The 72,089-nt window shown below is 35.6% G+C and overlaps 3 protein-coding genes across 4 annotated transcripts in view; 1 reads left to right on the top strand and 2 right to left on the bottom strand.

Annotated features, from left to right (window-relative positions):
- Positions 1–11,655, bottom strand: part of LOC148951283 (U3 small nucleolar RNA-associated protein 25 homolog) — an 85,845-nt gene extending 74,190 nt beyond the window's left edge. The window contains exon 1 of the mRNA XM_089090774.1: positions 11,614–11,655. The gene's annotated coding sequence lies outside the window, so the exon portion shown is untranslated. The remainder of the gene's footprint in view (positions 1–11,613) is intronic.
- A 17,606-nt stretch (positions 11,656–29,261) lies between these two features.
- On the top strand, positions 29,262–62,250 carry Gas41 (YEATS domain-containing protein 4 Gas41). Its single transcript, XM_089090219.1, has 5 exons — positions 29,262–29,359; positions 42,993–43,136; positions 51,730–51,867; positions 60,414–60,585; positions 61,956–62,250. The coding sequence occupies exons 1-5, from the start codon at positions 29,324–29,326 to the stop codon at positions 62,117–62,119; spliced, it is 654 nt and encodes a 217-aa protein (XP_088946345.1). The 5' UTR covers positions 29,262–29,323; the 3' UTR covers positions 62,120–62,250.
- A 1,485-nt stretch (positions 62,251–63,735) lies between these two features.
- Positions 63,736–72,089, bottom strand: part of LOC148951281 (PRADC1-like protein) — a 43,272-nt gene continuing 34,918 nt past the window's right edge. For both annotated transcript variants that reach the window (XM_089090217.1, XM_089090218.1), the window contains 2 exons: positions 69,180–69,345; positions 63,736–64,047 (listed from right to left, as the gene is read on the bottom strand). In XM_089090217.1, the coding sequence (XP_088946343.1) occupies positions 69,228–69,345 (118 nt within the window). In that variant the 3' untranslated portion in view covers positions 63,736–64,047; positions 69,180–69,227. The remainder of the gene's footprint in view (positions 64,048–69,179; positions 69,346–72,089) is intronic.

Raw genomic sequence — 72,089 nt, 5'->3', positions numbered from 1 at the left:
GTCCTCATAGCCTTTCCTATTTAAATACAATTATTCTTCTTCACAACACTAGTCCACAATTGAATCTGTCCGTGAGTGAGCCTGTCTGTGATTACAATGCTTGGTCCTAACCTTTGAGATGGTTTGTTCCAACTTTAAGATCTGTTGGTCCAGAATTGGGCAGTAGCTTATTTCTTAATATAAGGTTCAAACTAAACATGTGCATTTGTAATTAGGCTCCACTGCTAATTATAAGTACATTTATAATATGTAGCATTGCATACAGCTAAAACATTTAAACTAATGTAATAGGGTATGACCACACATTTCCAGTACATTATATTACTTCCTTATCATTTCATGCCTTCTACTTACCTAATCATTGATCGAATTTTGGAGATGTTAAACTCACTGAAAATGTCAGTAACAGACTTTCACAGACTGAAAAGATCCCCAGTTTTGTTTCATCATTTACCATAATTAACAAAAATTCTTAAACACAATTACCAGGTTTTCCTTACAATATCTGCTCTATTTTGGGATTTAAGGTATTATTCCAGAAAAGGCTTGCTCAGGAAGATGACCACATTAGACAGCAAAGGCATAATTCTATGAAATTTTACTTACAATTGGTAAGAAGAATGAAAAACTGCATTGATGGGAATAATGCAGAAGAGGGAAAACTCAAAATTTATCCTTGAAAGACAGGTCCTCTTTCAATAGATCTTTCCACAAACTCTCAATTTACCTATTGTTTTCGAGAAGAATCATAAATTGCAGTGGAACTGAGCTAGGAAATACCCCTAGTTGGAGAAGAAAAGACGAATTGAGATTGAAATAAATCAAATATTAAAAAATATGTTATTTACCAAGTTAGGATAGCTATATGATAAGGTTTGCTGATTTGACAACAAGGGGTACTCTCCCTGGGGTCCCTGAAACTTGACCATTTGTTTTTGCAGCGCAAAAATTAGTTGATAGCTTTCTTGAAATGACAAAGTGCTTGTTGCTAAGTTTGCTTCAATCTTGCCTCTTGTAAATACCAAATTCATACCAGCTACAGTGTTTAACAGCCCAAAATTACTCTGCTGGGGCATTTATCCTAATGCTTGCTTTATTCGTTTATTTTTGGCAGTTATACCAATTGTAATACCACTTGCCCATACCACTTGTAATTTTTTCTTTCAGTGTTATTTGAATTTGTTACTTTTATTTGTATATTTCTGACATAAAGTATTGCCAATATTTAACTCAATTGCGATGACAGACAGGATAGATAGTAGCCCTGTCACTCCTGACCTAAGTAACCATAGTGTGAGGATTTTGGCTTTTGCAGTTAAAGGTTCTGATGAGATCGTTAATTTGTTGACATTCTAATTCCATCAACTATCCCCTTGGTTTGTATTTTGAAACAAGATGTTTGGTTCCCACTGAAAATCTCTGTTTAGGGTGCTAAGTACAACAGGCTGCTGACTGTTGACACTTATTGCAACCCCATTGACCAACTACATCCTGGAGCCCAAAAGTAAGATGTCCTCTATACTACTAAAGATCTAAATACCCGACTTAACCAACAGACAGGTAGGTGCTGAACCACTGACCTGACTATTACACCGGCAAATATTGCAAATAGTTTAGAAATCCAGAAACGATGTACATTCAATTCTGATTGTAAAATTATATCCCTGACATTAGAAATAAATCATTTAACGTTAGGGTGCCAGCCAATGAAATTTTAGAAATTCCAAGACAACCTATGGAATCCTTGGAAACAAGATTTAGAGCACATGGCTTAAGATATCAAGACAAGTGAAGAGTGTGTTGGATCTTTGTTTAATAAAATGACTTTTGTAATCATCTCAACATCACAGGGTATATTTTGCTATGAATAACATCACCACAAAAGACTAAACTCTACTCAAGGATGGAACAGCAAATGTCAGAGAGCCCAACTTCAGAAGAAGAAGGAAAAAAATTCTAGAGAAATCCTTCAATGAGAATAAAAGCATTTTTACCCAAAAGACAGCAGAATTGAAAAAAAAAACACTTAAAACTGAGTCCCAGGAGGGATGGAGAAGAGTCATTGAGTACACGTTTGGTCACAACAACCCTGTCCAAGATCTGTGAAAAAACTTCCATGATTATTCCAGGTAAGCAAAGAAGAAACCCCATCCCTAAAAGTAAGTATGATGGCACTAGAGTCTCAAGGTCCAAACCGGTGGTGCTGGTCTCTGTTTCATGGCTCTTCAGTTGAGAAGTGTAATGGGAGATTGGGGGCCAGCCATCCTGTGCTCTCGCACACCCTTCCTGCTTACCTTCCCAAGATTTCTCCAGGTACCCATTTAGAGCTGGGTCAACTGTGGCTGAGCTTACAGAGTCACGCCAGTAATCCCCATCCCAAATCAAATAACAAGCCACGTCAGGAATCGAACCTGTGCCTTTCGGACCAAGGATTCCCAACCCAGCACGCCAACCACTTAGCTAGGACGGCTCATCCCTGCAGAGATACAGATGAGAAGTGGAAATGAATCCTTGAGTGATGAAAAACTTAATCTCTTTTCAAAAATATTTTTGAAAGGAAATACACCACTAAATATGACACCCCTTTAACTCATTCATACAAATAATACAGTCCCTTTCCCTTTTCAAGAAGTTAGGGAAACCACTTCCAAGCTGAGTCCTGGCGCAACTGGTCCAGATGGAACTTAACTGAACTATTGACAGAGCTCTTCAACAGACTGTTCATAGAGTTGTCAACACCATCTGAGTGGAAAAGAGCATGTTGATACAACTACTAACGGCAGGAAAAGGCTAAGCTTGTCAATTCACCACCTCATATTCCTTACCTAATGTATTGCAAAACTAATTGAAACAACAATAAAAGGAAGAATGTTAACCCCTTTATCAGACCATGTCCAGATTAAACAGCTTGGATTTTCTTCCAGGGAGTATCACTGCAGACGCCCTTGTTAGACTTGAGCATCGGACAAAACAAAGTTCTGAAAATGGAAAAGCCATCCCTGTAATATTTTTAGATATGGATTCATTATTTGCCAGAGTTGATATAGGATAAAAAGTAGAAGAGTTGTCAGTATTAGGCTTACAAGACCTATTGTTGAATTGGATTCTTCTATTTTTGATAGTAGGGAAGGGGCTGTTTTTGATAGGTAAGGAATGAGCCCCATATGGGGCTGTTTTAAACTCACTGCTTTTTTCCAGTTTATTGTTGATTGATAAATCTAGATAACGTCCTGGGGGAAAAGCTATTACCTTAAATCACATTTGTCAGCAATAAGGACAAATCATTTAAACACCAGTTACTGGTGATAGTGACTCAGCCTGTTAAGTACATCCCAAACTGAGAGCTATGGCTTGCTGCACTAATCTCAGTCAATATCTTGCTTGAAGGCCTCAACACTGGGAGACATGGCTGTATTCTGGCTAAGAGTGTTCCATTGACAAACTACAGTTGGAGAAAAAAATCTTTTGCAGCCTGGTACCAGCACATTCCCAGAAGAGTTTTACAGAGTGCCATCTACATCTTGAGAAGTTATCTTGCTGGAAAAGATCTGTGATGATAGCATGGTCACAAATCAATTTGTACATCATTTGTACATCCAGAAGTGGAAGAACTTTTGGAGAATGGTAAATTAACCATTATATTAGATGATGGCTCTTATAGAGCAGTGGTTCCCAACCAATTTGGGCCAAGGCATTCCAAAAATTTTCATGCCCCCATGTGATTTTTAAATTTTGTTATTCAAAATTTTACTTGCATTCACCCAAAGGAAGCGTAAAAGACCACAATGGTGCCAATTAGGAGAAGGGTAGGGTCCACGCCCCCTAGATTAGGGAAAAGACCTTGTTACTTCTATTTTATAGCTATTTTGTTTTTTTAGCTATGTGCTATATTGAACTAATGAGACTGAATGACCAGTGAGACTAAATATACCAATAGTACACAACCTTTTTTTGAAATGTATAAAAACATTTCCTTTCCACTGTCACAATCTCTGACTAAGGTTCAGTCAAAACTACGCATCATTTCGTAATTTTATCTTTTTTGTTGTTGGAATCAGTAATCAAACAATGAGTAAAAAGCGACAGCAAACTTTGGACATTTTTTGCAGTGAAAAATCCAAAAGAAAATTGAAGAAACTTCAGTGCAGGAAACTGACAATAATAGCAGTGCTCAAAGTGATAGGTTATTGGACATGATTTCCAATACCAGTGGCAATCTTTCAGAAACAAGCAGAACAATAAATGACCCTGGTCAACTTGAAATAGTGGTCTACATTTCCAAACCCTATGCAGGTTCCAGTTGCAGTCGAAAATTTCTGCCATGTGCCCTGACCAACCAACTCAACCTATTCTTGAGAGATATCTAGCTTTCACTTCTAACAGAAGAAAATTCAGTGTGCATTACTTTAAGACTTACAAATGGATTGAATACTTGGAATCTGTGTTTTGTTTTGCTGGGGAAACTGCTGAAAAAAGGGTTTCATCAAGACAGAATCTTTTAAGTGGAAAGACAGTTCTAGTCTATTGGAGCAACATGATGGTAGTAAAAGACACAGGAACTGTGTGTCAGCATGGATGGAATTTCGAATAATTAGTACTGGTGCTTTGAGATGTGTACTAAATGGCTTACATAGGTCCAGGTCTCAAGAGGTTCAAGAAAATAGAGATCATGTGAAGTACATTTTTCACACTATTTGCTTTCTCAGCCACTACTTTTTTCCTTTGAGGGGTCATGACAAATCAGAAGCATCTGCAAACTGGGGTAATACTGTTGAACTGAAGTAGGAGATATATAAAGGCAATTACAAGTTGAAGGCCAAGTTAAAGCACAAATATGGTCACTATTGTGGTCATCTGAACCAAAACAACCCAGTCACACTGATAGGAAATGCTTGAAGCAAGACATTATTTTAGAAGTGAAATCAGCAAATCACTACACTATTCTTGTTGATGAGACAAAAGATGGCTGGAGTGATTAATTGGCTACTATCACATGTAAATATTAGATGCTGAGAGATTATCCACCCCAATATATGAAACTATAGAAGCTTTTTGTAGATTTGATATTGTGTGCTGCCCAATGTTATGACAGATTATTTGTTATGAGTGGTAAATTCAACAGAGTTCAGGCAAAGCTTAGGGAGAAGGTGTCTCATCCAGGTTTTATTAACACTATCACACCCACAGATTACACTTGGTTTCGACTGATTGCCTGAAATTTTTCTCTGTGGTGTAAAGACTTTACGTATTTATATCATGCAGCAACACTTGAAATGAACTATTTATTGAATCCCAATGTAGTAGTAGGCAAAAAGTTTTGGAGCTTGAGAGGACCATCTAAATTCACTGGTTTCACACATGCTGATATACTTTAAAGGTGAAGGCCAGATTTGATTGTATTGTTGCTGCACTAGCCACAGTCTCTGATAGTTCTGATGGTGAGGCAGTGTGTGAAGCAAAACGACTACTGGACAAAATCAACACAGCTTCTTTGTCTCAACTTTGCATAAAATAGAAAAGGCAATAGTCATTGCAAATTGTTTGTCAGAACAACTTCAAACAGAAAGTGGCATGATTTATAAGGCAACTTCAATGATTTCTGGGACATATGAGATACTCCAAAAGCTAAGAAATAACAACAAATAAAAACTTCAGCAAAAAGATATCCAAATTCTTGGCTTTGCACAATAACCAGGAATCAAAGTCTCCAAAACCAGTGCTTGGAACAAGTGAAAAAGAGCCATTTCTACTCATCTCATCTTTCAAATTCAACAACCAGTTAACACAAAATCAGTCAGATAGTTCAATTGTACTCCAGGAAATTTCTGTACTTTAAAGTGATAGACTGTTTCACATGCCAGATAAACCAACGTTTCATGCAAAATATGCCTCTGTTTGATGCTTTATCAGCCTTATACCCTTCTGATTTTCTTGAGTTTTCGAAAGTTGAAGGGGTAATTATTATTAAGTAATCCTTGATGTTTTACCTGGTCTGCAGTGCTAAAACTGATGAAGCTAGTTGTTACTTTATCTGTGGCCACTGCCAGTGATGAATGATTCTTCTTGGCATTATGGCATGTGAAGGATAATGTGTGATTGTCAATGGGAAATGACAGACTCATTAATCTCATGATCATGGCTGTTGAAAAATAAGACACGGGATTTGAATAGACTAGTCAACAATTTATCTAAACAGCAAAATCCCTGCTAACCCTTGTTTTAAGTATGTTTGCTCAATCTTGTTCTGTTGTTCATATTTTCATTAAAAAATAGAGAAAAATCCTTACCCCCCCCCCCCCTGCATTTTCATGGATTGGCATCAGTAAAATGCATTTTTATTATAAAGTCCTTTTTTGTCTTCCTCTAAACATATTTTATACTTATGAAAAATATTGACTAAATGCACTTTTTTAAATGAATTTGTTTTCAAAATTGAGGCTCTAAAGTCTAGTCAGCAGAAGGGTGCATGTCCTCTCCATGACCCACCAAAATATTGCCATGCTCCATCAGTGGGGCATGCCCCCCTAGCTGGGAATCATGGTTCTAGAGTCTCCAGAGGAATTGGTGAATGGATTATCCCCAAGACCAGTGTCATAAAAAGAGAAAGACTCCCCAACGTATTGATGACAGTTGTCTTCCTAGGAGAGATGGCGGGATATCAGGACTACATTCAAACTTATGCTGATGGCTCAAAGATGGAGAAAAAATGCAGTTGTCCAGTTTTATACCCTCTCTATCTCTTTCTTACCATTTACTCCCTGACCTGACAATTTTCCAGCTGAGCTTATGACAATCAAGTTTGCTCTTCAAGCCATATCAAGGCAAACAGATGTCCACCAGCAGAAGTACATAGTCCACACTGATTTGCTGTTAGTTCTTGATTACCTTTCATGTCAGCAAAGCCCAGTAAGAGATGTTGCCCTCCAGATTGAAAACAAGATTACACAATTATCAAGAAAATGTATGTCAGTTTTACTTATTTGGGTTCCTGCATACTTTGGGATAGCAGGATATTAATTGGCAGACTCTGTAGCAAAAAGAGCATCCCAACTGGATCTCACCATCTTTATCCATATTACTGGTTCAGAATTCCTGTCTACAATCATCTTTCAAAAATCTTTGATGAAGAAGAGACTTGGCTCTGGCCATAACATACCCAGCACCTAGACTAATGTGATTATAAACAACCTTCAAAAGAGATATACCTCCCATCCTATGTCCTTTCAATATGCCTATTTTGCCTCAGATGTAACCATACAAAAACAAAACCTACAATTTTCAATGGTTCCCTTTCCCAATTGTGATACTTGTGAAGTATATGAATACTACATACATCACCTCATTTTCAGCTGCAGAAAATATGATAAGGATAGAGAAATTTCAAGGAATCATTCAAAACATTGTAAGAATCATCAAACATTTGTAAGAAGTCATCCAAAAACATTTACAATGCATGCTGTGCTGGGCCATGATACATGACCACCTTGGGCTAGAAGACTAAGCACAAACTTCCTAGGTAAATGTGTTCATACAACTGGTTTAACCTGAGTAGAATTGCTAATTATTCTTTTCTAGAAACATCTTTTGTCTAGTCAATAAGAACAGCATTGTAACTAGCTGATTTTACTTATGAAATAATGTCTTGCTGCAAGGCATTTCCTATCAGCGTAACTGCATTGTTTTGGTACTGATGACTGCAATAGTGACCATATTGACACTATAATTTGGCCTTAACTTTTTGTTCCCTTTAGATATTTTCTCCATCAGCTCAACAAAACTACCCTATTTTGCAGATGTTTCTGATTTGTCATGACCCCTCAAAGGAAGACCCTGGCAGCCAAGAAATAGCACAAAAAATATACTTCAAATGATCTCTATTTTCTTGAAGCTCTTGAGATCTGGACCAACTCAAGGCATTTGCTACACAACTCGAAGTATCAACACAAATTATCTTAAATTCCACCCATGCTGACATACAATTCATGTGTCTCCAACTACAATCATATTGCTTCAATACAGCAGAACTGTCTTTCCACTTGGAAAATCCTGTCTCAACAAAAACACTTTTTCCAGCAGTTTCCCCAGCCCCTAGAGCCCCACTAGATAAATGGTAGCAAGCAAAACAAGACACAGAGTACAGGTTTTTTTAGTATTCAATTCATGTGTAAGTCCTAAAGTAATGATCTCTGAATTTTATTCTATACAAAGTGAAAGCTAGAAATCTATCAGGAATAGGTTAAACTGATTGGTCATGATGCATTATAGATCTCCAAGAGAAATTCTTAACTGCTACTGCTACTGAAACCTGCAATGGGTCCAGGGATGCATACCACATTTTCATGTTGAAATGGGTCATTTATTGTTCCACTTGTTCCTAAAAGATTGTCACAGGTAGGGGAAATCATGTCCACTAATTCAACACTTTGATCAATGACATTATTGCCAGTTTTATATACTTAAGTTTCTTCATTTTTCTTCCAGGTTTTCACCAAAAAAAGTACTAAATTATGTTGTTGCTTTTTGCTCATTAATTGATTACAGATTCACAATGGCAAAAGAGATAAACTGATGAGCTGACACTTAGTTTTGACTGAATTCTAGTCAGAGATCATGACAGCTGGGAAAACAGGAGAGAGGAATAATTTGCACATGTCAAAACAAGGTTGTCTTCCATTGGTATAATTAATGTGCTCCAGGATAGGGATGGAAGTGAAACTTCAAAATAAAGTCATTGAAAAGTAACAGTGCTATTTAATGGCTCTGAAAACACAATGCATGGTGGTGACCAATACAAGTAACCAGTCAGTCAGTCTTGCTAGTTCAATATAGTGCATAGTTAAAATGAAAAAATAGCCATTAAGTAGAAGTAACAAGGTCTTTTTCCAAAACTAGGGGGCCAGACCCCCTCCCTCTCTCTCCTAATTAGCACCACTGTTGCAGATTATTTATCCCAGCATATTTGCAGAAAAGAAAGTTAAATCTGCATGCAGTACAATTTCCAAAAACATGCAAAAAAATCAGCTCACAAGCCACATGAATAGGTGTTATAAATGGATTACACTGACAAATTGATTATTTATTTATGTCTATTATTTTCTGTAAATTGTGGTATTTGGGAACTAAGAAACAGGCCTGCCTGGAAAATTCCAAATGACATTGGATTTGTAGCATAGTAAACTCTGCTTCTTCATGAAGATTAATGTAAATTTCCAGCACTTAAGACTCTGTAGAAGGGTCTAGTTTTTTTTGTTTTATCATTTCTGTGTGGAATCTTTTTGGTAGCATAGCCTAGACTAAATTAAGCTTAAAACTTAATTTTCATTTCTTTTGTTTGTCTTGCCTTTTCTTTTTTTGGTTACTTTGCATCTGATACTTATTACCAGCAGAAAATTTTCAGACCATTAGCTTATTCAAAAGAACACAAGAATCTGCTAGGTTTAAAAGAAAAACCAGGACACCAAAATCTAGTGAATAGCATTTTTCTGTCTAGTAGTTTTTAGCACTAAATTTAAATTTTTCACAATTTTGTAAAAATAAATTGTACAACAGTGAAAATAGTAAGGATAAAGGTGCTACCCCTGGAAAATATTTTAACTGGGATTATTTTGCAAATTAAGAAGTAAGAATTGTTTTCTTAACATGTCTCCTTATGACCAGGACTGGTTTTAAATTTATATCATATATAATGTTGGCTATATATTTGCACATTAAGGGGGGGGAGGGGTAGAGTATAGCAATGCTGCTTGCAAGCTACAACTATTATTACAATTACATATACAATTATTATATAAGTGTTAGCTAGCCTACAATTATTATGCATATTATGAATTTTTTACTTAACATGTTTTGATCTCTATGCATATAATTTGGTAAATATTTACCAAATCATATTATTGACTTATAAATAAAGTGAATATACCATTCAATGCCTTTTTTTTATGCTGATTACAAATATAGCAATCATTTCTATCAGAAATGGATTTTAGCCCCCCCCCCCCGATATATGTCAATTCAGGATATGTTTGCACAAATGGGGGTGGGGGGTAGGTTAGGGGGGGGCTGAAATTCATTCTAATAGAAATGATTATTATATTCGTAATCAGCATAAAAAAAGGCATCAAATGGTGTATTCACATTATTTCTAACTCAATAATATGATTTGGTAAATATTTACCTATAATTTTTTTGGTAAATATATAACAAATCATATTATTGAGTTAGGAATAAAGTGAATGCACCATTTTATGCCTTTTTTTTATGGTGATTATGAATATATTAATCATTTCTATCGGAAATCATTTCAGCCCCCCCCCCTGAATATGCAAATTCAGGGTATATATTTCTACATTAGGGGGGAATGGTAAATTTCTACCAAATCATATTATTGACTTATGCATAAAGTGAATTTACCACTAAATGCCTTTTTTTATGGTGATTAAAAATTTAGTAATCATTTATATTGGAAATTAATTTCAGCCCCCCCCCCTAAATATGCCAACTCAGGGTATATATTTCTACAACCTAACCTAGTATTTATTTAGCCTTATGTCACCTGATAAGGAGACATGTTAAGAAAACAATTCTTACTTTAAAATATGTATAATGATCCTAGTTCTTATATTATCCAAGGGGAGAACCTTTATCATCAAGTCTTTCCTCTAAAAATCCTTCTTTTTCCAGCTTAAGAGAAAAAGCTCCCAAAAATCACCACGTTGAGATTTAATGCTTAAGTCTTTTGAAATTGCCGCCTAATAAGTTCTTTTATAGATAGCGGTCATGCTAGTCTTTAGCGTTAATATTTTGATATTCGCCCTTCGCCACTGCTCTTTAAAAAAAAAAGTATTAAAAAGACCGGCATGAACGCTATCTATAAAAGAACTTATTAGGCGGCAATTTATAGCAGCAATTTAAAAAGACTTAAGCATTGAATTCCCAATGTGGTGATTTTTGGAATTTTTTTCTCTTAAGCTGGAAAAAGAAGGATTTTAGAGGAAAAATTCGATGATAAAGGTTCTCCCATTGGATAATATAAGAACTAGGATCATTATTCATATTTTAAAGTAAGAATTGTTTGCTTAACATGTCTCCTTATAAAGTGACACAAGGCTAAACAAATACCCCTAACCTAACCCTGAATTGGCATATATAGGGGGGGGGGCGGGAATTCATTTCCAATAGAAATGATTATTATATTCATAATCAGCATAAAAAAAGGCATCAAATGGTGTAGGCAATTCAATTTATTCCTAACTTAATAATATGATTTGATAGAAATTTACCCGGGGGGGGGGGTAAATTTTAAACTTACCTCCCATTTACATCAGAAACAAAATTTGCCCCCCCCCCCCCCAGTAATGTATAAATATATACCCTGAATTGGCATATATAGGAGGGGGGGGGCTGAAATTCATTTCCGATAGAAATGATTATTATATTCATAATCCGCATAAAAAAAAGGCATTGAATGATGTATTCACTTTATTCCTAACTCAATAATATGATTTGGTATATATTTACCATTTTTTTATATTTATAATTTTATTAATATAAATCGTATATAATAACGACCACCTAGAAAAGTTTTGACTTTGTTAAGCTGTATAGGCTACTTACTAGAATTCCATGCCCTGGAAATTTTGAAAATTAGGCCTAAAGGGCTGGGCACACGGTACCTGATTTCGGGAACTGATTTCCAAATCAGCGCCGATTTTAAAAGAAATCAGCGAGGATTTGAGCTTGAAAAATTTTCTAGTTTTCAGCGCCAATTTACAAAATCAGCGCTGATTTTCATCATGATCATAAAAAAAAAATACAAATAAATAGTCAGCCATAATTATCCGTGGTGAGAGACCCCACTACTGAGCTGAGAACTAAGCTGAGTAGCTGACATCAATCAAGCAACTATTAATAAACTCCAGTTGACTATTAGTGTCTATGATTTTTTGTTTTGAAAATTTTGCGCAATAAATTTTTCTTTCAACAAATTTTTCTTACCGCTATCGTCTGTCCACTGATGCTGAAATCGGTTCCCGAAATCAAATACGTGAGCCTAGCCCTTAAAGAGCTAGGCCACAGTAAGCCTCGTTTTCAGGCTAAGGGGGTTCGAACACGGGTTGTTCTGGTGCATCAAGCGCTTTCACGAAGCGGGTTCTCGAGGAAAACACAGGGTTGAAACTTCGCAGCTGAAAACGCTTTATGCCGAGGAATAGAATTTCCCTTTCAACTACTTGGACTATCTGTATTGGCTTTTTCTACAATTAGCCATGTCTTAATGCTTACTGCAAAATACTTGATTTTCAATTCAAAATCAACTGTTTGGGATCCCAATGAGCATACTTCATGGGCTTTAAATTCAGGATGGTTAGCCATTTTTGAATTTATCGCCAATGAACGCAGAACTCGGGTTTAAACCTGGTATTTCTGCGGGTTTCAGGTTCAAGGAGCCCGGGTTCAAACACGGGGAAAACCCGGCAGCTAAAAACGCTTGGAAGCGGATTCGTGTTGAACCTGCATTACTAAAAACGCTTGAATTAGAACTCGATAGCAACCTGTATTCGAACCCGGTGCCTGAAAACGATATATATTATAGGCAGTATGATCAAGGTTGCCAAAACTTCTAGGGACAAAAGTGTCTAAATCAGCCAAAAAAGGATACTTTTAGTATCCATCTAGAAAATTAGCCAATATACAGGGTTGCCACTATGAATTTTCAAAACATGTGAAAAAAGAGTCAAAAGCCTGTGAAATTTGTCCTTCTTAGTTCTGCTACCTAGCGGTCTGTTACCTGCATGAGTTCCGTAGGTATTTCCATCTTTGACATTAATGCTATCTATAAATTAAGTTTAGTGCTAGTTCAATTTGAAGAGAAGGCTGAAAAAAAATCGTCATGAGAATGTCAACAGAGCAAAATTTTAGATCGATTATCGATACCGCTACCTATCTTAGTCGAAAAGTTTTATATCTATTATCGATACCGCTACCTATCTTAGTAGAAGAGTAAAGAACCATTCATAGAGATTCCTTTTCACTTCGGGATTTTCATAAGTTATGCGAAAAAGATGCGAGTCGTTGATCTTCGGTAGCTATTGAGGATCTTTGGGTGCGACAAGGTCCGAACGGCTGTAGCCACGAAATTTCTATTTTGAACTAAAAGGTTTTAAAGTTAAACAAAATACGTCGATCACCTTAACCATTCAGCCAACTGGTTGGTCAAGTGGTTAAAATCGTTTAACAACTCCTCTATCTTGCCGTTTTCGAGAACTACAAAAGTGAGAAGACAAGGCCGATTGAAATAAATTTGCTTGGGTTATACTCAATAGAATTTGGTGACCAGCGTTTGACAAAAATCACAGCTGAAAGTATAGATCATAAAACAGAAGCATTCGCTAGCGGCTATAAATAAAATTGAGCCGCAACACGGTTTTTCCGCGAAACTCCTTTCTTTCTATGACAGCAGTGTAATAATAGCCATATGCATGCGGCTAACCCACATTGACTAAACATCTTTGTTGACTTAAAAAGTCGAAAATAAAACGAATGGCTGTTAAATCGCATACAGGAATTAGAAACTTTCAGAATAATTTCCCTCGAATTGTATGAGCTGGTTCCCCTGTTCGGCGAAAATGTGAGATGGCAGTGGAAACAATAGGAAATCGAATAGAATACAGCATGACTGGCATTAGATACTGACAGCTTGTTTCATAAATTGGATGTTAAGCTAGAGGAAGTAATGGTGGAAGGTTATGTCCGGCAACTGGGATGTATAGAAACGTGGCCTCTAATCTTCAAACTCTTGGTTAATAGCTTGTTTTTAAGGGTATTTTGACGATCAGTCCATTCGGCATGGTCTTCGACTCATTTTTATGAGTCCACCCCTGCCTCATATAACATACAATAAAATAGACGTCAAAAGGGAGCTTTTGAATCCTAATGAAAACGTTTTTCAAAGAAGAAGTAAAGTTTCCCAGCTAAAAAAAGACAATAATTCGTCATAGAGACTTGTTATGTAAGTTTTTTGTAGTTTTTGTAAAATCGTCTAATATTAAACTGTTCTTTTTTCATTTTTGCAAGTCTGTTGTGAGAAATCTATCATAACCTGACTAAATTGTAAAACTAGCAAAGCTTTATAATGACTTTTGGGTAATGGTAAAAATAACGAAGCATTACTTTGATCTTTGTGTAAGAAAAACAGACCTAAAATTGTGAAATCAGACTTGAATAATAGTACCCTTGATCCAACAAGGTCCATAAAATGCAAGTAAACCAGTCTGTTTCAGAACCAGAGTTCAACGACTAAAATATTACGTGACAATATGACATGATAAGATACACAACAAAACAGGGTTTTTTGAATATAGTGAAACCAGAAACCGACATTTTTGAACAAGGAATTATTGTCAGCCTCGGTACAAAAAAGAGGGATTACATCAAAACTAGTCTCTTGCCAAAGGGAGACAAGAATGACAAAATATGACAAAGCTTAAAATAATAATTCTGGAACCCAAATGGGGTAGTCTTTTCTGGAAACATACAACGATTATGATTTTTTTTTTTTTTTTGTAATTAAGATAGGCTACCACTGTCTGTCTGAATTCCCCTTTAAAGATAAAAATTGAGATAAGAAGTAAACTTCTGAAAGATTTCTGTCACCTGGATAAACCAGGCTAAGTAATAAATTTAATACGTATATAGGAGTCATAAAAACTAGTGCTGAAGTCAAAGCACGACATTTTATAATAATTTGGTGATTCGGGTTTATAATTTGGTTAGTATTATAAACCAAGTCTTGAGCCATTTAGACAAAAGACAACATTTTAAAGGTTAGAATAAGCTAAGATTAATTTATTCCCAGAAATTTAAACTTGTAGAAGAAGCTTCGAATAACCGACGGTTTAAAGAGGGGGGGGGGAGGCTGTAACCAAGAGGCCAACGTTAAGAGAGTCTTTTGGGATCCCCTTTTCCAGCCTACTATTTCTTGAAACTTAGCTTGGCGTTTATAAAGATCTTACACCCAGAAAATTGAAATTATCGGACAAAAATATTACTTACTCCTTGTGGATTCTTCTGACGTTTATGCGGATGAGAACCCTATTCTCTTTTTTGTCATTCTATAATTTCGTTAACCCCGTACCGACTGTTTATACAAAGGTGGTCTCAATATTTATACAGATAGGTTAGGGATAAAGGAAATAATATTGTCAAAGTAAGAATTTCCAGCCCTTTATGTTTAGATATATTCCATTAAGAGTTATCCCTGCTGAAGTTAAAACTTATTAACAGTCAAAGGAACACAAAACCCTTTTACAGGATATAACAATATGATATCTTGGATCGGGTTAATGGAATAAAATGGTGCTAATCAAGTACGGTTATTCCTAGTTTGGCTCACTCGAGAAGCAATAATTTGAACTAAAGGATTTTAATACCCCAGAACTCAAGACTTGACTAGCTATTCAAGTGTAACTCTTTCAATTAAAAACATTCGATAGCCTAGAATTAACTTAATCCTTTTTTTAGTTAAAAATTTGTGGATTGAACAAGCAGATCCATAGAATATTAGGAAACAGACCTAGAAGAGGTTTAGAAGTATTCAAAATAATTAGAGTTAGAATATTTTCCTTTTATTTCCTTTTATAATAAATATGAGTTGTCACTGGATTCTGAGTACCGATCTTACCCAAGCCTCAGTTATAACACGCTACCAAATTTTAGCCCTAATTAAGTATGAGCAACCTTACACTGTCTCAAATTAAAACTTTTTATTCAATATGATACCTACTTACGTCCCAGAAGCCTTTTGCTACTGGTTACGGCATCAAGGCTTATTTGTTGAATCTAATAAAATTTTGTATTATTAAAAAATTTTGTTATTGAAGCTAATGAGAGTTTTCTGATATCAATGTAACTTACCGTAAACTTGCTCGTGCTATTTTCATGGAGCCCAAAACCTTAAGCTATGAAAGCTAGTCTTTTGCAAGATACGCTATTTAAACACACCAGCCTACTTCCTTTTTGATCTAGTTGATAACTATTAGCAAGTTGCAACTAGCAGTCTGTGTGGTATGGCTATTAACCTGTCAGATTGAATAAATACAGGTTCCTTAAAGAGTAACAGGTTCCTTGTTAAGTAAAACCTTGCCTTAACTTCAAAAAGGGTAATTCTCGTGTGAGCAGAATGAAACTAAATAGTATGAACTGTGTGGTAACTTTATTAACTTTAGAGAGTCATCTGAACTTCCCTATTTAGTGACAGTAGCAGACAGTCAGCTTACTCGCGTCAAATGCGCAATATCAACAAGAGCTTTTTGAAACACCAAATACTACTCAGGTCAGCAACGGCAAACTTTATGGAAGTAAAAGATCTATGAAGAAATTGAACAGCTGGGCTATTAGTTTTATGATGACTTAGAACCGAACTATCATCAGTTCTGACGCACACAGGTTCTATTTAAACCAGGAGAAGTCAGTGCTGCTTCAAATATGAATCTCTTATGAGAGCCTGGATTAACTGAATCTGGACGGTAAACAGGCATATAAAACAAAAGTGCTAGTTGCAACTTACTAATGGCAACCTACTAGAACAAAACGGCAGTGTGTTGGTATGTTTGAGTTATGCGTCGCTGAGTAAAATTTGTAACGTCAAAAATAAAGTATCTTGTATAAGTTCAATCCTACCGTACAAAATTCCATACTAATCAGCATCATCAAATAGGCCAAACCTACAGAGACTACACCATTTTAATGTCGGAAAAGTCACTTTAATTGACGTCACGAGAGCCCTAAATTTATTCTGGGTCTACCAGATGCAATTTCACGTAAAAAAGTTGATTCTAGAGTGATCTGTCAAGATATATCCGTCATCTGACATCCTTTCTTGGCTAAGACGGGTCAACATATATGGGATGAAATTTAGAAACTCACCGGTTACAACGTATGCAGCAAAGAGCCTAGTTTAAAAATACAAAAAATAAATAATGTAAGGAACTAGTTTTAGGTGTAAGATGTAAGCCAATCATTTAAAAATCCACATTAATGTAAACACCAATAGGTTATAATAGTAGCACTCAAAAGGCTAACCTTAAAAATAGTTTCTTCAATCCAGTTTTCGTTTTCTACGTTTTAATGAAAGTGTGGGACTTATTTGGTGTGGCTGGTTTTGCATTTCTACTACATCCAAAGAAGTTAAGGAACGATGAGGACTTGCTACTGTAGCAAGTAATTATTTTCGTTTAGCTTGATTTGACAGTGAAGGGATCATTTCTTTGTAAAATAAGAAAATGGCGATGTGGCATTTTTGGTGATTTTACCTGAAAAAAAAATGGTGATTTTGTTATAAAAATGGTTATATTGTTATGTTTATGCTACAACTTCTGAAAGTAGTAGGACAAATTCTGATGACAATGATTTTAAAATAGATCTGATTATCAGTGGATGGCAAATTATTACTTATCAAAATAGCTGATGAGAGGAGACAAGCACAAGCCGTGCCACCTATATTAATTAATGAACAAGACAATTTAAGAAAAATCCAAAAAACGATGATTACAAGATATATGACACAAGGATCGATTAAAAAAAATTTCAACACAACGATCAATTTTAAGTTTGCCTCTGGTTACATACAATATATTAAATAGTAAAGTAATCGGATTAAAGTGTACTAGTTAAAGTGTACTGCACAATAAACAATAAAACACAATTCCAACATGGCCCAGAGACATCAATTGCAATTGGGCTGGCTGAAAGCTTCAGCCTATATGGCATTGTTTAGAGGTTAGTGACTAGGGTGCATTTGGGAGGGTAGTGATTAGGATATTTTAAATTAGCTCTAGAAGTCCCATTAAGCCAGATTTTTTTTTCTTTTAGCTTGCAAATTGAAAAAAAAAATTTATCACAATGCTTTCCATAAGATGCATCATGCCGCTCTTCTCCTTCTAATAAATTAAATAAAAAAAGCAAGTTTTTTAAACTGACAGTAAGGAGTGACATTAAAACTTAAAACGAACAGAAATTATTCCGTATATGAAAGGGGCTGTCCCCTCCTCAAAGCCTCGCTCTTTGCGCTAAATTTTTTTATTGTTTTAAAAAATAAAGCTGTAAGACAGAGTCAAACTTTAGCGTAAAGAGCGAGGCATTGAGGAGGGGACAGCCCCTTTCATATACGGAATAATTTCTGTTCGTTTTAAGTTTTAATGTCGCTCCTTAATTTCAGTTTAAAAATCTTGTTTTTTTTATTTAATTTCTGATCGTTTTTTAGTTAATACAGCTTTTATTTTGGCTCACTGTCATTGAATAAGTAAACAAAATTTTTATAAAAATTTTACTCTTCTTTTGCTAAATGGCTGTCTCTAAATTTGGTTCTGACGTAATTTACAAATTAAATTACGAAACGAATTTGTATATTCGTATATTTTTCTTGTGACAAAAAATAAGTTGCAGATTTTTGCAGAAATGAGCTTGAAACCTATGTAATAGGGTTTTGTGATACGCTGAAACTGACGGTGGGATTTTCATTAAAATTCTTTCACTTGTAGGGGATGTTTCCTCCCTCTTTAAAAAATCAGGTAAGTTTTCTCAGGCTCGTAGCCTTTGATGAGTAATACTAAACTTAATAAAATTTATATATTTAGAATCAGCATTATAAGCCCATTCTTTTGATATATTTTTTGACATCAAAATTCCGTTTTTAAAAGTTTCTATTACTATTGAGCCGTATCGCTTGTTTTTTTTTTATTACGTATATATAATTACGGCCCCCTGAATCACAAAGGCCGTTTAATAAGAATAGATAGCTCTTTTGAAAGCACTAAAAAAAACTGTAGCGTAAAGAGCGATGTATTGACCTGCGGGAAAACCCCCTCATATACGTAATAATTTCTGTTCGTTTTAAGTTCTAATGTTGCTTCTTACTTTCAGTTGAAAAAACTTGTTTTTTTTTATTTAATTTCTAATCGTTTTTTAAATAATTCTTGGAAATCCGGCGCATCCTTCATAGAAATGTCCCTTACCCCAAAGAAACATCCTCCACAGAAATATTCTCCCGAGTAACTCCCTCCCCCACCCCCCCCCTCCACCCGAAAAAAAAAATCCTTCCTGAAAATGTCTGTATACTTCCCAATAGCAAATACAATATGTAAGCAATGGGCAAAGTTCATATCTTGCAGCCCTTCCCCTGGGAACTGTGGGGGATTAAGTCACCCTAAAAGACATATTTATTAGATTTTCGACTATGCTGAACAAAATGGCTATCTAAAAATTTTAATTGGGTGATTTTGAGAAGGGGGCTGAGTTGCCCTCCATGTTTTGGAGGGCACGCATCGTGATCTTTCTTCGAGCAAAAAATGCAAATTTCCACCTTTTTGCAGATAGGACCGTGAAACTTCTATAATAGGGTTCTCTGATAAGCTGAATGTGATGGTGTAATTTTCGTTAAAGATAATTAAAAATTCAAAATTCCACATTTTCGCAGATAGGAGTTTGAAGCTTCTTTAAAAATGTTCGTTGATAAGCTGAATCTGATGGTGTGAATTTCGTTAAAGTTAATTAAAAAAATTTGCAATTAAAACAAAATTTTATTGTTTAAAAAAAGTTGAGTTGTCAGAAAGTCAAACTTTAGCGTAAAGAGCGAGGCGTTGAGGAGGGGACAGCCCCTTTCATACACGGAATAATTTCTGTTCGTTTTAAGTTTTAACGTCGTTCCTTACTTTCAGTTAAAAAAAACCCTGTTTTTTTTTATTTCATTTGTGAAAGTTTTTTAATTAATACAGGTTTTGATTTTGGCTCACCGTGCATAAATAATTAAAACAAAATTTGCATATTAATTTTACTTTTATTTGGTTAAATGGCTGTCTCGAAACTTGTTGAATTTTATTTACGAACGTTTTTATTAGTAATAAATATACGTAACTTACGAATTAAATTACGTAACGAACTTCTATATTCATATATTTTTAATACGTATATTAGGGGGTTTGCCCCCTAGTCAATACCTTGCTCTTTAATCTAAAGTTCGAATTTTGTTCCAATTCTTTAAAAATGACCCCTTAATCACAAAGACCGTTAATTAGAATAAATAGCTCTTATGAAAGTACTAAAAAATCTTTGGCTTAAATAGACAGGCATTGACTCGAAGGTGAACTAAATCATATAGCTAATATTTTTTTGTTCGTTTTAAGTTTTGATGTTGCTCCTTACTTTAAGTTGAAAAACTAGTTTTTTTATATTTAATTTCTGATTTTTTTTAAAATAATGATGGGAAATCCGGCGTCCCCTTCATAGTAATGTCCCTTCCCCCATGAAAACTTCCTTCGTGAAAAGATCCTCCCATATAACCCCCGACCCACCCCCACCCCCCACTACCAGAAAAAATTCCCCCCTGAAAACTTCTGTATACTTCCCAATAACCAATACTATATGTTAACATTGGGTAAAGTTCATAACTTTCAGCCCTCCCCCTGGGGGCTTCGAGGGATTAAGTCATCCTAAAAGACATAGCTATAATATTTTCGACCATGCTGAACAAAATGGCTATCTCAAAATTTTGATCGGGTGACTTTGGGAAAAAAATGAGCGTGGGAGGGGGCCTAGTTGCCCTCCATTTTTTGGTCACTTAAAAAGGGCACTATAACTTTTAATTTACGTTCCAATGAGCCCTCCCACGATATTCTAGGACCACTGGGTCGATCCGATCACCCCTGAGGAAAATAAAAAAAAAAAAATAAAATAAACACGCATCCGTGATCTTTCTTCTGGCAAAAAATGGAAAATTCCACATTTTTGTAGATAGGAGCTTTAAACATCTGCAGTAAGAATCTCTGATACACCGCATATGATGGTGTTACTTTCATTAAGTATCTGTAATTTTTAGGGGATCTTTACCACTTTTTTCTAAAATCAACCAAATTTTCTCAGGCGCGTAACTTTTGATAGGTATGATAAAACTTGATGAAACTTATATATTTGAAATCAGAATTAAAATATGATTCTTTTAATGTATCTATTGGTATCAAAATTCCGTTTTTTAGAGTTTCGGTTACCATTAAGCAGGGTCGCTCCTTACTTACAGTTCGTTACCACGAACTGTTTGATAATTTTAAATAATGAAAGCACTTAGTGTATAATGAAATTATAATGATCCTAATCAACCAGAACCATTATGTAAAATAATGAAAGTCTGGATGTACTTTTAATTGCTAAAAGAGATTTGCTAAGAGAAATGATTGTTAAATTGTATTAAGAAATCAAATAAAGATTGGAAAGGTAGCTCCTTTCTCCTTTTTTGAAGTTTCTACGACAACAACTTCAATAAAAACCTTATACGCCCCCAGGGCATAACTTAAAACCCTTGCCCTGAGGGTTGTGGGGGAATGTCCACGTCAAAAATATATTTTCTATCTGGAAATCAACTACGCTGAAAAAAATGGCTATCTAAAAATTTTGATTGGATGTGTTTGGAGGAATGATGGGGGTGGGGGGGGGGCTAGTGGCCCTCCAATCACTTTCGACTATTAAAAGGGCGCCAGCCCTTTGAATTTCCGATCGAATGAGTCTTTTTTGAAGTTTCTATGACAACGCCTTCTATAAAAACTTTATATGCCCCCAGGGCATAACTTAACACCCTTGCCCCGAGGGTTGTGGTGGAGTTTCCTCCTCAAAAAGATATTTTCTATCTGAAAATCAACTACACTGAACAAAACGACTATCTAAAAATTTTGATTGGATGTGTTTGGGGGAATGATGGACGTGGGGAGGGGGGGGGGGGCTAGTTGCCATCGAATCACTTTCGACTATTAAAAGGGCACTAACCACTCCAATTTTCAATAGAATGAGCCCTTTTCGAAGTTTCTACGACAACTCCTTCGATACCAAGTGCCCGGGCACGGAGAAGAAAGAAAAATAAATAATACATTGTGCCCACATCGTTCTTTACTTAGGCAGCGCTATCGCGCTGCCTATGATTATCTGCATTTTCAAGTAAAACTGCATTTTCCCAAAATTTGGAAGAAGTCAATAATTACTCCCGTGAATAAACCGAACAAACCACCAGAAAGGCTATTTTCTTACAGGCTTATATCACTCTTACCCGTCCTTGGAAAAATTATGGAAAAGATGATGAAGAAAAGGCTTGAACGGTTTTGCGAATATAATGGCATCTTCCCGCAACAGCAGTGTGGTTTTAGGAAAAGCTTCAACACAATTGATTGTATACTCATGCAGGAGAAGGCTATAAAAAATGCTAAAAGTCAAAAGAAGGACCTCGTAGCAGCATTTGTTGACTTCGAATCTGCTTTTGGCACAATATTAGAGAAGAAGTTATGTCAGATTTTAAAAACAATGGACTTCTCAGGCAAATTCATTTATTTCATCTCTGATTTCCTTAATAATAGAACATTCAAAGTGAAGATCAATGAAGCTACATCCTCTCTTTTTAGACTCCATCAGGGTTTACCGCAAGGATCGCCACTTGGTCCACTTCTTTTCCTCCCTTTCTATCCGAGCTTGAATTTTCGATTGAGAGTTTAGAGCTAGCAGCCTTTGCAGATGACCTCACCATTTGGGAAGTAGAATACAGCAATAATGAAGCAATTGGAAAGTTAAACGCTTCTCTGAATAAATTAGTTCGATTCTCCAAAGCATTTGGAATGAGTGTATCAGCCCAAAAACAAAAGCGATGATATTGAATAACAAAAACATTTCCACTCCAATGGCTCAAATAATTATTGGAGGAGCGAGACTTGATTTAGTCAAAGAAAGCAGATTAATGGGATTGAAAATAGACCATCGATGGACTTGGAACTAACAAGTAGAGGTCATGAAAGAGGTCTGCCTGAAAAGGATTGTAATTCTAAAAAGACTTGCCTCTACAAAATGGGAAAACTCACCAACTGTATTGGGAACTTTTTACAAACAATATATAATGCCAAAAATAATAATAATAATAATAATATGTTGAAACGCCGTCGTATACAGTAAATTTACAATGACAGAGTATACAAAAATGCGAAAAGAGGAAACAAAAAGAAAACATACTAAAAAAAATAACAACGAAAGCAACAACTTCTTAAATAGTATACAAAATAGTACGAGAAGAGGAAACAGAAAGATAACATACTCAAAAATTACAACAGAAACAGCAACTTCTTCAAAAATAGCAACAAGGACAACAACTTCTGAAAGGACAGGAAAAAGAAGAAAAAAAAAGGGAAGCAAGAGTGAAAATTAACCAAGCAAACTTGCCCACTCGTGCTTTAGAATTGCTGGTTTGATTTTTTGCCGGCTAATAAGTGTCTCAACAGCTAGATTTGGGTCCGCTAGCGCCGAATCAGAAAACTATTTTTTGTCCAAGGTGGCAATTTTAGTAGGTACATGGCAAAACGGAAAAATAAAGAGCGGATTTTAGACTTTTCATGGTTTGCCAATAAATTCCAGAAAAGGGTCACATATAATATATGTGGCAGAGCGCTAGCGTTATAAATTCTTGCCTGTAGTGAACGGTTAAATCTCAGAGTGGATTTAACGATCAAATCAAAGGAGCTGAAATTTCGCCGTTCAAGATGTGAGATCAGGAGGAAGCGGGTATGCTGTAATGTGGTACCTATTGGCAGCCCCAGATATACTATTTTATCAACAGGTTTTACTGAGTAATCACCTAGTGTGACATTAGTAGGAGGGTCATTTTTCCAATTGTAAAGCAAGACTTCCGACTTTTGAGAGTTAAATCTTAGACCGACTTTCTCGTAATTGGACTGCAGACATGAGAATATTTCTGAAAGGTGGTTAAGCGTCTGGCTGAGATTCAGTGTGTCATCAGCATAGGGAAATGTCAATGGAATTGAGAATGCAGGATGAAGGTCAGCTGTTTTGAGGCTCAATAATGTAGTTGTTGAAGAAATTGGGGGATAAAACTGCCTCCTGACGGGCACCTTTACGGACTGGTATCAAAGCTGACCGTGGGGCTGGCGGAAGGCCTTTATCGGGAGGGCGCTTGAGTCGCACGCGAAGGCGAGAGTAAAGATCCCGGAAAGCCCGAATGATATTTGACTTCACTCCTCTTTTAGCTGAGTTTAGCAACATAAGTGGATGAATCAGTGAATCAAACGCTCTCTGCAGGTCTAAGCCACCGATCGCTAGGCTTTCACCTGATTTGTGTGCATCAAGGAGTGTATATGCAACGACATGGAGCGCTTCAGCACAACGAATACCGCGTTGGAAACCGAATTGTCTTGGTGGACTGCAACACAGTTTCTCAAACTCATCAACGAATAAAAGTTCAAATAACTTGCAAAGAGAAGCAGCAATCGTGATTGGACGAAAAGAGGAGCATTGCATGGTAATTTTTCCTTTTGTAGGAACTGGCGTAAGATCTCCAATTGAGAAAGTGGTTGGGACAATACCCTGAATGAGGATAATCTGCATCAGAAGAGTTACGTGACTAATGAAAGCGGACCCACCACTTTTTAGATGGAGTGTGCTGATCTCATCAATCCCGAAAGATTGTTTAGGTTTTAGGCGAGAGATGGCCTTGCATACAGCTCCCTCTGTTGCAACATAATCACCCTGAGGACAACTATTTAAGAAGTCGTCCAACTCAGCTTCGTATCTTTCGTTGAGAGCTGGGTCAGGAGGTAAAAATTCTGACCCATAGTACGCGTACCATTCAGAATCAGGGATAGCAGATGCGGACAAAGACTCATCGCTTTTAGAAGACTGAAAACGCCAAAGGAGAGAAGGATTAATTTTGGCCCTTGCAGATTCGATATCAATCATCTTTTTTCTGTGAGCTTTTAGCTCCTTCGCGAATTTTGTTTTTGTAAGCAGGCGGATTGAATTGACAACCCCCGAACGGGGTTGTCCACAAGAAATACAAAGTTGAAGCCAAAATTTAGACTTAGAATGGGTATCCACTAAATCTGGATTTTCAGACCAGCCAGGAAGGGTAGGATGACGGAGTCTAATTAGAGAGATGGCAGCTTTTTCAGCACAGCGAAGGGCATGGCCAATTTCTGTGCAATAAATATCGACTGATAGTTGTGTTTCCTCCATTGAAAGAGCAGTTAATCTAGAGAGAAGATGGAAAGGGGCACGGATCTTACTAAGGACTCTGGCGACTTCTTCTTGAAATAAAACAGGGTTGATTTTACGCCAATCACGGGGAGACCTAGGAGGTGTTTTCGAAGTTGTTTGCGTTTGTATATCTGAGCTGTGGCAAGGAATCTCGGCTGAGAACTGTATTGGTAAGTGATCAGATAGCTGAAAATCAAGCACAACCTTTACAGGTGAAATCCTGAGTTTTGCGGACGCGACGACGTGATCGAGATCTGATGTACAGATTGAGGTGTGTACGTGTGTAAAATTTAAATCTTTGCACTTGAGATCAAACTGGTCTCCAAAAATAATAAGCAACAGCATAGGACGTAAAGACTTAGATAAGAGCGGTTCATTCAAATCGCAATTGAAGTCACCAACTAGTATGCATTGAAGGCTTAAGGATCTAATACGGTTAATACACTGGCCGAATTTATCACTAAAATAAGTAAAAGCACGCTCCGAACGTTCATCATGGTAATTTGTAGGCAAATATACATTAATAAAAACACAGCCCTCAACACGAATCGCTAGAAAATTATCATTAACTTCAAATACGCTAGATCTTAGAGTCCAACGAACGAAAGTGGCAATACCACCGGGGGGTCACCCTTTTCCACGTAGCTGCTTCACTGAAACTGAATAAACCGATACTGAACTATTAAAACTAAGAATACTTTTACTGCGGCTTGTGACGAAATGTTCTTGTAAACAGACTTCATTTTGCTCAAATACAACATTTAAGATCGGAATTTTATTCGCGAACGAGCCATTAATTTTCCACGATAAAAATTTAACTGCAGAAGCTTCAGATGTCATTTCTTTTGTGGATTACTGTTTGAAGGATATTTTACACTGTAACATGTGTGACTGCCGATTTTGCATTCAACGCAGAATGTCGGCTGTCTGCATGGTTCATCTCGCGTAGAACGATGTTCATTTGAGGCACATCTAGAGCATAAAGGTTTAGCCGTAAACTGGGAAGCGAAGTGACCAATTTTGTGACCGACAGTTATAGCATCGTCTTGGCAAGAACTTAAACGGATCAGCAGGTAGCCGCTCGTAGCCGATAATCACCAAAACACTCAGAAATTGTTGGAGCTCACTGTTAGTGTCAAAATACACTTTGAAAGAACGGGATTTTCCGCATTGTTCAGTCTTCTTACTATTCAGGATTAGATTTTTTAGTCCTTGACAGTTTATATCCTCAGGGATATTTCGAATCACAGGTATATGCAGGGGTTTTCGAACAGCAATTTTTATGTCGGGCTTGGAAGATTTCGCTTTCTCAACGATTTTTGCTGCTGTAGCTTTCGACCTGACCACAATCTTCCATTCGTTTGCAGATTTGCAAAGTTCGCTAATGTCATTTGCATTTTCACAGAAACTGTCTGTGAAAGCTTTCCGATGATTTGGGCCATTGAGTTTCTTGGGGGGATTTTTCAAGACAATAGAATAGGAAGGATCTTTTGGCTTGGACATTTCAGGTTCGCTATGACTGCTTGTAAAAATATTGACAGCTGGAGCGGACTGGGTAGCTAAGAAACTATGAAGTTTCCATAATAGTTCATTCACTTTGGCAGTAACTGTTGCATTCACCACATCTCTGATGACTGAAACTGAGAAGGGGTTGAAGATAACAAGTTGTGGCATGCTCACAGCGTTTTTTTCAGATACTACAAAAAGTTTACATATTTCAATGATAGTGTCTTCATCTTTGGAGTGGGTGATAAGACGACTTGTAATATTCACCTCAGTATGAAAGCTTTGCTTTGCATTTATAACATCTTCATGTGCATAGAAAGCAACACACGCTTTTACGATACAGTCCAATTTTATTCCATCTGTAAAAAGTCTCGTAACACAATTCAGTAACGGATTCAAAATATTTTTTTTCACTTTCAGCCATCGTAGGTCCAAGCGTAATCAAATTTCAATGTAAAGTCGCAAAACAAAGACCTACCCGCAAATGGGGCTTTTTTAAGTCCCCCCAATTTCCAATAAACACCTTCTAATTATCCAAATGAAATAATCCAATCCAAATGAAATAGTACAAATAGTTCAATCACACAGCCTGACACTCAATATAACCAAAAGCTTTTTTTTCAATAGATAATTCTCTCAGAAAATAAGAGGTGTTAACTGCATGAATGCTTGACCTTGCTTATGGCCATACCAATAAAAAAACGGGTCGAAGTTGGAAACTATCCAAAACATGGCACTCCGACTGGCTCTTGGCTTGTACCCACACACTTCCAGTGATCGTACCAGGAAACTAGCAGGAGTTGGCCCTATAAGTGAGAGAATAGACAAAGCCATTGTTAAATATTATACCAGGATCCAAACCTATGGGGAGCGGCACCCCATTTTCACTCTTTGTCATGGGAGCGCTAGGCAGTAGAATAAAATCAGGATCGCACCATGACAAGATTTTTCAGCACTCTGTCCAAACTGGTCATTAGATAAAATTCAGATTGATTCTTTTAAGTTTCCTCCTCATGGAAGTTTTGCCAACCAAATGTCAGCCTAAAGCTTATACAAGACAAAAAGGAGAATATCCCACATCAACTAATTATGGCTGTATTCTTAAGAAAAAAGGCTACAGAATTGAAATATCATCTGCAAATTTATACTGATGGATCCCTAGTAGGGAATAAATCTGCCGCATCAGCAATAATCCCACACACCTTTTTTTCGATTCAAAATCTTCTCCCGTTGGACTCTTCAGTTTTGACGGTCCAACCGACAGGAAAAGTTGAATCACTAAAAGTTATATAAAAATAACATTCCACTTCAGAGAACAATCAATTTACTCGGATTCTCAGACTGCTCTTAGACTAATGAAAACCTTAAACTGGAACGCAAAGGACACTGATTTGCAGGGGATAAGAGAACAGCTTGATTCTCTATATAAGATTGACATAGCAGTGGCTTTCCAGCATATTCCTAGCCATGTAGGCATCCACTATAACGAGAAAGTGGACATTCTTGCCGCAGAGACTGCAAAGTCTATCAACCCACAGCTTGCTCAAAATTATTCAATCGCACTTAGAGATGCAATTAGTAACCGCCATCCTTATAGAAAGCCTCCTCCTGCTTTGGCTCCAATTTTCAAAGAGCCTGAAATAAATCGGGCGTACTTTAAAATGAAAAGCTTAGCAGTAAGTAGAATTCAGATGGAAGCAGTATAGTGAACCAAATTGTAGACTCTGCAACTTGACTGAAGAAACTTTGCAACAGCTTCTCTTTGAATGCGTTGCAAGTACTCCTGGAATTTATAAACTGCATACCCTATCCCAAAATTTTAAACTTCCACTAGATATTAACCTGATTGTGGATGTTCCCTTGCCAGCTTCCATCTAAAAGAAGTTTTACATAGACGCAATTGGTGTGTTAATGAATTTAGATGTTATTTGAGTGAGTAACTTCTTCCGAAGTATCGTAAATTTAAAGAAGAGGGGTCGACAAGTAGAAGAAGGGGAGGGTCCTGTTGTAAAAGCCGTAGAGGTATCTGCCGAGTTTACTCTTAAATTGCGGGAAAATGGTAGCAGGACCCTACGCTTCTCTTGTTTGGCCCTTATGAAAAAGCCAATTTAGTCCCCCCCCCCCTTTGGAAGAACATAAATTTAATGCTATGGAGGAGAATCCACCAACTTCAAAGCCAGAAAGACACCAAATGATGGAGTCCAAGTGATTTCTAACTAAGAAGAAGAAAAGTGCAGTTAGAAGCCGAAAGGAGTCCGTTTTGGATTCCAGGTGTTTTTTTTTAAGAAGAAGAAGTGAAAACGTGTCATATATAGGTACATTTTTCTTTTTAATTTATTTGTGTTTTTTGTTAGTTTTGTTATTTTTATTTTGTTTTTTTTTCCTATGGCTTATTTTTGGAAATACATGTATACATACCTACATTTCATTCCGGTAAATCTTACTACATTAAACTTAGGTAATGAGGGCAACAGCGTTAGTATCTGATAAAGTACAATTTATCACCAGTTATTGGAGGTGAGTGTCACCATACTAATTGTTTTTCTTTATAGATTTGAACATGTTCGGTTTACTGAGCCTTTCACCTCTATTTTGTCTTCTAGTGATTTTTGGGTGCTTTATTCTAAGGGAAAATTGTGACTTTTCGCGTTTCATTGCAGTGGTGGTACAACATAGTAAACGCAGTAAATTTTGAAATTTTGACTCGTATGATTTATCTTGGACAACTTAATTTTAATTTAACCGAGACGCAATAATGACCGATAATCCAGAGCTATCGATGAAAGCAAAAGTTAGTCTTGCGATTTAGTATCCATTACAAATGTTTTTTTATTGTTAGAGAACATTAGAGAGGAGTAGGGATTTACAGTAGGCTAGACCTAGAATACTTAGGACACATTGAAAATTTGGTGGTGAAACATCAAGAATTTTGCTTCAATGTTTGTACAAGCATGTTTCCTTTTAGCAAAATAGATTTTATAGGCTAGCCCACTAAAAAATAATAGCCTAATCAGTGCCATAGCCCACCTGTAGGCCTAAATAGGCTAGCCTAATTGGTCAATATATACAAAATCATATTATTGAGTTAAGACTAAAGTGAATACACCATTCGATTCCTTTTTTTATGCTGATTACCAATATAATAAGCATTTCTATTGGAAATGAATTTCAGCCCCCCCCCCCCGATATAGGCTATACCTAACCTACCCCTGAAGTGGCAGATATAGGGGGGGCGGAAATTCATTTACGATAGAAATGCTTATTATATTCATAATAAGCATAAAAAAAGGCATCAAATGGTGTATTCATTTTAGTCCTAACTTAATAATATGATTTTGTATATATTGACTGCCTAATTTCTGAGACTACACTTCCTAATCATGACAAAACAAAAAAAAGTAAAGAAGAGAGAAACAGATAGGCCTATCCATCATACAGCTAATATACAATATTAAAGTTTATATAGCCTATAGGCTAGAGAAAAAATCCTTAGCCAATCATTACATATAGATTTATTTTTTTTTTAGCTGACTAGGCAGCTAAAATTGATGGAATTGTATAACCTTTAGGAATCTTTATCACCAACCAGTCAGCTATTAGATATAGGCTAATCTTTATTTAAATTTTAGCCTTAATTAGCCAATTAGTCAGCTAATAATAGATTTATGTAGACTATAGTTATGTAGATATATGTAGATTATGTACCTAAGTAGTTGGCTATTACCTTAAATTACATTTTCTAGCAACTAAGGTTAAAGAACCTGTAGATGTTGCCAGGTAACATTGACTTGATAATCTTCATGTCACAGTTGGATTATCACTATTTACATATATACAGGGCAACAGTTCATAACAACATGACAATTAACACAATTTTCATATTTACAGGACAGTTTGGTTTTGTTGTTGGGTTCACTGTATGTATCAGTGGCTGTGCATATTTGGGGGTTAAAAGGGGCAGGTGGCATCTAATATATCCTACTCCATGATGCTGGTTTGTCTCACTGTGTCTTCAATGACTTGTCACTCCAATCATGGTCAACACCAACCTTGAAGCTATCAACTGATCTGGCTGACACAGTAGATTTACTAAGTGAATTCCACAATGGAACAGTACAATTGGTGAAGAAGTTGAACTTCTTGTGCTTTCTGCTAAATTTTTGAGGCATTTTTATAGGATTTCCCTGTGTTCTGGTATATTCATTGTGATCAAAAATGGGCTTCATGGTGTCACTGGTCATCATCTTAAATGCAAGGATGACATTTCCTCTCTCTCTCTACAGTAATTAAGGTAGGTAGGTCAAGCGTTTCTAGTTGTTGCTTGTAAGAGATTTGTTTTTTTTCCAAAAGGGGACTTGGTTGCTCTACGCTGGATCTTCTCAAGAATCTCCATGACACACTTAAAGTGGGGTTTGGCAACCAACATACCAAACTCAAGATGGGGACAAACAAGGGTTGTGTAAAGCTTCTTGATAACTCTTGGTTGGTGGCTTGTTACTGATCGCTTGATCAAACCAAGGACCTTGTTTGCCTTAGCTGCTTGGTTCTGACAGTGACTATGAAACTTAAGCTTATTGTCAATTAATACCGCAAGATCACGCTCTTCCTCGGCACTCTGAAAGGGCATATTGTGACCTGCTGAGTCAATGATGTGATAACTATAGCAGGGTTTGTTTAGACCAAGATGAAGGACGTTGCATTTGTGTGAGTTGAACTCAAGCATCCAGGCTGTTGCCCACAGACAGAGGTTGTTGAGATCTTCTTGCAGAGAAGAGCAATTTTCTATAGAGGCTGCTGGACCAAAGAGTTTGGAATCATCTGCATACAGTTCTAATCCATTCTTGACCACCTCAGGAGTGTCATTTATGTAAAGGTTTAACAGTGTTGGGCCTAGTTTGGTCCCTTGGGGAATACCACTCTTAATGTGACCTGGTGTGGAATAGATGAGGTCACCTCTTTCATCATATACAGCAACAATCTGGGTTCTGCTGGATAGGAAGCTGTAAATCCACTGGACAACATCATTGTCTGTCTGATATGCCAACAGCTTGATAATCAGGTAGAAGCGAGACAATTTATCAAAGGCCTTAGCTGGATCCAGTAAGAACACGTCGACTGGGAAACCCTGCTCCAGCAGATCAGTTACAGATTTGTAAGCTAGCATAAGATTTGTTTCAATAGATATGCCTTTCCTGAAACCATGCTGACCACCAAAAAGAAAACCATTCTTGATCATATGTGCTATAATTGCATCATTGATTATCCCTTCAATAAGTTTGGCCACAACTGAGCTCAGGCTAATAGGTTGATAGTTTTTGGGCTGGGTTCTAGATCCTTTCTTGAATATTGGAGTAATTAAGGCTGTCTGCCAAACTGCAGGTAGGCTACTAGTCTGAAGAGACAGCTTGAATAGCAAACAGAATTATTATCCAAGTAAATATTATAAAGTTTAGTTTAAAACAGCCAACTAGTTAGCTATCAATAAAGTTTCTAGTATACTTTTGGAACTAGTCTGCTATTAAGATCCCAGGTATATATAAGCTTTAATTTAAGATAGCAAACTAGTCAGCTGGCAATTAAGTTTCTAATACACAGTAGAATTAGCTAATAGTTTGCTATTAAAGTCTCAGCTATATACACATGCCTAGATTAGCCAACCAGTTGGCTATTAGATATTACCAATATATACACTTCAGCCAGCTAGTCAGCTAATAAGAGAACTGTATATACTTTATAAAATTAGCTAAGTAGTTGGCTCTTAATGTCCCATGTATATATAAATAAATATCCACTTTTTGACTATTGGAAAAAATCAGTTTATAAGCTTATATAAAATGGTACTATCCAATCTCCTTGTACTGTAATTAAAAACATTTTCCCCATTTAGTTTGAAAATTTGGTTAGTTTGAACCCCTATAGAAATAAGCTATATTTGCCAGCTCTTTGACTAGTAACTTCTCCCAGCAAAATTTTTATTTTCCAACAAGTTGACAATTAACTTCTCCCCAGAAACACTTTCTTTTCAACTAGCTGGAAACAAACATTACCCCAGAAAACAATTCATTTTCAAACTAGTTGACTAGTAACTTGTTCCCAGAAATACTTTCCTTTTCCAACTAGATGGAAACAATCATTGCCCCAGAAAACAATTCATTTTCAAACTAGTTGACTAATTACTTCTCCCCAGCAATACTTAATTTTGCCAACTAGCTAGAAACAAACATTTTTGCAGAAAACAATTCATTTTCTAACTAGTTGACTAGTTAGACAGAAAAACTTTATTTTTTCAACTAGTTGACTAATAACTTCTCCTTGGCAACACTTAATTTTTCCAACTAGCTGGAAACAAACATTTTTGCCGAAAACAAATCATTTTCAAACTAGTTAGCTAGTAACTTCTCCCCACCAAAACTTTTACTTTCCAACTAGCTGGAAACAAGCTTACCCTATAAACACTTTTGTTAGCCATCTAGTTGGCAAGTAAGTTTTCCTCAGAATAATTTCTTAGCCAATGACATGAAGAGAAAACAGAATACATACCATTCCTGGTCCATTGGTCCTGCAAAAATTGGCTGTATGCACTTTTGACAAAGGCACTACAGCAAAAGAGGTACAAATTCTTGCACTCAGTATAAAAACAAGTTATCAAGAGGGATGGTGTCTTCAATAATTTTCACTGCAAAAAGATTTTTTTTTTTTTTTCACATGTTTGCAAAGCAAGGCATTTGAAGCTGATATGCTACTTTTGTAGAGGGCACATTTTTGTTATGAGTTTTTACTAGAACAGTGTATCTTTTATAAGAATTTATGTTGTTTATTTTTTTAATCAAAAATTGAGGAAGCCATTGGCTTAGTTTATACTCTAATAGTATAAGAACTAATGCAAAAACCCTTCTAAAAACAAAGTTTTTCAATTTTTAAAATGGAGAAAGATTTGAGTTTTTGAAATGAAGGAAGCCATAGGCTTGTCATATACACTTCAATAGTGTAAGAACTAATGCAAACAACCATTCTAAAAACAAATATTTTTCAATTTTTAAAATGGAAGAATTTAAGTTCTTAAAACAGGGGAAGCTATAAGCTTTTCTCATACACTCCAAAAGTATAAGAACTAATGCAAACAACCCTTCTAAAAATGGATTTTTTCAATTTTTAAAATGGAGGAAGCCACAGGTTGTCTAGTTTTTATTCTTTTCAGAATATACTTTTGTTTATACATTGATTGTAAACAAAATAGTTTGATTCTGTGGTCTAAATGTCAAATCAAAGCATGTTGATTCTGTGGTTTGATTGTAAACCAATGTGCTTATATTTTTATTGTAAACAAAAGAGATTGATTCTGTGATCTGATTGTAAGCATTGAAGCAAGTTGATTTTGAGATTTGATTGTAAACAAAAGAGATTGATCCTATGATCTGACTGTTAGCATTGAAGCAAGTTGATTCTGTGATTTGATTTTAACCAGATGTATATATACTTTGATTGTAAACAAAAGAGATTGATTCTGTGATCTGACTTTAAACATTGAAGCAAGTTGATTTTGTGATTTGATTGTAAACCAAATGTGTTTTTACTTTGATTGCATCATTTGCAATATTTAAAGCACAGCACTTGGTATATTGTCCAGGAAAAAAAAAACAGTCATATATTAGTTTTTTTTTCCTAGTTTAATTAGTTCACCAGAAAATTTAACATATATGTTAATATAAAAACAGGATCTGTGATATGAGTTTAGTTCTAAGGAGATATGCAATCATTCTTATGCACAAAGTGTAGCTAACTGCATATCCTGTAAGATTTATTTTGTTGATAACCAATGTCTACAAAAACAAAATTAAACAGCTTCAATTAAAATAAAGCAGACACAGGTTAAGTATATCTTTTTGTCTAGAAGGCTATCAGAAAAAGGGTGACAACCAGTTCAGAATTCTTCCTTGCTTCTGTAATAGTTCAAATATAGTTTTGGGGGACATAAATTTTCATTCTGTTGATTTTTGCTTGTATGGTTGCTTGTGCAGGATTGCATTCCATCCGCATATGCCCCTTCTCTGAGTTTTTCTGCTCAATGATAATCTTCTTCACAGAAGCCAGTTTTAGGACAATTTTCTGGCAATAAATTCAATTACCCTTTGCTTTGTCAAAAAAAATCTACTACAAAAATTAAAAAAGAAAAAAACTGTGGGACAACTGAGAGGCAAATTCATTTTCATAGTCTTTGTTGACAGAAGTTGGAGATCTTAGCCACGCAGCCAAGGTCAATCTTAGCAATGCAGTTAGGAGAGTGTTAGTTAAGACAAATTAAGCAAGTTAAAGTTGCAGAGAAAATTTACAATTTGAGGCTAGCCTCAAAATAGTTCTCACTGTAAAATGCAAGAAAAATAGAAGCACACTTCATTAATCTATATCCTGGTTGATTTGACAGCTGAAATATTGCACTTGAGTTAAACCTTGGTTCACACAGATCCGTTTTTTTTTTTATTAGGCAAAACAGCTCATGCAGAGTGGATGTAGCAAAAATGTGAAATTATTAACACCAACCTAGACACTAGCAACGGAAGGGGATGCAGTGGGGGGGGGGGGACCACCCCAGGTGCCATTCCTGAAGGGGTAACAAAAATTTGTCCAAAAGGACTTATGATTGATTAGGGCCCACTGTGCAAAAAGTGGGGTAGCAAAGTAGCAATGCTACTTGGTAGTTTTCAAATTTGTTGGCAGATTTTGTCTGAAAATACTGTTTTTATATATATAAATAATTTTTGCTCTAAGAAAAGCTGTCAAAACACAAGTTGTGCTCGGCCATGCAAAAAGTGGGGTAGTTTGCACAAAATAGTAAAATTTGTTGGCAGATTTTGTCTGAAAATACCAGTGCTTCCACTATCCCTCAGTTTTTGGGGATTTCCCCAAAAATCTGTGTTCTCAAAAGAAGATTGATTCCCCAAAAATTTCCTCTTGTTCAGGGTTACCACCCCTAGTGATTTATCACTAGTGGCAATCCACCCCTTGTAACTATCACTTTCCTTTAACTTGACATAATTTTTTCACTACTTTCCAAAGTTTTTGTCTCATCTATTTACTACACATCAAAACCAGACATAGATCATTGAATTACTGCCTTTCTTCCTATGCTAGTAAAAGCATAATGTTTACAAGACTATATCATTTCATCGAAGATTCTCTTGTGACTTGTGATTAAGAATTTCATTTGAACACGTTTACTCTGAGTATAATTCTGAGCATTGATGCCAAGAGAGTTATTTTAGACAGCTGGACCATGAGTCTAAATTTTGTTTTCTTTTGCTATTCTATTTAATTTTCAAAGGTCTGAAAATATAAGAGAGTTAGATTGAAAAATTATTCTAAAATGAAGAAGGGAAATCATTGTACCTATGAAGAGAGGGGAAGGAGATTTTATGATGCATTTGGAGATATTTTCATTATCAAGCTATAAATTAGATGAATATACCACTCAAGACCTTTTTTATGTTTTTATGATTTTTTTTTTTTTTTAGACATTTAGGGTTTTAAATATAGTACATTTTGTTAAACTTGTGAAGATAAAAAAAATATATATGTATCTTTCAATCACTTAGGTGTTTGAAGTCAAAGTACAAAAATACATGGATTGGCCTAGAGCAAAATACAAAAGCTAGAGCTATTCTTGTATTTCCTCTTAAAACGTTTGTAATAAAAGCCCGTGCCCATTTTAGCCTTACTTAATGTAAGCAACAAATTAAAATGGTGTTGTTTGATATTGTAATAATATTGTTAATATTTATAAAAGTTCTGTAATTTGCTTGAATTTATGAAAGTTTTTTACATTAAAATATTTATATACCAGTGTTACACAGTACGGAATTTGCCTTTCCTTTCAGTCCTTAATTTAAACACTTGAAATAGCTTGTTTAATTGTACGTTTCCACCATAAACAAATAAAACTCGACAATGTTTAAATGTTTGTTGAGAGGGGGAGGTGGACGAATTGAAAGTCCACCCTGGGTGTCACAAGTCCTTGCTACGCCACTGAATCCAGTCCAGTATATCTGTTAAAACACCATCTACCACCTCTAAGCACTTAAACAGATGTGTTTCAATGGATGAGTTGAAGTATTTCAATGCATGCATAAAGCCATTGTAACACAGAAATGGGCATCAGGCAATGGATGGAACTTGGTGGGTCACGCAAAAATGTGCATTTTTGTGTGAAATCGCATCTCTGTGAACCTGGGGTAAGACTATCTTGCGCAGTTTTGCCTAAGATTGAAAAGCACACTTATAGATGAAGACTTTCAGTTCCCTGGCTTCCAGACTCTTTGCTCCTGAATTTAGTTCATTTGATTTATCTTGGCTGTAGTGCTTTTGTTAAAAGTGCATACTGCCAATTTTTGTTCGACCAATGGACTGAGAATAGTATGTTTTCTGTTTTCTCTTCATGTTGTTGGCTAAAAATTATTCTGAGGAAAAGTTACTTGCCAACTAGATGACCAACAAAAGTATTTATAGGGTAAGTTTGTTTCCAGCTAGTTGGAAATAGAAAGTATTGCTAGGGAGAATTTGCTAGTCAACTAGTTGGAAATAAATTGTTTTCTGGGGCAATGGATGGAGCTTGGTGGGTCATGCAAAACTGCACATTTTTGTGTGAAATTGCATCTCTGTGAACCTGGGGTAAGACTATCTTGCAGAGTGCTGACTGAAATTGGAAAGCACACTTATAGAAGAAGACTTTCAGTTCCCTGGCTTCCAGACTATTTGCTCCTGAATTCATTTCATTTGATTTACCTTAGCTGTAGTGCTTTTGTTAAAAGTATGTACTGCCAATTATTTTTGGACCAATGGACTGAGAATAGTATGTTTTCCATTTTCTCTTCACATTCTTGGCTAAGAAATTATTCCAAGGAAATAATAAAATATTATTTTATTAGTCAAATAATATTTTCATTTTTTTTTTTTTTTTTTTTTTTTTTTTTTTTTTCTCTTTTTATTTTTCGATCTCTCTCGGATCTTGATATCCTTCTTCTTGTCCCATTGTTGGTTGAGAGTTGTTTATGTATCGTCGGGTGGGTGTCTGCCGTGATGTGGTGAGTAATTAACCTTAAATTTATTGATTTATTTATATTTGTTTGTGAAGTCTACCATTTTGAATGAAAATCCGTATATTTCTTTATTGTTTTTCTTTTTTTATCTGTGCAAAACGAGCTTGTCTCACTGCAAGATATCTGTATATATTTAGTGTCATTATGTAAGATTGAATAATAAATGAACCTGAACCTGAACTAAATGGCTAACAAAAGTGTTTATAGGGTAATTTTGTTTCCAGCTAATTGGAAAAAGAAAGTATTGCTGGGGAGAAGTTGCTAGTCAACTAGTTGGAAATAAATTGTTTTTTGGGGCGACGTTCATTTCCAGCTAGTTGGCAAAATTAAATGTTGCTGGGGAGAAGTTCTTAGTCAACTAGTTGGAAAATGAAAGTTTTGCTGGGGAGAAGTTGCTAGTCAACTAGTTGGAAAAATTAAGTGTTGCTGAGGATAAGTTATTAGTCAACTAGTTGGAAAAACATAGTTTGCTGGGGAGAAGTGGTAAAATTCTAGTTCATCTACTTTTTGCTATCTTGGAAAGGTGTCAAGTTAGGAAAATGAATCTTTCAGTAATGAATCCAGGGCCAAAAACATACTCTGGGAAGGTATTGGGCTCAACTTCCTTAAATCCAAGGAAGTTAAGGGTTAACTTCCAGGTTAATCCTTTTTGGATTTCTAAGTCTTAGAAATTTGCCTACTTGACAGGTAGGCAAATTTCTATACCTATTGAAATTTTGACAAAACAACATTTGACTTAGTTTTCAGTTATCAGTTTCTTTTTCTCTTGTTCTAGTTCTGCGAATGCAATTCCTGTTATTTGAGTAGAATTTTAAGCCATATCAGCAGATTTTTTCTAAATTTAGGAATTGTTTTTGTAGATCTTTGGAACCTCATAAATTGGGATTGAGCAAACTTGTGAAGCTAAAAGCAAATTTCTTGTACTTCATTTAAGCAGAAGATCCTTTTTGCATGGTTTTCTTTCATAACAAAAGGATTTTTAAAGATCATCAAAGGTCACTGCCCTCTAGAGGATGAAGTAGTGGAGGTAGGTACTTCAAAATACCTTCCCTGGACTTACTTTAGTCTGTAGACCCATCCCTGGAAGTTTCATTTTCCTAACCAAACCTCTTCCCAAGATGTAAAAAAGTAACTAAACTATAATTTTACAGGGAGAAGTTATTAGTCATTTTCCAACTAGTTGGAAAATGAAAGCTTTGCCGAGAAGAAGCTACTAGTCAACTAGTTGGACAATGAATTGTTTTCTGGAGCAATGTTTGTTTTCAGCTAGTTGACAAAATTAAGTAATGGTGGGCAGAAGTTATTTGTCAACTAGTTGGGAAATGAAAGTTTTGCTGGGGTAACATTTCTTGTCAACTAGTTGGCAAATATAGATTTCTCCTATAATGATGGGCCAAATTTTCCCACTAGATGACAAAAATGTTTTTAATTATAAGGAGATTAGATAGTAACACTATATAAGCTTATAAAGTAATTTTTTCCAATAGTCACAGGGTGGAAACCCTATATAAACTTTAGTTTAAAATAGCCAACTGGTCATCTATCAACAAAGTTTCTATATTTTCACTTTTTTAAATTAGCCTGTTTAGATTAGCAATTTGTATTGAAATATGAAAGTTGGTCACGCAAGAATTTACAAATACTATGATGGCATCACTATGTACCTTCTTCCAGGCAAATTCCATTGTTTTCCATTCCATTGTTCTGCAAGCTCTTGCAGAGGTTGGTTCAGAATTGATAAGTCTGGTATGTATCTAGAAAGATAATTAAACATCCCAAGCAATGTCTGGAGCTCTTCTTTGTTTTTTTTTTGGCTCAGGCATTTCAGTAATTGCTCTGGTTTTATCGGGATCTGGCTTTTCACCCTTGGTGGTAAGCAGTTGCCCAAAGTATGCTATAACATATTCAAATGCATTGAATATACATTTGTCTCTGTTGAATTTAACTTCTTTCTCTTTTGCCCTCTGGAGAACTGCTCTCAATTGCATGTCATGATTTTCTTTGCTTGTTCCTATGCCTGCTATGTCATCTACTATTAGACCCAAACCTCCCTCTAAGGCCTCCTCCATTCGACGTTGATATTCATCCTGAGCAGAAATTATTCCAAATGGGTATCTTGTCCATTTGAATCTTCCAAACATTGTATTGAATGTTGTAAGCTCTGACGAGGCATCATTGAGAACCATCAACCAATACCCATATCTAGCATCCAACTTGAATTTTGCGCCCCATGACATTTGTTGGCAATATCGTCAAATGTGGGTATTGTATAATGCAGCTTTTGTATCCATTTATTCAGTTCCACAGAATCTAGTCAAATGTAGATATGGACATTGGCCTTCTGCACAATGATAAATGAGTTGACCCACTCTGTTGGCTCAGTCACCTTTTCAATTACTCCACAGCAGATTAGTCATTCTAATTAGTTCTTTAGTTTATCTTGTAGTGCTGGAGGTACTCTTCTTGGTGGCTGTACTGATGGTATTGTACTGATAGTAGCTCCTGGCTTCAGATGAATCTTACATTTTCCAGGCATTTTTCCAATACCTTCAAAACAGATGCTTGTATTCTGCCAAACTTTCATCTGTGGTATTGGCTATTGTTGTCTGATCTATGTTGTATATTAACTAGATTAAATTCATTAATACACTGGTCTACCTGCTAAGCATGGGCTTCTTGTCTGTGTCAACTACATAGAAATTGTGTGATTGTGGTTCCCTGTCCTTGTACTAAACATCTAAGTGACATATGCCAGTAACTTTCAATGGCTCACCAGAATAACTTGTGAGTATATCTGCAGTTGGTATTACTTTCGTCCTTGAAAATATCTTGTTAAGGATCTGAGTTGGTATAATGTTTGCTTCAGCGCCTGTGTCGATTTTAAATTCCATATTAAGTCCTTCTTTTTTTAGATACAGTTTGGCAACAGGTTTGTTACATGTTTCCACCTTGCTCTGGATGCTTTCAATGAAATACTGTGATGGTGTCTCAGCAATATTTTCTCCTGTTTCTATACTATGAACATTCCGTTGACTACTTCTGCACACTTTAGCAAAGAGGTTTAGCTTCTTGCATTTCATGCAGCTCTTCCCTTTGACAGGCCATTGGTGACTTTTATTGAACACTCCACAATTATGGCACTTTGGCCATTCAACTGCAACCTTTGATGAACAGGAATGACCAGGTGTAAAACTTCCACCACATTTGTAGTATTTTCGGCCATATCTTGCTACAACATCCACCTCTTGTTTTAAATGCACTTTTTCATGTTCCTGGTTAGACATGATCATTAACTGGGCTTGGGTTGCTTCTGCAGCTCTATGGGGGTATTTGTCAAATATATTTTGGGGGTATTCAGTAAATTAAATAAACCAACAAGGTATTGGAAATAAATTTAATCCATTGGTAGATAGCATCACATAAATACATGTACACATTTTACATTATTTTTTAAGTTGGACTATTTATCTTCAAAGCGAATTGATAAAGCCCACTTCCTTGCTTTTTTGGTGTGCAAAGATGTCTATTATGTCATTGTACAGCATCTCTTGAATCATCCATCCTTCAATTATGAGAAAGGATAGGGATGTCAATCTGTCTTGGCTGATTGAAGATCTTAAGTAGTTCGTCACCCAATGAAGGTGGAGAAGGATTGATCTCCACTGCAGTTTATGGCAGGCTCACTAAGAACCATTCTGAAGGTTATGGCGATGTTTAGACAGATGTCAACTGCATGAAAATGCTTGCATTTGATTCCGTTGTCTCCCATTGTTAACTGCATCCCAGTTTTTCCACTCTCAATGCCTAGATAGCCTTTGACCATAGACAAAATTTTGACTGGATAAAGACATTTTATAAAGTTAGTCATGCATATCTTCAGGTCAAATCTGGTGTATTAGGGCTGCACAAAGCTGTTATTGATTTGATTACTGAGTTCCTATATGACTGTACTCAACCTGTTATCATCATGGGACCAGGAGGGTATACTGATATAATTCTTGAACAGCACATTCTACAGGACAGTCCAGGCACCAATCATCTTCACCATTTACATTAATGACACACCAGAAAAAAACTCAAACCTTTTGCTTATGACTCAAAACTAATAGGTTGTGCATACAATGATGTTGACAATAGCATCATTCTCAAAATTGGCATTGATTTGCTTATGGCATGGGCTTCAACCTGGCTTCCTGAATTCAACATTGATAAGTGCAGTGTCACCCAATTTGGGTCTTGCAACCCCAAGAATGCATGTTTTCTTAGGGAGGGTAACAATGAAAATTGATAGACTCTTGCAGTACGGTATCAGAAGAACAAGACTTTGGCACCTTTGTTGATGATTAACTATTGTTCGCTTCCATCACCCTGCCCATTGTCCATTCTGCCAATAAATCACTCACACTCATCAAAAGAATCATAGCCAGCAGATCAGAGAAAGTTATTGGCAAACTCTACAAAGGTTTAGTCAGACTAAAATTGGAATCAATACCCACAAACTTTTACAAAACCAAGCAAAACTGCTCTATCTAGACCCAAACACAAGGACTCACTGCCATAGCTCCAAATTATGGGTAGAATTCAGTTCAAAAAGAAGTAGAGCTAAATTATTTTCAAATAGGGTGGTGTCATTTTGGAATTCTCTGAGCTAAAAAAAAACTGTTAATTCTTCATCTGTCAGCACATCCAAGAAAGATGTAGATGCCAATTGGTCTAGTAAACCATAGAAACTAGATTGGGAAGCTCCTGAATATGTAGTGAAAGTATGATGAATAACATTGGGTAAAGCTAGATTAGCTGTTATGCACTGCAACTTGTCATACTCTACCCCATGCCTAAATTTGATCTAAAGTTACTGTTCTGCCATTGCTTCAACTTTTCACAATTGGAGTATGCCTAGCAGAAACTTGGCACATACCTCAGTGATAGCTGCTAATGATGGATTATATTGCAGAGCCCAACAAATATCTAGATGACACCAATCATAATTGTGGATATTTTTGAGCAAATCTTGTGTTTAATTTATTTATTGTGTCAAGATCATCCCAAGGCATCATCTACAAGTGCAGTTTCACCTTGTCATTTACATGTGCAATGTATGGTAATTTAAGCTAGTAATGGCTGTATTAGTATTTGCATGGTTCATGTTCTATTTTTTCACTGCTTCTTGTTGTTAATGCTAAAAAATGTTTGACTAGAGAGGGGTGGAGGTCCCTGTAGGAGGAGCTCTTGGCAAGTCATTTCAGCATAGATTTTTTCTAGTAGACATCACCTTGCCAATATAGCCACACAAAAGAAATGAAGGCATGACCTCAGAATATTTTTTTTTTTCAGGGTGTAGCTGTAATCAAGAAAATTGTTTATGGCAACACAGCAAAGTCATTTGGCAAGAAAAGAGAAGAGGATGGCCACACACATCAATGGACAGTTTATCTCAAACCATTTGTGAATGAGGACATGTCCCTTTATATAAAAAAAGTAAATCAAGCTCTTCTAACATATTAAATAAGCCAAAGTGACTTAAATATAGCTTTTTTTTATTCAAGAATGGAATAATAAAACCATTCAAGCCATATAAATTCTTGATCCCAATACACTTAGGTAAGTTTGTAAATTCCTTTTTGAGAAGTTTTTTCTTATATTCTCGGGAGTATTCTTGAGGGGAGGGGTGCGTGGGCTCTAGGCCCCTTGGATCTTGCTTTGCCATAAATTAGTCTCTTATGAGTATTTTGAGTTTGTGCAATTGCTTATTGATGAGAGTCAACTTAGAGAAATTAAACCTATATGACGTTTTGATTGGTCTTCCTTTCTCTTCTATTGTAAATTTGTTTAGTCTCATCAACGAGAGTGATGGGAATTGTCAAGTGGTTTTGATTCAAGCTTAAAGTATGTTTCTTAAATGAACCAATAAACGGAAATAGGAAGTCAACTCTCAATTTTTGTGGTGTCAAAATCTTACTTAACCTTGATTATGGCTTATAGATCTTTGTTTGAATGATGTACATACTGAACTGAAAGAAAGATTGTAAGCTAAAAAATTAACAAACAAGGAATTTCCTTTTTGCATATAATATACACGCTTTTCAAGGAACATTCTTGATTACAGAACTAGGGTGTCAAAGTGTTGAAATCATTTAAAAAGGCCATTAACCTAATGGAAGAAATAGTTTGCCTTACCTTTGCTGGTTAGTTTAATGACTAACGTTAAATGCCCTAATGTTAAATGCACCAATGTTCTAACGTTAAATGCACCACAAAAAAACATAGTTGCTTGTAATGCAAAATTCATAAGTTGATTGGGAGCAAAACTTTATGCATAGGCCAACACTACTTTCCATGATTTTTGGAAAACCAACTTTTTGCCATTTAATCTATTTTACCCAAAAAATTTTGTTGGAGATCACTATGCCTTTTTCAAAAATTCTCCCAAAATAAGACAAGCGTTTCTAACCTTGTCTTTTTATGTAAGAAGAGAGTGTGAAACTTTACTTTCTTTGAAAACTATTCACAGGACTCTTTTATGATGTATTCAGTTTTTCCCTACTCTTTCTGGGAGATGCCAGGAAGTCTAACTGGTCTCTATAGTCTCTTAAAGAATGGAAGGGAGAGGGGGGTACCAAATTTATTTAAGAGTTTAAGGTGGAAAAATGGATGGATCATAATAAGTATTGCCTAGGAAGGCTGTACAATGCAATGTTTGTGCATTGTATATTTTGATTTTGCAGGTTTGGAAATTTTGTTTAACAAGATTGAACACCTTATAATCTATGTACATAGTTCTTCTTCTTCTGTTTAACAGCAGGCGGGCTTTTCAGTAAAACTATTTAGCCCTTTTCCTTTTGCTTCACTCTGTGGGCTACAGAGCTACTGGCTTGATTGCCTCATATTTATTAGATATATTCAGATATCTTTCAGCAGATCTTTTGACTCTAGGAGTTCAAATATAAGATGATAGATGTCGATTTCTATGCTATGTGTGCAGGTATAGTTGGCTAGGCTCTTGGCTGATAATGGGATTTTGTGGTGTTTGAAGTATTTTAACAGTTTACAAAGCAAGGTGTGTTGTGCAGACGTCAGCATATTACATTCAAATAGGCAATGGTCAATTGTTTCATTATTCATATTACAATGCCTGCAAAGAGGGGACAGGGGAATTGAGCCACTTGAATTAGAAAGCTTATATGAGAATGCAAGGAAATTTAGTCCATTTGTTCCAGAACGAATTCTATGATAAATTTTAGAAAGATGCTTATTGGGAAAGGGGGAAAGGATAGGATTAATCTTATTAAAATTAATATCTGATAGCTTCCATTGGTAAATATCTCTAATTGGGATTGGTCTCCCACTTGGCTGGTCAATATTTATAGCATTTTTTGCTATTTCATCAACCTGATGATTACCACTTATGCCAGAGTGGCTAGGAATGTACTGAAAGTAAGTTTTTATGCCACTTGAAGCAAGATTATCAATAATACTGAGACAATGATAAGTGTCAATGTCCAACTTATATTGAGGAGCTGAGGCCAGCAACTCAAGGCTAGATAAAGAGTCGGAATAGATGATAATATTATTCTAATTTTCAATCAAAGGTTGTTTTTGCTTAAGGTGTTCTAATGCAATGATTATGGCATTTAACTCAGCAGACATTATAGATAAATTATTAAATAATCTCTCGCCCATTGCAATTTTCAGGTGAGGAAGGAAAACACCACGTGCAACCTTCTCATCCATTTTTGACCCATCAACAAATATTTGGAAGTGATTTTTATAGGTAATTGTATTAAGTTCTGCAAATTTTTTCTGGACAAAAGCAATGGGGGTTAAATCTTTATTCCATTTTGAAAATTCAGTATTTATTATGGGAAATGACCAATTCCATGGAGGGGATTGGGGGAAAGTAGGTGCAATAGACTTTGCTGGTACAGGGAACTTCTTTTGAATATTGGCATACTCATCTGCAATACCTCTATACATGGCTGGATTTCTTAACCAATTATGTAATGTGTGTGAGCTATTTGATTCAATTTTTGTAAGATGTTTTATCAAGAGAAAGCTACGTCTCTCCCTTATTGTTGTTAATCCACTCTCCATAAGCAGAAACTTGGTGCTTGTGGGTCTCCTAAGACCAAATATGAGACGTATTATATCATTTTGTGTTGTTTCAATTTTTTGCATCTGAGTCTTTGCACATGCACCATAGACAATGAGCCCATAGTCAATATGGGGTCTTATATTTGATTTAAAAAACTGGAGTAAGGTTTTCTCCTTACAACCCCAGGGTGTGGAAAGAAGTCTTTTTAGTATATTTGCTTTTCTATAACATTTTTTTATTGTGTTTGAAATGTGGAGGTGGAAATTAAGTTTTTGGTCAAGCATGAGACCTAGGTAATTAATATTATTATCTTCTGGAATAGTTGTTTTATTTAGAGTTAGTTTTGCCTTAACATGGTTTCGCTTCCGGTGAAATTGGATTATTTTTGACTTGGTGGGTGCAATGGGTAAATCAGAATGTTGAGAGAATTTTTCAAACTGGAAAAGTGACTTTTGCAGATTTGACTGTGCTATCTGAAAGGTGTTGCCAGATGACCATAGCACCAGATCATCAGCATATTGTAGATTCGTGTGGGGTCGGTTCATGTCCCAGAGATATAGGGCAAAAAGGAGGCAACTGAGGACTGCTCCCTGAGGTAGGCCTTTGGATATTGTCTTTTGGGGTGAAGAGGCTGAACCAACACAAACAATAAAACTTCGCACTTCTATGAAGGATTTAATAAAGGATACTAGCTTAGGAGGTACTCCAAGGTTTGCAAGTCTATTTAAAAGGATTTGGTGGTTCACATTGTCATAAGCTCCTTCAAAATCTAGGAAAGCTGCCACTAGGATATTATTTTTTGAGAAAGATTCATTTATTGCATTTGTTAGCAAAATGAAAGCATCTGTTGAGGAGTGGTATTTCCTGAATCCAGTTTGAGTGTGTGGGATCATGTTATTTTTCTCAACAAACCAGAGGAGTCTGTGATAAATCATTTTCTCCATTATTTTCCCCATCACAGGTGTAATCATTATGGGCCTATAAGACTCAGGGTTATCTTTTGGTTTATTTCTCTTTAGGATTGGTAGGAGGGACGAACATTTCCATATATTGGGGAACCTAGAAGATGCCCAAGCGTGATTATAACAATTTAGCAGTTCTTGTTTGTATGAAGGTGTGAGATTCTTTATCCATGTAGGGTGTATATTGTCATAGCTACTGCTAGTTTTGGACCTAATATGATGTATTGCATTATTCAATTCCTGGATTGAAAATGGATTAGTTATGTACTCGGATCGTGGGCGTGGTTGGTAACTAGGGTTCATAGGAATTGTGGACAGCTTTCTTTGATTATTTGATGTTAGCTTATTAACAAAAAGAGTTGCAAATAGGTTAGCCTTTTCGTTATCATTGTCATAATGGGTATTATTATGTATAAGCTCATACAGGAGTGGGTTGGGAGAAGTCTTTTTCCCACATATGTGGCTTATGACTTTATGTATAATTGGCTCATTTGTTTCTCTGGAGAGATTATTTGCAAAATTATTCCAGTATTTATATTTAGCATCTATTATAGTCCTTTTTAGAATAGATTCTGCTTGTAATTTTTTTAAATATGTAGTAGGTGTTGTTTTTTTTATGAATTCTGTCCTAGCTGCCTTTTTTATCCTCCATTTAATTAGGCATTCATTTGTCCACCATGCTTTAGGAATTTGTTTAGGGAATGTTTTCTTAGGTGTTGTCCTGAGGATAGCATGATTAGCTGTATTTATTAGTAAAGATGTCAATGCTTCAGCATGTGTGTCAACTGTTGTCTTAGAAATGCATGAACTTTGGGTGAAACTTGTAATTTCATCATTTAGCTTATTTTGGAAAATAGACCAATTTGCTTTAGTGTTGATATATTTTGATGTATAAGATAAAGTTTCAGCAGGTTCATTTAGGGAGCAAACTATAGCAAAGTGGTCTGTACATAGACTATCAATTTTATTTATGTAAATTTTGTTCAAAAAATTTAAAGACACAATTTGTAGGTCAATTGTGGAGAAATTGCCACTTTTGGGGTTGAAATAAGTATTCAGGTTTGGAGGGGTAGCAACAACTAATTCATTATTATTTGAAGTCATATGCTCAATAAATTTACCAGCTTTATTTGCTGGTTTATTCCCCCACAAAAGGCTGTGGGCATTGAAATCTCCACAAATAATGATATTTTTTAACATATTAGAATTATTTATATAATTAAAGAAATCCTTGGCATCTGTAGTTTGGCCATTAGGTTTATAAAAGCTTATTATGTAGGTTTTTAAATTATTCAGCCAAACACTTATACCAATTACATCAACATCATTTTCAAAATGTGGAAAATTTATGCCACAAAATTTTATATTATTATTAACTAATAAAGCTACACCACCTCCTTTTCTCTCTGAAGATCTATCCTTTCTCAGGATAGTATATCCCAGAGACTTAATTTGTTGATTTTGGGTTAAATGAGTTTCTCGGAGGCAAGCAATATTAATTGAATTATTATTCATAAATGATGTTAGTTCATTTAGCTTATTTTCTGTGAGTGATCTTACATTCCATTGGAGTATTGATAAATGTTGTGTTGTTGATTTATTATTCATATGGATGTGTATCAATGTTCAGCTTTGTTAAGAGTAAAGCAAGATCTTTTTTTGATTGAATGAGCATATCATCTGGGATGTAAATTTTTGCCAATTCTGCAATAGTTTTTGTTTTCTGTAGTTGATGTATGTTCATGGCCTGAACTGCATTACAGTTTAGAATGAATAAGCATATATTTGGGGATTGCATTTTTGGTAGTGCATCCTGTTTGTTGGTTAATGGATTGATTCCTGGTAGTGTTTTTGGTTTGTTTCTTCTTGGGAGGGAGGGCCAGGCTGGCCTCATCTCACCGGACAAGGAGGCTTGTTGGCTTGGTGATTGCTTCTGATAGGGATTTGCGCTAGGGGGCTTAGAAGATGGTGTTTTATATTGGGTGCTTGATGCATTGGGGGCATTTGACTTGGGGGTTTTGGTTGGTTTCATTACAGGCTTTATTTGGTATTGTTGGGCAGCATTTGCTTCCATTGCTGCAAAGGGGTATGGGATTGCCTTCTCTGTTGATATTTGGAGGGTTAGAGCTCTTTTCTTGTATGCAGGGCATAATGATTTATTTGTAGATTCATGTGGGCCTTTGCAATTGATGCATGTAGGCTGAGTGTTGTTGCAAGTTGTCAGCTCTTTAGGATGGAAAGATTTACAATTACTACACTCTTTTAGAATTTCATTGCATTTGTTTGTCGTGTGTCCCAGTTTGAAACACTTCTGACACTGAATAGGCTTAGGTTTGTATTCATTGTGTGGTTTGATTTGCCCAAATAGGAATAATTTTTCTGGGATATCAATTTTATCCTTCAGTGTGAATAAGAAGGATCTACTAGTTTTTAGGCCATTAGAGTTGGGTTTTCCAAGTTGGGTAACATCCTCAACTGGGATTGTGTTTCCAGCCCTGTCTGAAAGGCCTTCTTTTAACTCCTGAGTAGATATCTCTGGGGGAACATTATAAACTACTATTTTTGTTGGTGATTGCTTTGGGTTCCAATTAGATGCAATAAGTGGGGTATTCAGAAGGAATTTAAGGTTAATTATTGTATCTGCTGATTTCTGATCTTCTACATCTATTAGCAGAGATCCATCACGGTTAATGTTAAGAGAGAACATTGATTTTAGCAATTTAAAAATTGCAACTCTTATTGCAGTGATCATTTTTATTTCAAAGGGGGTAGTGGGAGTAATTTTAAGGTAAATTCCTAAGTTTTTGGAGGGAGGATCTTGGGCAGGGAGAGGAGAAATGCTTTTAATTGGGGAGATTTTTTTCCTTTTTTTAGAACTTCTAGATAGGACCTCTTGAAACCCATTATCATCATTTACGGTTACATTAGCCCCTACACTTATCATTGTCCTATTCTCCGAATTGGAGCTATCATTTGAACTTTGAGAAAGTGTGCTTGACCAGCCAAGATGGGTATCTTTCACTATGGCACATTCACTGGAATTTGATTTGGGATCTGGGGGGACATTTTTTTTGGAGGACTTCTAAACATTGCCTATTGGAAAAAGCTTTAAACAGAGAAAAACAAAACTAAAGCAAGAAGGGAAAATGGAATGATATCAAACCGTCTGCACTATACTATGGGGAGGAGAACACCACAGTATAGCCCTGAGGATGAGTTGAGCAGGATTGGTTTGGTATAACTGCTGATTAGAAGCGATAATAATTCAAGAAAATTTGTTTTAATTTTCTTATAGAGTTGCTGTTGTGATGCGAATAGTGAATGCTGTTGTGAATTTAATTTTCTTATTCTTGTGAATAGTTAGATCTATTTTCTTCTGTTTGATAGTTCTTCATATATTGTAAGTTTTTTCTTGGCCTTCTTCTATGGATCAAGAATACTTACATCGCAAAGAGATATACAGTTTTTGATATTACTGCAAAAATGGAAGTATTATTGATTAGATTCCAAAAGTTTAGATCACGTATTGTAGATTTTCCTCTGAATTGCTTCTGTACTTAAATAGTGTTGGTATTCATCATAGATGTTATCAGTTTGTTATTTTCTATGCTGTAGTTTTGTGGAACAATATGTCAATTCACATATTTTTACTTCTTATTGTATTTTTGTTTGTGTATTTTTTTTGTATTTTATTTTCCTTTTATTTACTTCTCTGTAAAAATTTTTTTAATTTTTTGTAAATAGTTAAAAAAAAAGTTTTATTATTATTACTATTAGCTTTACGGATGACATTTTTTACATGGATTGGCATATCACACTTTAAATTAAAAAAAATTGCGATGCCAAGTAATTAAAAGGAGAACGCAACAATTTCAGGAGGGTTAGGACTAAGAAAATAGTGTGGGGATTTAAGGGAACAAATAGGTATTATCGTGGCTTTAGAAGGGCTTACTCTCAAGTCTGAGTCATCATGTACAGTGTCATTGAGGATGCTGCCGCTCATTAAGTTTATATAGCAGGGTTCAACAACAGTTAGGTTATTGATAAATTTTTGTCTGTCAGGAAATTCCTTAGTGAGGCTTTTTGTCATAACTGAGAAAAGGAAGGGGACCTAGGATAGTACAGTACCTTAGGTTGCTCCATTGTGGACAGGGAGAGGATTGGAATAATGATACTGATATTTGACCACTTGTGGTCTATTTGGTAAGAAAATTACAACCAATTTCACCAATAAAGAGTTAATGTTGGATTGAGTGATACGTTTCTCAACTAATAGATTGTGGTTAACATGATTAAATGCTTTTGGAGACCCGATAATATGAACAAGCTAATGGAAATTGAAGTGAATTTGAGGTTTCCAAATTGCCTTTTGTCAGTAGAAGATAGGATTTTCCCCCATAGCCAGTCTGAAAAGAATCCTTCATATAGATTTGAGAATATTTGACTGAGAGATATAGGATGAACTCTTTCGTATTATCTTTTTTAAGGGGGCTGTGAAACCCTGCAAAAGGTTTTCAATCTATGTAAAAAAGTGTGAAATTCAAAAAACGCCAAGATTTTGAGCAGACTTTCTTGTTATTGCTGCTAATGATGACAAATCTCTAATTGAAAAAAATAAGGAGAAAAAAAGAGAGACATTAAAAAACGAATAAATACTGGCTTGAGAACTTCAAAAGTTTAGAGGCTATATATATCTTTAGATATGAGGTTTTTCTTAAAAAAATAAACAAAATAAAATAAGTATGAGCTCTTCGAAACAAACTTATCCATCGAATGAGGAATTTTCTTTTAACTAATCCCTTATGATCTGCCTTGTCTGATCTGAGATAGAATGGTTCACTTGACATATCTATTTGTGATCATTACATTATTTCTAGTAGAAAAATTATTTCTAAGGCAGTTATTTCTACGTTAGGAATGGCTGCAATGGTGTCTGTTTTACATTTTCTTGTAGTGTTTACCTTTTTGAATCTATTTGCCAGAATTTTTGAAATAACGTTTTATTTTTGTTTTATAGGTTCATTTCAAGCTTCATGAGAGCTATGCCAATCCCAATAGAATAATCAGTAGTCCACCATATGAAATCACAGAGACTGGATGGGGCGAATTTGAAATTGTTATAAAAATTTGGTTCAACGACCCTAATGAGAGACCTGTAAGTTCCTTTCATTTCGCTTGATAAAAGCTTCCTGCTTTAAATTATTTTTTTTGGGGGGGGGGGGTTCTAAAACTGCTATAGGAAACCAATAAAAGTCTGGAAAATTAAGTCTTTCAACTTCAAGATAAAACATGAAGAGAATCAAATCTTTGTTTTTTAACGTGGTTTGATTGTTTCTCACATGCCAAGACTGCTAGTTGAATAGAGCTGGCAAAAATGCTTATGAATACTAGTAAATAGTATAATCGCACTGATTGAAGTTAAGAAAACGTTAAAAGTAGATTTATGATTTTGCTTGGAGACCCATGATGCAATAAGATTTACTGAAAAATGGAACGATACTGCAAAAAAAAAAATAGCAAAGGGCTTAAAATCGCCTAGGGGCTTATTTGAGCTGATTTTGTACATTGAAACCTAAAAGGAGTCCTTCTAGGTCTGTTTGGAACAGTGCGTATATCAAAATGTAATTGATGGTGACCTAATATAATAAGGTGTTGTAATGCATATTAAACGAAGACACAGCTGAACTTGCCTCACGAAGCTGAGTAATGGCGGTGCTTGAGCATTAAAAAATGTAGAAGAAAAGGGATGATCAAATCATTTTAGGGAAAAAATAATTTGTCTTAATCGGTGTTGAACATGTTGTATTTGAGGATTTTCCAGAAAATCTATGTTGTTTTCCCAGCTGAGAAACATTTTCTAGTGTTCAGAAACATAATTTGTCACTCTAGTAGTAGCTTTACACAGTATGTCATGTGTACCAATCATGATACACTAGTCTCATTATATGACTGATACACCAATCTCGATCCGGCTTGTCTACATTAAGTCAGTTCTTAAGGAGTATCCTTCAAGCACAAAATGTTATTACTACTACTACTCCAAACTTGTTCTAGTGTCTAGCCGTCTGAGGCCGACACACTGGTGATGACTTATTAAAGCACGTCTCACCCTATTTAAACCTTTTTTCTTTGACCACTTTCAACAAATACTTAAAGGTATGAGAAAAAGTAAAAGATAGGCCTCTACGGCAGAGTATGCCGACACTTCAAGTGACTTCTCTGCTTAGTGAGTACAACTGTGAACTGAGCATCTGGGATGTTGACGGCGATTCAGAAAAAGAAGTAAGTAGCAATTTCTTCATTAGACTGTTTTTTCCTTTTTGAATATAAAAGGACAAGAATAAAGATTCGCCCGAGCCATTGCTAACTCATAGGCTGGGTTGCCACCACGGTCAGGTCTTAAAGTGTTACAATTGCCCGAATTTGCGTGCTACACAATGTTTTTTGGTTCTATAGTCAAAAAATTGAGTGTAATAGTGCTGAAATAATGTTAAATAGTAAATTAAATTTAAAAAAAAACTGTCTAGTGAAAGCAAATTACAATTTTTAGCTGATTCAGGAATGGTAAAAATTTTTAAAGTTATTTTTAATAGTAAAATGTTATTTTGTTTTGAAAAGGAGCCTGTAACCTTTTAAAATGCCTTGGGGTCAAATTAAGAAACGGACCATTGGAAAAGCCATTGTGGAAAACCCTTCACAGGGAAGTTTAAACCCCACAGAGCCTCCACTTCGAACAACAAAGAAACTCGTTATAGCACAGGAAGCTCTGAAGTGTCCTCTCTTATCTTCTTTTCATTAGGGAGCACCTCGATTCATAGAACCAGTTACCGAGGTCTCAATTTTCTTTCTCTTATGAGGTGACTAATAATTTAAAATTAAAAAATGGAATGTGAAAGCATCCTCTACTGTTCCAATTCTCACTTATAAAGCACAGAAAACAAAGAAAGTAGAAATGAGAAAATGACTGTGGTCGTTTTCATCTCAGACTGGATCTTTTTTTTTTTCATCTCAGTCTCACATGTAATATCCAAACTTTATCTTGCCCCTTTTTGCTGTGTTTGACAATATTATTCTAGTTTAACATAGCTGTATGAACACTTTTGTTTTGCCAGTTTTAGTGAGGATAATTTCGTAGAAATGCTGGATACCACTTGTTTTTTATATTTTAGCAACGTAGACCCCTTTTTCATACAGAGAATCGAGAAGATCCGTTTTTAATTTGATGTTTTTATTCAGATTTCTTGTACTAATAGGGCTGTTTCAAAAACTGATTATGCAAGGGATTTGATTCATAACAATTTTGACCTCCACTCAAATATCTTTGTTCGTCAAAGCAGTGAAAGTTGTCCTTGTCCCTTGAATCTTAAGCTAATGCTTTATAGTTTTCGTTTTCTTTATCCCTGACCTATTAGAAGATATACTGAAGGGATGATGCCAATTTTTTCTGATTCTTACACCGATTCCAATCCAATCCTTGGATGCTATTCTTAGGAAATTTAAATTTATTTGGTTTTCAATGTCTTGAAACTACATAATTATGCGGCTGAAGATAATAGAGACACACACTTTTCTCTATTAGACAAGCGGAAGAGACAAGCCTTGTTCCTATTCCACCTGCCATGTAATTGACCCAGTACAACTGTAATTTCCTATGATATACCCTAAGATTATTCTAAATGTCAAAGTATCTGAGTCGTGGAGGTAGATTGAGAGAGAAGATGGTTAGGTAATTGTTTCAGCGGGCTACAAACTGGAAAAACGAAATTTCGAGCCGCAATTTCTTTTATGGCCACTCTGTTCAGATGCGGGCGTGTATTCAAAATTATAAAATGTGCGTGAAAATGAGTTAGCTATTGGAATTAGCCTTTTTCTGGTTAATAAGATATATCCAGGCCCGTATGCAGAGACATTGATCCAAAAAGAAATCTCTAGACCGTTATGGTTTCTCAAATAAGTACCTATGTTTTCCATATAGTATTCCTGGTTTTGTATATTTATGAAACTGGGCTTCCACCAAAATATATTTCTTCGTCTCTACCTATATGTATCGGCTTTACGAAGTTCGTTTTTTTTTGTTTTTTTTTCGTATGACTAGTCTTTTACTTTTGTTTGTTTCCCTTGTTATTCCAGAGGCAATTATGTTGAAACTTAGGATAAAGAAAGTAAAAATAGAATTCATAATTTTGAGACCTAGTGGCCATTCACAGTTCAAAACGAAACCTAGCAAATCAGGGCCCTTTTGCGCCTGATAAAGATTTAAGTAGCGGAGTGAATTAACACTGTCCAAAAGATCTCTGAGATGTAATTTAGATGACCAAAGCTGACGTTACAAAACCCAAATTGAAATGTCACATTAGTTTTTTATCGAGGATTTCGTTCGTCCACACTGTAATCTATAGTTAGGGTTAGGATTTCTGATGTAGGTGACATATTTTCTTGTGGATTTTGTATGTGATGTTTTATTTTGACGTGGTTTTTTTTATAAATCTTTCTTCATTTCCTCACTATTTTAGGTTTTAACAACTATTTAGGGTTTTGTTTGCCCTCGGGGTAATGATATTTCGGTCAGCCATATAATTTGGGCACAGAACCGGGGTAAGATTGATAATATGAGTTTGATAACTTATAGCTATTTTTTTTAATGAAATCCTCTTTTGTATGCAGCTATAGGTTTTTTGTTTTTTGTTTTTTTTTTTATTCAAAATACTGGTCCTAAACTCTTAGTGAAGATCTTGCCCGACGTCAAATTTTCTGTGAATCTCGTGATGTTTTTTGGCTATTTTTCTTTGATGCTGGGCAATCGTGTATGGTTGTTTTTATTATAGTGTATGGTAGTAGTGGTGTCAATAAAGGAAGGTGTTCTTTTCCTTTTTCGATTTTTTCTTTTCTAAAAATTTTTGGTTCTATGTTACTATTAGATTCTTTCTTTCTTTTTTTTTATTATTAGCTTTTTGTCACATCTTAGCAATTACTTTAGTAATATGCCAAAAAAAATACATGTTTTAATTTTTTGCTTACTTTGTTCCTTTTGCTTATTATGTTATAGGATAAAACCTGGTGCATCCTTAACTCACTATAAGCATTACCGTCAAAAGCCTTGTCGAAGGTGACCGGGAAATAAAAAGAGCCGTTTCATACTTTTCCTTTTATTCTTAATATTTCAGTTGCTTTGGGTAACAGGAAAAAACATGCTTACTTTGTAATACATTTGAAAATCAATGGCTTCTTAAAAACCTTTTTCTTTTTAGTGAGTTTAAGTCCTATACTAAACCTCTTCGATTTTCAAACAGTTCCTGGTAACTAACTGTAAGTAAGGAGCGACCCGGCTCAATAGTAACCGAAACTCTAAAAAACCGAATTTCGAGACCAACAGATACATAAAAAAAATTGGATTTTTATGCTGATTTCAAATATACAAGTTTCATCAAGTTTATTCTTACCCATCAAAAGTTACGCACCTGAGAAAATTTGCCTTATTTTCGAAAAGTCAAAGAACCTCAATGAAAATCACACCATCAGATTCAGCGTATCAGAGAATCCTGCTGTAAAGGTTTCAAGTTCCTATCTGCAAAAATGTGGAATTTGTATTTTTTGCCAGAAGAAAGATCACGGATGCGTTATATATTTTTTTTTTTCAGTGGTTATTGTATCGACCCAGTTGTCCTAGAATATCGCAGGAGGGCTCATTCGAACGGAAACTAAAAGCTCTAGTGCTCTTTTTAAGTGACCAAAAAAGGAGGTCAACTAGGCCCTCTACCACACTCATTTTTTTCCAAAAGTCACCCGATCAAAATTTTGAGATAGCCTTTTTGTTCAACATGGTCGCAAAATATAATAACTATGTCTTTGACGATGAATTTAATCCCCCACAGTCCCCGGGGATAGGCTGCAAGTTATGAACTTTACCCAATATTTACATATAGTATTTGTTATTGGGAAATATATATTTGTTTTCAGGGGGGATTTTTTCTGGTAGTGGGGGGTCAGGGGTTACGTGGGAGGATCTTTTCATGGGGGAGGGGACATTTCTATGGGGGGGGGCGTCTGTTTTCCCAAATATTATTTAAAAAAAGATCAGAAACTAAAATAATAAAAAAATTTTCAACTGAAAGTAAGGAGCAACACCTAAACTTAACACGAACAGAAATTATTACGTATATGATTGGGTTCGCCGCCTAGTACTTTTGTCAGGGCTATTTACTCTAATTAACGGCCTTTGTGGTTAAGGAAATGGAACAAAATTAAAGAAATAGAGAAATTAAAGAAATGGAACAAAATTCGACTTTAGCGTAAAGAGCGAGGTATTGACTAGGGGGACGAACCCCCTAATATAAGTATGAATAGAGAAGTTCGTTACTTAAGTTAATTCGTAAGTTACATATATTTATTACTAATAAAAACGTTCGTAAATAAAATTAAATAACTTTCGAGAAAGCCATTTAGCCAAAATCAAAACCTGCATTAATTCAAAAACGTTCAGAAATTTAATAGAAAAACAAGTTTTTTTAAGTGAAAGTAAGGAGCGACATTAAAACTTAAAACGAACAGAAATTATTCCGTATATGAAAGGGGCTGTCCCCTCCTCAACGCCTCGCTCTTTACGCTAAAAATTGACTCTTTCTCACGACTATATTTTTCAAAACAATAAAAAACTTTAGCGGAAATAGCGAGGCGTTGAGGAGGGGACAGCCCCTTTCATATACAGAAAAATTACAGTTCGTTTTAAGTTTTAATGTCGCTCCTTACTTTCAGTTAAAAAAAACTTGTTTTTTTCATGTAATAGGTCGAAGATCAAATCTTCGAAGATGACAGACTGAACATGCAAAACTCAACCCAGCAAAACTCCTTAAGTTCAACCCGGCGACAATCATCCCAACAAAACTCTACCCATGCAAATTTTGACCCAGAAAAACTCAACCGTGCAAAACTAATTTAAACATAGTCCTTGCATTGCCTAAACACACTATAAAATATAGTTGCAAGAATTTTTTATGTACTTAATTTAAAGAGGATTGCACACCCGTGGTCTCCTTAAGTAAATCCCTGTAAACCTCAGAGATTAATGCCACAAAGTCTGTAAAACAAGCAGTAGTAGCCTCAAGAGAGATTTATTAGTGGTCTAAAGTTTAATACACTATTCAGCTGGTGGAATAAGTTTCAAGAATTTTTGGGTGCGTTCTTATGTGCCTCAGCTCAGAGAAAATTCTTGGTAATATTTTAAAATCTCAATCGGTCTCTTAAAAAAGATATTTGTTGTTTGATTGCAAAAAATGTATTTAATCATCGTTTATTTAATTTTTTTAGGAATCTCCGCTTAACTGTATCAGTTTAAAAGAAAATCAAAAAGACTTTTTTTGAAGAAAAATAAACAGTGATATTAAAAGCTTAAACGGGTAGAAATACAGCAATATAGTAAGTCAAACTTAAAACGAACAGAAATTACCGTAATTGAACAAATGAAGTCTAGACTGAACAGAAATTGAAATGAATAATCAGGTCAAACTAAAATCCAACGGATTCCATGGGTAATGTTTTTTGGTACTTTTAAAAAAGCTTCTTATTCTGTTTAAATTGCTCTTGTGCTTCAGGAATGGTTCTTAAAGAGTTTGGACAAAAAGCCAAATCTAGAGTTGATTGAGGTTTGAGGTATTGAGGAAGGGGCTACCAACCGTCATGTACAGATTAATATATGTTCGTTTTAAGTTTTACCTCCACATGTAAAATTGATTCGGCAAAGAGAAAGTAAGACAAATAAAAGAGAATTTCGGGTAGCAATTCTGGAAAGTTCCCCCAGGGTAATTCCCCTGGAAAGTTCGGCTCCTGAAACTTCCCTCCCACAGACAGTTCTCCCCGTGGACAATCCCCTTTACCCCGAAAAATATTCATATACTTTCCAATAACAAATACTATACGTAAACAATGGTCAAATTTCATAACTTACTGTCATTTCCCCAGGGGCTGTAGGAGTCATGTTATCCCCAAAGGGATAGTTATTGGACCTTTCAACTATGCTGACTAAAAATGGCTAGCTCAAAATCTTTATGGGATGACTTTGGGGAAAAGAGTGCTTTGGAGGAGAGCTAGTTACCATTCAATCTTTTACGCCACTTGAAAAAGACACTCGAACTGTTTGTTCCCGTTAAAATGAGTCCTTTCTTGATATTCTAGGACCATTGGTTCGATTCGATTACCCCTGGAAAAACAACAAATAATTACGCATCCGTGATCTTTCTTTTGTAAGAAAATAAAAATCCCTCATTTTTGCAGATGGAAGCATGAAACCTCTACAGGAAGTTTCTCTGATACGCTGAATCTGATTATGCAATTTTCATTAAGGTTCCGTTATATTTTGGGAGTGTTTCTTCCCTTTTTCGAAAATCAGGCAAATTTTCTCGGGTTCGTAGCTTTTGATGGGCAACGCTAAATTTAATGAATCTTGTATATTTGGAATCAGCATAAAAACCAATCCTATCATTCGGACTTCTATGCTTTTAAAAGGCTGGAAGAAGAAGCTACATCTGCATAACCCTCTTGAAGTTCGTTAGTTTAATGTTTGGATTTTATTTTAGCACTACCTGATAAAATATATTACATTAAATCAGGAATGTGATGTTGAATGTGCAATCGAATTTGATGATCAAACCAGTATTTTTCCACTAAGTCTTCAATGTCTACTTGAAAAAGAGTCTAATTGAATCCTTGAGCAGTGAAACGAAAATATTGCATAACATTTGTCAAAAAAATATAGGTTGCACTATTAAACTTGAAAAAGAATTGGATTCGGCATTAGAATGGAATAATACGACATTTTTGAAATTTTGTTGATCTCTGCATTTCTTTAAATTTATTCTCTTTGATTTTACTTCAGAGAACTGAGAATGTCTTGGTCAGTGAGATATGAGTGAGACTTCTATTTTTAGGTTAAAAAAAAGAAGAAGAAAAAAATGAACGACAGCAGTGAAAGGGCCAAGTCAGTCTTTGTTTAAGTATTTTGAAAGTTAATAATTAAAATAGACGATATTAGTTAAAAAGTATTTTATTTTATGCTATAGTTCAATTTGCAATGGATAAGTTTCTTTTATTACTGTAAATAAGTTTATAATTTAGACGACAAAGAAAAACCGCGAAGTTCATGGAACAAAATCATTCTCCTTCTAGACCCCGACCTCCCTGTCTAGCCTCACAAGCAAGTCCACTGTTTTTGTCCCAGCTTAAAGTCAGATACGTCAAAATTCGTTCCCTTATTTGCCACAAAAAGAAATGTTTGAAGAGAAAATCATTAATATAGGATATAAATTGGTGTGTGAAGTATGAAGATCAAGAAATTGATTGCAAGATTTGCAGATACCGTACTGAAAATAGTAGAAAAAAAGTTTTTATTTCCAAAGGCGCTACAGTGTAAAAAATTACCGGGTAAAAATGTCATAAATAATGTCGGGGCATTTGTAGACGTGGCTTCTTGGAGGTTAGAAACGGTGCGGTGTATAGGTCTTCAGCATAATTTTTAGAAAGAGGTGACTGCAGACTAAGGAAAGAAGAAGCTTGTATGAAAAGGGGACGCATGCTCTAAAATTTAATCATATGATTGAACCACAGAAATTTGCTGTTGTTTTTTTATCTTTTGCTCAAACAAAATGTCATCTTCAGAAATAAAAAAACGTTTTTTATTTTTTTATTTAGTTTTGTTTTTCTTCTTTTTAGGTTACTGTATATCACATTTTGAAGTTATTTGCGTCGCAAGGAGAAATCGGTAAAAAAGAAGTCACATCGGAATGTTATGACGAGCTAGTATTCCAAGAACCAAGTGTCGCCCTTCATCGTATGCTTACTGAAGCAAAGCCCAGACCCGGAGAATATACACATCCTACTGACTGTGAGTTTCCATGCATAGGTCTACATTGAACATTCACAATCGAAACATGTCTTGTATTGTTTAGAACCAGCCTTATATGTAGTAAGAATTGTGTATTAGCTCACTTCACCTATGCCTATATCAGACAATTCTCCATTCTTATAGATATACCACGCAATATCGTTATCGTGCATTGTATGAAAAGTCCAAGCTAACTTATCTATTTTTCCCATGATTTACATTAGAATTTGAAAAAAAAGAAACATGTATCGTTTGTCTTTAGGGGCTCAAAGTTCTAAACATTCACTGAAAACGAGACTCTTTTAATTTCAACTTTGTTTTTCTACGTGGTGAAAATGTTTTCTCTTTTAATACTGATTTGATATGTCTAAGCAATAATAAGTTTGCACTTACCACTCAAAAAGAAATTACCCAAGACATATTTGTTGGGGAATCCTTTTTTCGAAGATATTTTCTTTTGCGAATTGTTTCCAATTGGTAATACTGAAGTTAATAAAATTCTATATCCAGAACCAACTGGAAAACTGGACATTGGTCCGCTAATTAGGACACCCCTTCCTAATCCGTTTGTCCCTTCCTTATAATGAGACGATAGGTTGAATGTTGTGGTAGGTTGTATTTCTGGCTAAATTAGTGGGTATGGACCACATGGCTGGGCACAAGCGTCCTGCCTCCCTCTCTATCCTCCGATAGGGATGTCCTTAAGTGCACCTCGAAGTGGTGGAGGGCGTATCTCTCCGCAAAATGTCCACATCCACTTTAAAAGGGTGTTAATGCACTGAGGTGACCGAAGGCATGGGGAACCACCGGTTAACCAAAATCCCACGAAACATCATGAAAAAGTTGAACCAGAGATTAATTTGTGCTACGACGTTCCTGGTAGGCGATGCACCAAGGAAACCAAACAACTTTGGTGAAAAATCACCACGCCGGCCTGCATCAATAAAGATGCTCAAAGAAAGCCTGAGGATGGTGACCCGGAACGTGTGTTTTGTAAACTGTGAGGTGACACAGGTTCAGAATAAAGGCTTTATAACAATAAAACACGACAAAATTTGAAAACAGAAAAAAGGGGACAAGGTAAAAAAGAGTTAATGTAGAGGATAGGTTGTTTTGTTTTTGTTGTTGCCTTGTTCTTTCTTTTTGTGCAAGTAAATCAGGACTGAATATGTATGACGTAGAGATAAGTAGCTTAAAGAACTTCAAAACTGATTTTTAGTCTTTGAAAATGTTGTTTTAGTGTGTTGAGAAACTCCCTATATTGTGTGTACGCTCCTAAAACGTCACTGTTCCTCTGGTAAAATTGGGTTTCTACAGTGAGTGATATGTTTAAAGGCGAATTTGGTATTCATATCGATTTTTATTTTCAGTTGAAGAGAAGAAGAAGCAAATTATGGAGAAGATAAAAAATGTGAACAATAAGGTACATCAAGAAATTGTTGACCTGAAAAACAAGCTAAATCTAGCCAAAGCAACAACTACCAAATTTAAAGAAGAATTGGAAAAAGCCCAACTTGCTCCTGTGTCATCCTAGCGTCTATAGTCAATATTTTGTAAGCCTATTTAATGCTATTTTAATTCTTTTGTCAAAGAAACCTGTGCAAAAAAACTTCAATCTGATTGAGTTCAAAATATAACTTTTGTTTTATTAAAAATTATTTTCTATATCTCTTACAGTGTAGCGTCATGGGACTTTGCTATAAAAAAATAGCTAATATCAAAGAAAATTGGATAATTGATTTTATTAATCTGCAGTGTTGTAGGATTAAAGCTGAAATTGTTCTGTCAGTGATAATCGTTCAGCGTTTTTTGTTTCCAAGAACTATCCAAAGTCAAAGTTTTGTCTCCTCCAAGTAGGCCTAAGTTAGCTTGGGAAAATCTGAGCAGGTTAAGTTGGCTAGCTGACTTTACGCTGGTAAATCCAATGGGGGCAGACTTTTGCTTTCTTTACTCTTCCCTACATTTTAATATACCTGAAAAGACTATGATACTGCAGTTTAGTTCAGAGATCTAGTTCAAAGTAAAGATTGTGTATTCAAGAACATTTATGATTTGTTGTACCGTAGTCTCTTTTGTTATTTAAAAAGAGCACTATCCGTTAGAACTTTATTTCGAACTAGATTTTGTTTCAAAAATAGAAAAAGAAACAAAAAAACAACAAATATGTCGCATAAGTTGAAAATTATAGAAAAGTGACTTCTGTAAACAAAAATCTCACTTATACTTGTGTTAAGTCACCAAAATATCCAGTTTGCGATCTACTACCATAATCAAGATCATGGAACATTTCTTTCTAAATAGTAGGTCGATGGACACCAAGAAGGGGAACTTGAAGCCCTTACAACAGGGTTTTTTGATACGCTGAATCTGATGCTGTTATTTTCGTTAAGATTGCTTGACTTTTAGGGGGTAGTGAAAATTGTTGCAGTTATTTAATTACGAATAATTTGTCAACATTTTACTGAAGGTTTTACTGAAAACTGATACGTGTGAAGAGTTTCAAAAGTATGTTTTAAATTCCCGAATGGAAACTTACGAATTTAAGACAAACTCATAAATGGCTTGAAAACAGTAAGACGGTAAGTGACAAGCTGCAGCTTTCCGTAGAGCTCGGAATTTACATGTGAATAAATATCTCAGGGATGGACCTAGAATGATTTTTTCAAGTAACTTATTAACTCATTTCCTACTTGTAAGGCTTAAAAGATAATGGGAAGACTTTTCTTCATCTTTGACTAAAAGTGCTTCTCCTCGACTGTAGGCTTTATCAAGACGGTGCCCAAAATTTGACCTGTACTCTAAGTCGAATTTGTTGCCTATAACCGACCTGTAACAAGACTGTAGAATAGTCAGTGTTGAAAAGAGAAGGGAAGGTGTAAACACATAAATGCCTTACTTGGCTTTAGTTTGGACTATAGATTCATTCCTAAAAGTTTCATTTACCTAGCATACCGTTCTGAGTAAGCAAAAAGCTGTTTTTCTGCATATTCACTTACATTTACTGTATTTTGTCACTTACATTACTGTATTTATGTGTCCTTTGGCGTCCAGATGATTCAAGCATGTTTATGAAATGCTGTTATACAACTGGAAATTCATTACACGACCATAGTTCCTAATAACTGAAAAAAGAAAGAAAAAAAATTCCACAAAAAAAAATTTATTGAAAGGATTGAAAGACAAATTGAGGCAATTTAATTACATCGCAAAATCAATACACCACTCTCACTCTAAATTATTCAATTCCCATATATAATGAACAATATCCACCAGACTAGCAACAGTAATAGACTGAACCTCAAAATTTACAAATCAAAATTTTAATTCTCACAATTTGTGAAATTATTATCTCCCATAATTTCCAATCCTTGAAGCTCCAGAATTCCAATACTATACCATATTCTTCTCCATCTGAATTTTGGACTAATTCTATTGGCACAGCATGTAAGCAGAATCAATTTCCTGCAAATAGAATTAAGGAATTGATTATAACTGCGAATTTCTATACATGCAATATGTATAGAATCTATACATGTAATATATATATATATATATATATATATATATATATATATATATATATATATATATATATTACATGTAGATTAGAGGTCGTACAATTTACCAAGCGACAGTAATCCAGGGTTGGATACCGCCTCTTTTCTCCTCCACTGGTAGGCACGTTCCTGAGCATGTTAATACGTTGATTCTTTGTGAGAATTTCAAATTCGAGTAACATTTCAGTAAAAATAAAAACTAAGCATATAAAAAATTGCACCATGATAAATTATGCAAGAACTCTGATTGCGTAATTAGATGTCGATGCAAGTGGCAAAGGCCTAACAGAAATCTATTCGTTTATGCTTATTGTTATTTGCCAACCGCCTATTTTGAAATTTTATTTTATGATGGAAATACGTTAAATCGTTAAAATTAAGGTGTAAAAGAAGCTGAAGAGGTGGATTGTTGTAAATAGCTCCTGGCTATCTAGGATAGGCCATTTGTATGCTACTTATTCTTGAATATTGAACCTAGATTGGAAAAACTTTTTTCTGTAAACAGCTCTCACAACTCAAATTACAATAGGAAAATTTTGGGTTGCTAAAACAAGCCCCCCCCCCCCCAGAAAAAACCTATTGAAATCAATCATTAAGGTCCTCAGGTTTTATCATACAATTATATTATAAGTGTTCTGTGAATAATTGATTTTCGGATGTTGAGTTTAACTCTCCCTGGCCTTGGAGGGTCTCATATCGAGTGTTAAGAGCCAGAAATTTGAAAACTAAACAAGAGAGCGTTGAAAAAATTCTTTTAATTCTGATGTGCCTAATTTGGGAAAGTGATAGCAAGAATCTCAGGAGGTGTATACTCCACATTCAGGAAGTACTGGGAAAGGGGCTAATTGGGACTTTCGGGGGGAAAGATCAACAAGAAACTTGCGAGACGTGCCGAATCTGCTAGAAAAATGGAGATGTCTTGTCTGAAAAAGACATTTCGAAAATGCTCCCTAGCTAGATTTTGTTAATTTGAGTACATTTACATCAGAATAAGTGAAGTCTGAGCGTAGCTACCTATTAGATACTAAAAATAGTCAAAATTTCACCTAATGGTTTGAAGGAGGTCAACCTAGAATATTTTGAAAATAACCATGTTTAGAATGTCAAGATTTCTAGGTTTGTCCCATAAGTTAATCATACATAACGTATTAATATTAACATCATAGTTTTTAAACATGTAGGTTCCTTCGATTCAAGGAAATTACTTTTAGTTATTCCCAAAAAACTTGTTTGTACCCACAATTTTGTTAGAGATGGTTTACTGTTCTTTTGTTTTGTATTAACTTGCTTTGAAAGAATTGATCAAACAAAAATACTCAACGAATATGGATTTTAAAGCTGTAAATTTACTAATTTTTCTAGCATTTCCTTTTTCAAAAAGAAAAATAAAGCATTATAACTTGCAAAAGAACAAGTTGGGTGATATTTAATACAATTTCGTAACGTGAAAGTCTTGTAGGGTAGGTTTCAAGTCGCTTCTTTTCTTCTCCACTGGTAGGCACGTTCCAGAGCATGTTAGTAATTAATTCTTTGTGCGAATTTCAAATTCAAGCAACATTTCGAATAAAGATAAAAACCGGCACTGGTATCTCAAGCGACAAAAAGCCGATCTATAGACTCAGCAACTTCAGAAACATTGGAACTTCTAGCCAAATGAAACAGGAAAAACATACAGTTTCCATCCTTTGTTATCTTTCACCCTTCGGGTCCCATAGATTCCTGAAACAAACTTCTCTATTTTACTAGGAGAAATTTGGGACCTCAAAAGCTCAATGTCGGTGATCAAACAGTACATTAGAAGAATTATAATAAATGTGATGCTGATTTGTATATGGCCACTGTCTCCTCTATCCTTTCCCGCATCAAAGTGTAGTTCCACTTACTCTGCTCCAGCCCTCCCAAAACATCTGCCACAATTTATCTTAACAATTGCTACCATCAAATTGTTCATGCCATGTAAGTTGCAGTCCCTACTAGGTGTGTCAAGATTGGCACAGAAAAACCGAGATGGTCTATATTTGTCGAGCTTCAGACAGCAAAGCAGCACGCAAAACTGTGGCTGAGCATTTAGATTGCATGTGGAAGACCTGTACAAGAGAATGTATTTGAGTTGAAACGGAGCACTAAACGCAAACCTAAAGCTGAGCTGAAAAAAATACCGTATTATTGGACAACATTTCAACCGAAATAAGCCATCGTGACAAAATATAATCCTAACTGATGGAAGTTCATCTAGTTCTTCTCTGACTATGGACGATTAGGATTTTTATTATACGTCAGTCTACGGAATCAAAAATCTTACCACAAGCAGTTAGGTTTTTAGCTGGTTTGGACGTTTTTAGGGATAGGATTGCGGTGTCGCCATATCACTAAAACAGACTAACATTGCCGTGAGAAAAGCTCTGTCTAAAGCTAAGAACAGGACAGACGCTGAGGGCTTTTCAACGATGCACCTCAAAACCTGATTGTTTCTATTCTCAATCTTTAACTTCTTTTCCAGATGTGCATCACCCGGGGGAATTATTCGCAACAATTTCCTAAAAGGAATTATAACACCGATTGAAAAAGGAAAAATACTCCAATGGCCCTATCAGTGTATATTGCATTTTGTGTGAAGTATTTGAATATGCTATTTTTCCGAGCTATACATCGGACGTTTTGGAGATAAGCATGCAATCTTTTGACGCTCTTTTGCACAGCGGCGTAAATGTCAGTATCGCCAGAATTATAACATTTTGGTACGCAAATTCGACAGTATCTGTCAAATGGAGAGCAAGATAACCTGAATAGACTGCAAAGTGAATTTTGGTCTATCGGATGTTTTCTAAGTTCAACACAGCTCAAAGTGACAGTTTTACCCTTGTAAATTATTCGGTTCCTGCTGTGTCATACTTGAAATATCTCGGCTTAATGATTTCAGAAACGCTTCACAAAACCAGGCAAACCGTTGTGAAGGACACAACCTCCGTTATTATATGTGCTTACAGGAATGTTGTTGAAAATCGGGGGCGGTACTCCAGGATGTCGTTGCTTCAATTTATCTTCTGTGTCCCAACCCCACGTTATTTACCTCGCCAGTGCGCCTAATCTACTTACCGAGAATGCCACCGGTAAAATCAATAAATGCTATTTTAGATTAGCAAAGTTTCTATTGTTTATTCCTAAGCGGCACCAAAATTCTCGTCACGGAAAGTTTGTAATATGAATCCAATCAAAGAGTGGTCGTCAATTTTTTTTTTTATAAAATGTGTCGAAATGCCAGTTCTTTAAACCTGCCAAGGTAGAAAAGTGTGTGTCTTCAGGAATGAGAACGTTACTACACCTCCTTGTAGCTAGTATGTGGGAAAATTAAAAGTGATCCTTATGTGTATTTTATGGGCTCCTAAGCACCATTCCGATGTACTGATATGTGGTATACAGTGGGAAGAGAAGAGAGAACCCTACTGCAAGACGATGCTATATAAAATAACTATGAGAGGTGGTGTGACCTCAATTTGAGGTTCTCATTTCGAGAATATCGAAGACGTCACAGGAATTACGAGTCCTTCTGGAAGTCCAACATCTCAGGCTTAGTTCAAACAATTTGTAACATGCCTAAACCTCTGCTAAGAAGTTGACAGTGGGAAGGAGGAGCCGTTGGGGGTGAAGGACCTGTTTTAGTTCTCCAGTCATACATACCTAACATACTTGCACGGTTCTTGTCAGAAGAAGTAGCAACTTTTCTGACTTTTTGCTGAAAAACTGTTTTTTTTGTGTGGGGGGGGGGGGGGATCGCGAGAATTTTATACAGTTGACTCTTACCGTCCTTACGCTAGCAAGTTTAAAAGTTTCGGAAATCCCCAACTAATGAATTCCGAAGCCTAGTAGCGCTCAGACTGTAAAAGCTAAATGAATAAGTCGAGCTTGGACTTCATTATTTAACACATAGTCATGAAGTAGCAAGAGGCGGTTTTAGGGGGGGGTAGAGGGAGTACTTGCCACGGGCACAGAAATTTTTGGAGTGAAAAATATTAAATAAATAACTAACAGTTATGATTATTTTGTAAGTTTGAATTTTTATTAAAACAAAGTAGAGGGTGGAGTTGGAAACAATAATAAGCAAATTGAATCAAAAATTTTTATTTTCCCCGTATCGTCATCACCATTACTTGAAATAAAACTTAATAGACCGAATTAATTAATTGTAATGTTCTTAGAATTAATTGTGCAATTCGGAGATTAATAGGTCTTCACAAACGTAAGAGCTATCAAATGTTATTAGCGATTGCACCGTTGGTGGCCAGTAATGAGCGGTCGTTTAGTAAACTTAAATTAATATTAACGTACGTACGGCACATCAGATCGACTATAGGCCAGGGGTGACTAAATGATTTAGTGTTAATGAGCGTAGAATGAGAAGAATTAGAAGCAATCAATTGGGCCAAGGTAATTAATACTTTTGCAGAGGCTAAAAAGAAATCGGATTTAAATAAATAGAAATTTTATTAATAAATGAAAATTTCGCTAAAATTTGGCATGAAAATTTTTGGGAGACAGAGGAGGGCTCTAATCCAGATTTTGCCCCGGGCCCAAAAGAGGCCAGAATCACCACTGGAAGCAGCTCCTTCCTGCACCGAGTCATGTTACATCTTCGACTTAGCTTGTTTTTGAACCACGTTACTAAAATCCTGCAGCTTGGGTTTAGCCTATTTCGCATCTAACAAGTCTGCAGTTTGAACTTAGCTCTTTTGGCACCAAGGTAGAATTTATTTTGCACCAAGTTTTGACAGACTTCCGAATCACCCTCCATTTAGCTAGATTCAAGTTTAAACAAGGTGCAATAATTCTACCTTTCTGCAAAAACTTAGGCCATAGAGAGGGGAGGGAGTGTTAGAGTGGTGTTGATCCTAATTGGTGCCTCCAATCCTACATGTTTAAATTCCTTGCATGGATCTGGGCTACCAAAAAAGCTAATTAAATGCACATTCAAGCAATAACAAGCAAGCAATAAACTTGAAAAAAAAAACAATTAAAATAACTTATTTACCTGTTACTTACTTTGTTTTAAGGAAATCACAAGGTATATCATCGTCACAGCAATTTAGACTACCAGACTAGCCACGGAGTGAACCTCACCTTGGTTCCATACTTTGTTATGTTGACAGGGATGTTTATGATGGCATGCGGAAGTTGTAGCCTTTCTAGTGTCCGCTTAATCATAACCCTGCAGAGAAAAAGGCTTTAAACGTTAATAATCTAAAACAACGGCAATTTTTTTCAGACTCGTACCTAAGATTTTCATTAGGAATACGAAGAAATAGAATCAGTAAAATCCCTTTATGGGAAGTAGGGGAGGGAGGGGGGCGGTTGTTCGACTACAGAAAAGTTCTTTGTTTACGTCTCTTTTAGAGATTAAACAGCCAAGATATGCATATTTTAAATACATTCTTATATATTTTTTAAGACATTAGATTAAGCCACCATATCCCATTTTTGTCTAGCTTCAATCATTCATGGCTCTTGATTTCCTTAAAATAAGAACTTTTTAATTCTATTTTTTAATAAGATCAATTGTCTAGCACAATCTAACTGATTTCAATGGATAAAAAATACAAAATTGATTTAATTTGTCCATGCCGTACATCCTGGAGCCAGGTTCTTGGGCTACATAGAAGAGTGGTTAAGATGGTAGATTTCTTTATTACAAATGGTGTAAACATTTTTTTTTGTTTTGTTCATGGATAAATAAATACAATATTAAAATATTTCAGAGTGTATTCAGCAGAAAAAAAACCACGCACATTATATACTCTCATTAAATGATGACTCCAAAGTTTACAGTTTAGATCAGATTGTTGTGAATCAGGTGCTTGCTAATTCTGTAAATTGATTTAATTAACACCACTACAAAACGTTGACTTAATAAAGATCTACGTGTTTCCATGCATTCACGCCCCTAGGCCTCGCCATATAGAAAAGATGGCTGCAGATGGTTAGTGGTGGGCTAATTCGGCGGCAAACTGTGAGTCCTGGTACACTAATTACAAGATAAAAGTTTTCGAAGGGAGTGCAACCGCACTTTCAACTCCCGTTTCTGCCCCCTGGCACCTCCATATTGGATCAGATTAAAATTTCAAAACAGCTATTGTAACCAACCGGTCAAAGAGTTAAAATGTTTGCCTCAGGGGGGGGAGACATGATTAGTGAAACCCAGGTACAAGGGCCAAAAATTTATGCAAACAGCCCATTAAAAAAAAATTCACAAGACATGTTGCAGTTCGTTGAAATCTGTGGTGGTAAGCAATGGAAGTAATTTGTCTTTATATAAGTGGTTACGCTGCGATTATAAATAAAATGCAATGCAATAGGGACTTCCATGAATACAGACATACCTCATTCCGTCATTACGTCAAATAAATTCATGTCCTGTTTTGTTGTAACTGTTAATCTACTTAAATAAATGAGGATAATACGTTTCCAGTTTTTTACATTTTTATAAGCTTTCAGGACCACATACCCATTTGCGGAAAAAAAAAATACTCTTCTGCACAGCAGTATATTCTCAGACACAGGGAGATTTTATACATGGCTTTTAAATAGTTTGTTGTTTTTTCCACACATTTGTTGTTTTTCCACACAAGGCAGCCAAACTGATTGGCTTTCATTCCTGGTAAAAAAAAGAAGAAGAAAAATAAACAAGCTTCTGTGACTATCCTTCTTGGGAAAGGTAAGAAATTTCGTATTTTTTAGAAAGAGAGCCGATTCCTCCACTTTATCTTAAACTAGTACTGCTTCACTTTCAATTTAGAAACTGCCAATAGGATCCTGGTGTTACATCATTTTCTTTCTTTTTTTTCTATTCTAATACTGAGAGGATTTTCCAAGAAAATGTTTAGAATTCTTTAACGATCTGATTTTCATCTTTGAAAACCTTCGAAGTTTTTCGAACCCTTTGGCAATTATCTTCCTACCATTCGCTGTTCTCCTCTTTTTTCAAATTTTTGAGGATTTGGGCTGAAAATAACCATGACCAGATGAAAAATTTTGGAAAAGCATGGCTTTACAGTCAACTTAAATATGCACAGTGGAACTATAAAAACAAAGTAAATTAGATTTACATTGCTTCAGAAACGTGGAGTGTTGCAACAAGCGTTGGTTGGCCTCGCCAACTAATGTGTTACAGGAGCAACCCTTTTGTCTTGTTCGCTGGCTACCGATTAAAAATCATAGCTGTAAATTCGTCAAAACATTTAAAATGGTGTGTTCCAAAAAGAATATATTTTTTAACCAGAAAAATGATGACTCGTTTATTAAATGCGATCTCAGAATACGCGCTTTCTGCTTAAAATAAGCCTTATTCTCTGTTTCCTAACTCCTAATCAATGCTTTTATTTTTAAAAGTATACTATATACACAAGGTATCTTCGCCCCAAAACAATGAGACTTTCATCTATTTCACATTTATTTGATGGTAAGAACAATTTCGTTCCAGAGACAGATTTGTCTTAGGCTCAAATGCACATCAGAAATGAACCATATGTATTTAACACGACTATCTAACCCAGTGGTTCCAAAACCCTTTTAGACCACAAACTCCTTTTCATTGTCAGAACTTGTCCACTGGCCTGCCTCAAAACATTCCCACGGACCCTGGGTGATCAACCACATAAATGCACAATAGAAAAGGTAAAAATTTACCTTGATGTCTTGAATAGTAAATGATGACGCAAAATCTAAACATAAAAAAAAACCTTCGTTGAAGAAGTATTTATTTAAAATTGCTACTTTTGCTTTAAAATACAATAAAAATCAATGACTTGGTTGAATCTGACGATATGTCATGACTGTATTTATATCCGACTTAATGTAGGTGAGTAGCAACCGTAACTCCCCACGAGTACTAACTTATAGTTAGTTTCTTTCTTTGAAACGAGACTCACAACGACACTGAATCAACATTCTACAAAA

Source organism: Artemia sp. Qi Xiang Cuo, chromosome 6, assembly GCF_049724085.1.
Source record: "Artemia sp. Qi Xiang Cuo chromosome 6, ASM4972408v1, whole genome shotgun sequence".
In the NCBI taxonomy this organism is placed as follows: domain Eukaryota; kingdom Metazoa; phylum Arthropoda; class Branchiopoda; order Anostraca; family Artemiidae; genus Artemia; species Artemia sp. Qi Xiang Cuo.
This window is presented reverse-complemented; position numbering and strand designations above follow the sequence as displayed.

Bases quoted from the DNA above. Each gene is read 5' to 3' on its own strand.
- Gas41 (XM_089090219.1), top strand. From the start codon at position 29,324: ATGACCGATAATCCAGAGCTATCGATGAAAGCAAAA. The intron at 43,137-51,729 runs GTAAATCAAGCT...TTTGTTTTATAG, and splicing joins TGTCCCTTTATATAAAAAAA to GTTCATTTCAAGCTTCATGA. The intron at 51,868-60,413 runs GTAAGTTCCTTT...TCTTCTTTTTAG, and splicing joins ACGACCCTAATGAGAGACCT to GTTACTGTATATCACATTTT.